The 72,089-nt window shown below is 47.8% G+C and overlaps 2 protein-coding genes and 1 long non-coding RNA gene across 3 annotated transcripts; all 3 read right to left on the bottom strand.

Annotated features, from left to right (window-relative positions):
* Positions 1-1,615: 1,615 nt before the first annotated feature.
* Positions 1,616-3,294, bottom strand: LOC4329723 (ent-cassadiene C11-alpha-hydroxylase 1-like). Its single transcript, XM_015768107.3, has one exon. It carries the CDS (start codon positions 3,248-3,250, stop codon positions 1,751-1,753), a length of 1,500 nt encoding a protein of 499 aa, XP_015623593.1. The 5' UTR covers positions 3,251-3,294; the 3' UTR covers positions 1,616-1,750.
* Positions 3,295-51,410: 48,116 nt separating this feature from the next.
* LOC4329722 (oryzalexin D synthase-like) lies at positions 51,411-53,218 on the bottom strand. Its single transcript, NM_001416685.1, has one exon. The coding sequence runs from the start codon at positions 53,114-53,116 to the stop codon at positions 51,614-51,616; it is 1,503 nt and encodes a 500-aa protein (NP_001403614.1). The 5' UTR covers positions 53,117-53,218; the 3' UTR covers positions 51,411-51,613.
* A 14,038-nt stretch (positions 53,219-67,256) lies between these two features.
* On the bottom strand, positions 67,257-69,552 carry LOC136355071 (uncharacterized). Its single transcript, XR_010739136.1, has 3 exons — positions 68,985-69,552; positions 68,596-68,661; positions 67,257-67,463 (listed from the first exon to the last, which is right to left on the bottom strand). It is a non-coding gene; the product is annotated as an uncharacterized lncRNA (long non-coding RNA).
* Between the last annotated feature and the right edge of the window lie 2,537 nt (positions 69,553-72,089).

Below are 72,089 nucleotides of genomic sequence, written 5' to 3'. Positions count from 1 at the left end.
CTATGCCTACTACCAGGAGGGAGATGAAGACGATGGCGCTCAGTAGGTCTTAGTACGGTCGTTGCCTGTGGCAATGGCATGCCGCTGCCTGAATTCCGCTGCCTTATCTATTTCTGCATTTTGGATGTATTCCGGACCGCTCGGTCCGATGATTTAAGACAATGCCTGCGGGCTTATGATGTAATAATTAGCACTAGACTCTCGTGTATGTGCTTTTGGTATTTCAGCTATGAACTCGTGTGTACCAGACTACTTGATCCAGGAAAATGGTACTGTTTACACGAATGATTCCTGTTATAAAAACGGGGGTCCACAGATCGGGACTAGACTCAGGGAGGAGTTAAGGTCCAGACGGCTAAGGGTACCGGGTGACGAAATTGGATACGAGATGGCACACGGTGGATGTACACCATATGGGAGTGATCTTCGCGGCGTGCTTCACGAGGTGTGCGTGCAAGCGTCGGTGTTTGCGAAGGAGATTGGAAGAAATCGGTGAGAAGTATATGATGCTACAGTACACGAGGTACTGTAGCGTGCAGGTATGCAGCATGTACGGTGCTGTACATGTGCAGCTAGTTGCTTGGGCTGGTGGCTCTGTTGGATGGCAGGCTGAGCAGGCCCATGCAAGGAGCAGCGAGCAAGCTAGCTTGGCGTGTGCATGGAGGCAGGCCGTGCAGGCCCAGCCGGTCCATGCGGCAAGGATGCTCGATTGGCTGGCAAGCCGAGATGGCCAATGACGTGCGCTCGGGGAGACCGAGTGAGACTCGGATGCGGCATCTTCGGCTGCGGGTTTTGTAAATTGTGATTGGATTGGAAAGTGATGGATTGGGTCCTACTGGAAATAAAAGTTCTACGCCTGCTACTTTAAGTGTTTTTTTTTATAAATAGATGAGGGGTTGAGGCTGAAAGTATGCCATTTTTTTTGAGAGAAAAGTTAGAGTTTACTTCGCGGTTTCAATCCTAATCCGTGAGTTGAGAGAGGAGTGTTTTAGGTGCACTTTGTAAATACATATTGATACAATAAAGTTGATATACTTTCAAGAGTTTCATCGATACGTGTTTTCTAGATCTCGACGGTTTGACTGACGGCAAGGCGGCGGTCTAACCAGTGGGAGTACGACGGTCTAACCGAAGGCAGTGCAGCGGTCTGACCGGACAGGCTACGGCAGTTGGACCGACAGCTTAGGAGAGGTGTGACCGGCAGCGATTGGACAACGTCAAGATCTCCATCAATCTGAGGGTAACTTTTATTTCCGCTAAAAGTTTTTTTAGTTTTTGGTTTTTCCTACCATTCTCGTGTTCGATCCTATAATAACATGATAGAGTATGATTTTAGAAATATTTAGGAAAAATAATCATCCAATTTAGAGTTTATATGAGTGAGATAAACTAGTTTAAATTCTCAAATTTTATTTTCGCATACGGCTCTTTAAAACGCCCGTATGATTTTTCCATACAGGCCACTTAAGAGGTCCTCATGTAAAAATGAGCTCTTTTTTTTGTATGCGGACCTCTTAAGTGGCCGAATGGAAAATCGATTTTTTTCATACGAGTGTCTTAAGAAGTTTCTGCACTGAACCATCTTCATCCAACGTCTAAAATTGCAAGTTGGATATACGTAGACAAAATCTTATTCATATATATGCATATGCATATTATTCTCGTGCCACTGGGTCCCGTATATATATAGTGAAACCAAAGTACTCTGGAACAATTAATGACCTGGCTAACAATATAGTCGTACGTCCGACTATTTGATCAGGACAGGCACGGCCTTGAGAGGCACGGCAAGCACATTGGCAGACTTGAACTTCTCGGACACGTCCACGTCCTCCGCCGTCATGCCGCCGGGGAGCTTCCACTCGAACGTGTGCAGCATCGACGCCAGGATGAACGGCACGACGCGCTCCGCCAGCGGCAGCCCGGGGCACAGCCGCCTCCCGGACCCGAACGGCATGAACTCCACGTCCTTCCCCCTGAAGTCCAGCGGGGGTGACCTCCCCAGGAAGCGCTCCGGCACGAACTCGTCGGGCCTCTCCCACGCCGCCGGGTCGCGCATGATCGCCCACGCGTTGAAGAGCACCGTGGAGCCCCTCGGCACCGCGTAGCCGCCGATCTCCACGCCGTCCTCCGCGGCGAAGTGCGGCAGCAGCAGCGCGCCCACCGGGTGCAGCCTCATGGCCTCCTTCAGCACGGCCTGGAGGTAGGGCAGCCTCGCCGCGTCGGCCTCCTCCACGGCCTCCTTCCCGCCGAGCACGTCGCTCAGCTCCGCGCGCACCCTCGCCATGATGGCCGGGTTGTGGAGCAGCTCGGCCATCACCCACTCCAGGGTGAGGGCCATGGTGTCCACGCCGGCGACGAAGGCCTCGAACAGCATGTTCACCACGTTGACACGCTCCATCTTGCCGGTGGCCATGAGCTCGAGGAGCGAGTCGAGGAAGTCGTCGTGCCTCGGCTTGCCGTCGCGGATGTGAGCCAGGCGGCGGTCGATGATGTCGCCCATGATGGAGAACACCCTGTTGAACCGCTTCGTCGTCCAGCGGCGCAGGCCCTGCAGGTCCAGCGGCCGGAGGAACGGGTAGAAGTCGGAGATGTTGGGCTTCCCGACCACCGAGATGATGTCGTCCACCACCTCCCGCAGGTCGCGGGCCATCTGCGAGCCCATGTCGACGATGTCGATGGAGAAGTAGGAGAAGGACACGAGGTTGAGGAGGCCAGTGTACATGGCCTGGCCGAGGAGCACCTCCTCGCCGGCGTGCGCGCGGAGGTAGGCGATGAGGTCGCCCACCTTCCGCTCACGGATGGGGCGCACGGCGGCAAGGCCACGCGGGGTGAAGACGTGGGAGCCCTGGATCCCGCGCAGGGCCTTCCACTGCGGGTCGGAGCTCGGGATGAACACCATGGAGCGGTCGGCGAAGCCGCACGCGCGGAAGGTGTCCGGAGTGGCGCGCGCGGCGAGGTGGCGGTCGTACTTGGTGTACGCCTCGATGGCGGCCTCCCGGGAGGAGATGACCACGTTGGTGGCGAGGCCGAGCTTGAGCGTCATCACGGGGCCGTGGACGCGCGCCAGGTCCCTGAGCTTGTGGTGGAACGTGCCGCCGGCCAGGTGGAGGTTGCCGATGAGCGGCAGTGGCGTCGGGCCCGGGGGGAGGGGTTTGCCGCCGGCGTAGCGTCGTCGCAGGGTGGAGAGGTAGAAGAGGACAGCGACGGAGAGAGCTCCCCATAGCAGCCACACCTGGCTATTCTCCATTACTTTACTTATCGTTAATGTTCTTTTTCTCTGGTTCTACCTGGTGATCTTGTCGCTGCGCCCGCAGCATGTATTTATAGATCGAGTTGAAGGGTGGGTTTAGTTAACGTTAAAATTAAAAGTTTAGTTGAAATTGGAACGATGTGATGAAAAAGTTGAAAGTTTATGTGTAGAAAAGTTTTGATGTGATGGAAAAATTGGAAGTTTAAAGAAATAGTTTGTAACTAAACTTAGCCGAAGTTTAGAATATACCCTTACTGCATGGCGTTTATTTCCATTTCTCGTCAAAACGTCAAAGATACATGTCGTTTTCGTAAAAAGAAAAAAAAAGATCAAAGTTTCTCTACACGTGACCTTACGTTTCACACTATTCCTGACTTCCAACTTCTCCATCTGTTCTAAAATAAATACAATTTTACACTGGTTATATCTAATGTTCGATCGTTTGTTTTATTTTAAAAAAAATTGTGATTAGTATTTATATTGTTATTAGATGATAAAACATAAATAATGCTTTACGTGTGACTATTTTTAAATTCTTTTATAATTTTTTAAATAAGATGAACGGTTAAACGTTGGATACGGATTCTCACGGCTGCATTTATTTTGGAACAGAGTCGGTATATATACTTGCATGATGCAAAGAAGAAGCAGCACAAGGACAACTTTTATAAATTTTTCGAATAAGATCGACGGTCAAATGTGAACACGGATTCTCATATATACTTGCATGTAGGTGTGAAAACGGGGTGGGTATTTCCCGCCCGCCCATCTGGCCACATAATTTCGGGATAAAGTCAGGTACCCGGGACTTTTCACGGATATCGGGTCTTTTTTGGCGGATATGAGATCGGGTTCGGAAACGTAGTATCCGATAAAAAAATCCGGGTATGCCTGGATAATTATACGGATATTACCCGTATTATGTTTTTGTGAGGCACTTTTTGGTACTATGGATTGGTTCTACTATGATGTATTGTACCCTATTTATTTCTTAAGGTCCTAATAGCCTAATATAATCGTATTATGGATATATGGAATTGTTAAATGGTTATTGACTATGTGATATATAAAATTGTTGCTTCGACTTGATATCCGAATAAATATTCGTAACCGATAGTGTTCATATCTATTTTGGTACGTATTCGTTTCATATTTTTGTCCGATATTATCTGAGTTTATATCCGTGTTCGGCGCTATGCGTGTTCGACCGATTTCGATTTTAAAATATGGGTTAGCATATGAGAATTGTGAAATCCAACTGAACCTGACCCGTTTTCACCCCTACTTGCATGATGCAAAGAAGAAGCAGTACAAGACAAAATGATCGAGGATGACAGTTGAAAATGACCTTTTTAAAAAACTTATTCCAGCGAGAGATTATACCGAACTGCTTTTTTTGCGATGGCACAAGAGGACAAAATTTTCTTTTTGTTGAGAAACTATATACAAATTTCTCGAAGTCAACTATGTTAGCACGATGGAAGGACGCTCATCACACAAAATTACACTCTTTTATTTTTATCTATTTGGACTGTTCCTCCTATGTATTTAATAGATTTTCTGGCTTTGCACTGATAAGGAAAATGAAGTGATACGGACGGTTATCAAATACCAAACCTGAATAACTTTCAAGGAAATATTTATGTGCATGTTTGGAGGAGATGTTTATACTAGGAGAGCATCTTTAAAAAATCTACCATAAGTTTTTTGAGTGAAAAATTTTCAGATCTAACCATAGTATAATTGAAATGTAATTATGTAATTACGTCACTGGTGGAGAAGTGGTCTTCAGTCCTGGTTTGTAACCCTTCCTCTAATCCGTGACTAAAAATGCCTTTAGTCCTGGTTGCTGTTATTAACCGGGATAAATGTTTTTTTTCTTTTTTTATTGTTTTTTTCTACTTGCATATTGATTTCGAACCATGCCAGTTGCTCCCAACATCCCCAAATCCCCATATCGTATTGATATCCACAAATTCACCAAATCATACTCAACAACAAAATCATCCACAAATTCACAAAAACATCTTAAAAAAAACCTACAAACCATAGATCTACAACTCCATCACAAGAAAATCATCCATTATTCTGCAACAGCACCGTCCAGCCCACCACCACTGCCGCCGGTGGCGGAAGCCGAGCCGAGCTCCGCCCTGGTAGGATGGCGACGCCGGCACCTAGGTTGGTTTTCATATATCAAAATCATGAAAAAATAGAAAATTATTTTTATGCACACAAACTTTACGTGCACACCAACTAACAAATACCGCGAAAAATTCTAAAAAAACTAGACATTTGCTCCTAATAGTATTACACATATCTGTAAATTCTCATATTCAAATTCATTATATTTTAGCCGTGACAAAAAAGTAAAAAATCTGACAGTTTTAAGGGTAAAAATATGTCAAAATTATGTCTTTTTTTTTTGTTACGGCTAAAATATAATGAATTTGAAAATAAGATTTCACACGTAAGTGTAATGTTATTGAAAGTATGTGTCCAAATTTTTTATAGAATTTTCTATGATACTAGTATGATGCCCGTGCGTTGCAACGGGTCTTAAATAACGTGAAAACATAATAAACTTGTGCATTATTGTTCTGTAAATGTATGATTACAATAATAGTTACTCTCAAAACATTCAAATGATGTCAATCAACTATAACACTATGAATTGTACAATCTAAATTGCAAAGCATATACAATGGATTTAATGATTAATAATAGATTGCCTTTGGGGAGCGAATTATAGAAAGTATGCAATTAGAATATAGTCAGATTGTATGGCAAACAAAATTTTGCAGTTTTATGGTTTGGATCTAAAACTTGGGCTTGTGCAGGCCTGCGTTTTGAGATAAATTAAGCTAGTAATGTGTGATGTCATGCATAAAATGTTCTGAACTTTAATAGTCTTAAACTTGCACATGTATTGATTCTGAAATCTGAACATGGGCATGCAATTTTTTGTCAACCTATCTGCACAGATAGCTCCCATCCTCTTTGAAGTAAGATCTGACGATGATATACTACAGTGCATCTATCACTGCATATTAGTTGTATAACAGAACACAGGTGAACATACAACTGCATGGATCAACATCCTCCCGTTCACCGAGATGATCTCCAAGCTTTATCAAGTCCCACAACTGAAGATGTCCAAATCTGGCACTGCAGCTTATACTGTACCTGTGTATCACGTGATAAACTATGATATATCATGATATATCAGATTATAACATCGGACACAATTGTTTGAGGGAAGCAAAACAAAATAGCAAATCCAGGATTCAAGGGAAAATCCCGATACAGTAGAGCACAATGATGCTATTTCATCTGGGCTAACACCAGCATCCATGACTTTTAACCCATGAACAGAGGTAGACCAGCTCAAATTTACAGCATATCCCACAGTCTGATTAAATATTTTGGATACATAAACTCCTGCTTATATCCCATTACTCCAAGCTGATTTTAGTGCATGTGTTTAAAACCATGAAAATAAGAATCAAGTCAAATAATAACCATGAATATAATTTTCAAACAATCACAAAAGGATCTTGAGTATAGTACATCTATGTAAGTGTTGTTCTTGATAGCCGGCCCTTTCACCGTGATAGCAAGAATTGATGGCAACATAGATTTTATTTTATAAAGCAACAACTAAGAGTTTTTTTACCTCAAGCAGTGGAGGCAGCCATTCATTAAGTTTCAGAAGAAGCACAAGTACACGCCCTTGTTTACCTAAGTATTGGAGAACAATATCAAATTCATCACAAAGAAGAAAACAAAGTGCTTGTAGCACCCCCTTCACTAATAACGATCGACATAGCAATGTATGGAAATGTACCTCAGTAATAAGGTAGAAATTTTATTCAACCAGCTTCTCGTTAAAGTTCCTCACCTCCATACTTGATTACCGAGAAATCAGATGCCTGTAAAAAGCAATAAATGGTCAGCATGGTCAAAATCTCTTATCAAAGCAAAACACTATAATGAACATATAGTGGGCAGACTATTGTTCTCATGTTGACCTATGCCTCCACACCATGCCGCCTTATATCAAAAAATGTATTCATTTGTACAACAATTGTGCACTACATTTTTGGGAACATCAATAAGATATTAATATTACCCTCATTCAATTCATATCCACACAAAAAATAAAGAATCTCTGCATCTCTTTAACAAAATGATTAGCTGCTTGCTCATCTTGTTCTTGTATATAGATTATGAAATAGGATGAAATTCATCCTATTCCGTCTGAGAGAGGCAATAGAGAACTGAGGATATACAAAATGATATGAACATATTAATTTAGATTGCAGCATTAAAACACACTATATCTAGTGTTGTGGCTGTCAATAACCACCTAACATGTGCCTTATGGAATTGGAAACAATGAACCAATGAGATCAAATCAGTGGTGGAACAAAATTAGTTGATCCTAAACAGTTATAGGAACAAAACTATATATAAATTATTACTTCTAGAAGCAACCAAGTATGCATACTGTCAGCTGAAAAGAGTTCATTACTAACCTTGGATATTATTGAAAGCACTATTCAGAAAAGGTTAATCTTTTAAGTGAGGATGGATTATAGTTGGACTAACCATCTTCCTTTGTCATTTTGATACAATATAGTTTAATTGTTGTTGATCTACTGTGTCAAATATAGTGCATGCGACATCATGTAAAGAATACAGCCTTACCCTCTGAGTTGTCATTCAGGTAATTTCTCATATAATTCTATTAGGATGATTTTCAACTTTACGTGATGCATCAACATATATTAATTGTTATTTTGAAGATAAAACATGGCAGCATATGCATTCAGCAGAACTTACCTAGGACTATATTATATTGGAGAGGTAGATGGCATGAGGGATGAGTCTAGTCGCCAACCAAGTCGCCTCCAGCCGGGATCGATTCGCAGTTGCCGGGGAGAGAGTGGAGAGGCGATACGGTGTGCGACGGTGGTGGAGGTGGTCGAAGGGGAGAGAGCGGAGCGGAGATGCGGAGGAAGGCGCCTACTTTGAAGCTGCTCAATCAATTTATCCCTAGACAATTCAGAGGAACCAAAATAATCAATTGTAAACTGAAATGAGATTAAAAAAACAGTGCACATGGAAACACTCAGACATATCCAAGGAGTGGATGCTGTAGCAGAAAAAGACAGATTTTATAACGATGGCATCAAATGTACTGACAAACATCCACATATGAAATGTATTCTCCATCAGTTCAAATTACCTCTACTGGATAGAACTATAGATAGAGACGCAAGAAAGCATGCATTTTTTTTCCGTAAGAGACAGATGAACTATTCAGATATATAGGGAGGATTTAGCACTATTAGACGGTGAAACCAAACAATGTCCATCAGCTTTAAGTTAGGTTGGACACCATACCAGGTGGAGGTGCAGGGGAGGGGGGCAGCGGGTGGCTCCCGTCGATCCATCGGTGGCGCAGGTGGAGCGGCGGCGCAGCCAATGGAGGAGGTTGTTCGTGTGGCTCCCTATGACGGCGCAGGTGGAGCAGCTGACAGCTCCCGTCGATCCGGCGGTGGCATAGGTTGAGCGGCAGCGCAGCCGATGGAGGAGGTCGGAGTGCGTAAAATTTCAGGTCAACGCATTGTCCCTCATCTGCCAAGCAAAAGCATAAAAACTTGAATGTATAATATAAGCAGCAAAACTGAAACAAAGATAGAAAGCAATATGAACCATGAGTATGTCTAGATAACAAAGAAACCTACTCAGATTTGCTATTTAAATTTGGTTCAGATAAATGTCTAGTACAAATAATTAAGAATAATTAAGGGAGGCAGAGCTAAGGCAAGCATTAGTTAACAGGTTATTTCTACTTGATTGCAACGTCAGTATCACTACGAAGAAATGCTCAACATCGATAGTGAGCTGTGCAGCCCAGCATCTCAGAAATCAGGGTACATTCAATTTCATCCAATGGAAAATCGCATCAGTAGTTCAGTATTTACAGCCGAACCTAAGATTTGGAAATAACAGCCTCAATCTCCTACGGGGAAAATCAGTTACTCTATTTGCTTCAAGTGACTTTAGCATCGGTCTCACAGAAATCAACAAGGCACAGATCGTTCAAGCGTAACAAAACCAAAGCTATTGCAAGAACATAGATTGAAACTAAAAGGGAGAGAAGATGTAATCTAGGGTTTGGGTGACAAACACACACCTCGAGAACAAACGAATCGAAACTTGTCTTCTCGTTCTCGATCCTGCTCCTGTGAGGAAAAAAAATTGAACACCCGATTAAAAGAAAGCAAGGCAGGAGGCGCCTCGCCCACTCCACCCTGCTCGGGCGACACGATGGCGAGACAACACTACGGCAAGAGCATCCGCGGCGGCGCGTGAGGGGAGGAGAGGAAGAGATTAGGGTTTGGGGAGGGGGTTGGCAGCGGCGTTGGCGGTGGTTGCGGGTGGGCAGCGGCAGCGGCAGCGTCGCCGGCTGGGGCGAGGTGAGGAGGCGACGTGACGGCGGGGTGAGGAGGCGACGCAGGGAGGAGGGTGCAGGAGGGGGCGTGGGGAGGAGATCGATCCGAGAAAGGAGCGAGCGTGGGGAGGAGATCGGTCGTTGGACGTGGCAATCGGATGATCGAGATTACGCATGTCTATCAGATGCGTCTGCTGTGCCAGGAATCAAGACCACCATTACGGATTTTTTAAGTAGTAGAGATTTGTTAGTTGGTGTGCACAGAAAGATTAGGTACATAGGATGCGTTCCCGCAAAAATATAAGTATTTTTTAATAAAAAAACACTTTATAGGTTACGTATGTGAATGATATTAAAAAGTTCAGAAGTTAGATGTATGCTTTTAATGTTTAAGATGCTAGAGAATAAGTTTCATGCAAAATATAAGTAAATATGGACATTTCTCATAAACTCAGAAATATTCAAAATTTAAATAAATTCTGCATGCACCGCGTGCATGCCGCGCGCTGTCGTAGTGTCCCGCCCAACAACCAGCGCGCACGACATTTCTTCTCTCCCAGTCTCTGCTATCTAGATAAGCTAGTTGATCTCTATTTTTTTGGCGAGTAGTGCACGAGTAATGACCATTGAATCAACATATATAGGGCGATCATCCTAATTTCCTGCGGGAAAAACAGGAGGGAGGACATGTCACGCCCCGAACTAGTCCCGACCGGAACTAGCCCGTGACGCTCCAAATTAACCTGTTAATCGATACCAGTCCTAGGAAATAGTGCTGGTATCACAGGAAGACAGAATATCACAGCAACAGAGGTCTCTTTATTATAGAGTAGGAGTACAGTCATGTTGGGCTGCGGACAGATCCCGAGCTCACAACTGCATTACAAAAGGGAAGCGGAAGCCAAGACTTGGACCAAACATCACAGGCGCGACTTGGGAACTAGGCCGAAACCCTAGAACTCATCGTAGCCGGCTTGCTCCTGGAAGAACTCCTTGTCAGCGGGATCCGCTTCATCTTCTTCAGCACCTGGGGGGGAAAAATTTATATAGAGCAAGGGTGAGTACAGGAGTACTCAGCAAGCCATGGGAAATAAGTGTTTAATGCCGGCTTCAAGGAAAGGCTGTTGTTTTTGCAATTGATTTTATTTGAACTCTTTTCTGAAACAACTAAGTGAGTGCTTCTCAAACGACACGGATGAGACAGTGCGTCTCGTCTGGTCGGAGTATGTGCAATGTATCAGTTTTTTGAATTGATCAAGATTGGTACCCGGCCAACAGCTTTCAAACGGCCACCCGGGCCTGGCTGATCCCATCAGCCGCAGATTTTCCAAACATCAAACCCATTCCACAACAGTAATTTCACACGGCAGTAAACAAAACTACACTAGGAATCACCTCACATCCGCCCATGACCGTGGGCACGGCTGTTCGAACAGTTTTAATAACCTCTGCAGAGGGGGTACACTTTACCCACACGACATTACTAACCCGGATCATCCAGCCCGTGCAGAACGGCCATGACTAGAGACCTTAAGGCTTTCATGACAAGGCATTTCGAGAGCCGATACAGGTTCACCATATGCCAACGAGAGGGGTCCCAGACCAACACCAGATTAGGTCCCAGACCATACTGTGCCAGGAAGCCCAGGGGTCCTCCCCGACACCACCCTGGCGAATCCACATATCTCTTAGCATCATGGCTCCCCTGATAAGCTAGTTACTCAGCCAGGGGTGTCCCATTCCACCCATGTAGTCGTACTTGTCTTATGTTCCGATGAAATTCCAAGGAAACGGTCCTTAAGTGCAAGAGCGGGAAACCGTACACCCGGTACGTTCCCCGGTCCGCGGTTTTGGAAATTCATTTAGTTCGCAAGCACCGACCCAGGTGTCGGGTTTTCCAAGTCTTTTGTAAAACCCAAGTTTTACCCAAGATGTTTCTCAGATTTTAAGTTTGAAGGCGACCGTCGATACCCGTGCAGAGTGCACGATTACCGAGGCGCAACTAGGTGGGTACAAGGGAACATGGTATAGCAATTAACAAAGGAAGGATCAAATGCAACAAATTAGGTATGCTCACCGATCTGCCTCGTTGATAGGGCAAACATATTAAGTGCAATCCTAGCAATGCATAATATTTTGTAAGAAATATAACTTAGTTCAAATATAGGCTCAAGATGTTCAAAGGTGGCTTGCCTTGCTCGAGATCTTGAGCTTGATCATCAAAATCCTCGCACTGCGGGTCTTCGGGCTCTGAAACTACACGCGAAACGGGACAACTCAGCAAACGGCGAAAATAAAGCCCTATTATTGACCTCTAAGCGTGCTATTAGATAGATCTCGAGATTTGAGGAATTTTGGAAGTTGAACGGAGTCAAACGGACTTACGGTTGGGAAGATATTGAATTTCTAAGATTATTAGAATTTTTTGGTCTAAAGGAAAAGGATTTATTTAAATCCTTTTTGAAAAAGAAAAGAAAAGAAAAGAAGGAGGGAGGGAAATTGGACTTCCCTCGGGCGGCTAGGGCGCGGCCCGACAGAAAGGGGCGGCTCGGCCGAGCTTAATGGGCCGGCCGGCCCAAGAAGGTGACCCAGGGCGCGCGCGCGGGCAGGGAGGAGGGAGAGAGCCGGTGGGCCGGGTCCATCCCGCGTGGTCCAGGGTGGGACCCGCTTGTCGGCGACTCGGCTCACCGTGAGCGAGGTGCACGCGGGTCGTGCTAGGGTTTGGGGAGGGAGGCGCGGCGCATGCGCGCAGTTCGCGGAGGACGCGGTGCGGCGGGCCCACGCGCAGCCTCACGGCTCACCGCGGACCATGCGCACGGGGGGGAAAACGGAGGGAGCGGCTGGCCGGGTCAGCCGATCTGGTCGCGGCCGAGGTGGTGCCGACATGGCGCCTACGTGGCTGCCACGCGGGACGGCGGGAGGTAGACGACGACGCCGGCCGTAACGGACGGCGGACGACGGCGGCGAGCGGCGGAGCGAACCATGGCGAAACAGGCGAAGGCGAGCACACCGGGATGTTGCACAGGACGAGGGGAGACGAGCCAACGGCTCGGATTCGCCGGAGGGAGCTCGACGGCGGCGGATTGCGGCGGCGGCAACCGGCGGCGAGGGAAGGGGGAAACAGCGATGAGGTCACGAGGGGCCGATTCCCGGCGGCGAGAGCATCTACGCGGCTACGGGAATCCATTGCTAGCGTCGGATTGGGCGGAGCTACGCCGAGCGAGGCCGGCGACGAGCGGGCGCTACGGAGCACGGGCGGCGACAGCGGCGAGCACACGGCGAGCGACGGCAGCAGTCGAGGCGGCGCCAGCTAGCTACGGGGAGGCTACACATGCTACCACCCGAGTCTAAGGGGAGGAGATGGAACGAGGAGGGAGAACGGAGGGATGCACTACCGTGCGGGACGGGGCGCAGTGACGAGAGGCCGACGGCACGGGAGTGATCTCTCCAGCCTCGGGCCGGGGAAGAGGAAGAAGGCGAGCGCCCGGAGTCCCCTTCCGCGTCCACTAACGCACCGGCTCTCCCGGTGCTTGGCGATGAATGGCGGAGGTCAGACAGAGGGGCGGCAATGGCGCGGTGGCGGCGAGCGAAACGGGAGGAGGAATCGATGGGAAGGCGCCTTGGTTTATAGGACGACGATGTCGGTTTGGAAACCGACCTTGGGCTGTCAAGGCGCGAGCTGGCGCTCGGCGCTCGGCCAAAACGGCGACAAAGGCGGATGACGCCGGCGGGGAGGGGAAAAGGAAAAAGGAAGGGAGAAAGGGAGCTTGCCCCTTGCCACTTTGGGAAAAGGAGGAGGGAGCGGGGGCGACGCGGCAGAGGGAGGAGGAGCTCTGCCTCCGTCCCTTGGAGGCTAGCGCGTGGAGTGGCGGGGGCCGGGTCGTGACGACGGCGATGACGGCGGGGGCGGTGTGGAGCGGAGCGGCGACACGGGCGGCAGGCGCAGGCAGACACGGCAGATGCTGACGGCGGCAGCGACCAGGCGGTCGGCCACCAAGGCGCGCGCGCGCGCGGGAAGCAATGGGCGGCGCGCCGATTTCGGTGGCGTCGGCGGGAAGCGGCAGCGAGGGCGGAGGGCGCTCGGCTCGGCGCGGCTCACGCGCACGCGTGAGCAGCGCACGGGCAGAGTGGGGGAGAGGGAGAGAGAGAGAGAGAGAGAGAGAGAGATGGGAGGGAGGGGAGATGGGCCGAGAGGGATTCGGCCCATCGAACTCGAGGGAGGCTAAATAGACTTTTGCGGAGGGATTTGATTTGGGAAGGATTTGGATTCGGGATTGAACTCGACAATAGATCGGGGATTTGAGATCTGAGATGGCACGGACACTAGACAACAAGCAAAGAAACGGATTTCGCAAATAGGGTTTTTAAGAGATAGTTTTCCCGCTAGGCGCCACGACGGAACGGGCGCTACAGACCAACCCCCCTAACAAGAATCTCGACCACGAGATTCAGCACCTAAGGGAGCAGCTCCGGGAACTCGGCGCGGAGAAGATCTTCTCTTTCCCAGGTTGCCTCATCTTCAGAATGATTGCTCTATTGGACCTTGTAGAACTTGATGGTCTTCCTTCGGGTCTGACGTTCTGCCTCTTCAAGAATCTTGATCGGCCTTTCCTTATAGGTCAGGTTCTTTTCCAGCTCGATATTACCCATGGGGACTTGTTCTTCTGGAACACGGAGACACTTCTTCAACTGAGACACGTGGAACACGTTGTGCACATCTGCGAGACCTTCAGGTAACTCAAGCTGATAAGCCACTTCGCCACGTCTGGCAGTTATGAGGTAGGGGCCGATGTAGCGGGGTGTTAACTTGCCGGACATCCCAAACCTCCTCATACCACGGAGAGGTGATACCCGCAGGTACACATGATCTCCTTTTTCGAACTCAAGGTCACGCCTCCGATTGTCAGCGTAATTCTTCTGACGGTTCTGCGCTGTCTTTAAACGTTCTCGGATCAGCTTAACTTGTCCTTCTGCTGCCTTGAGCATGTCAGGACCGAATACCAGTGCTTCGCCCACCTCATTCCAGCACAAGGGAGTGCGGCACTTTCTTCCGAACATTGCCTCATTCGGCGACATCTGAATGCTGGCCTGATAACTGTTGTTGTATGAGAACTCAGCATACGGCAAACAACGATCCCAAGTGCCTTCGAAATCCAGGGCACATGCACGTAGCATGTCTTCTGGGATTTGGTTTACCCTTTCTGTCTGACCATCGGTCTGCGGATGGTAAGCTGTACTAAAATTTAGATCGGTTCCGAGAGCTTCATGCAACTGCTTCCAGAACCTTGAGGTGAACTGAGTGCCTCGGTCTGACACAATCTTCTTGGGACAGCCAAATCTACACACGACATGGGTCATGTAGAGTTCTGCTAGTTTCTTTCCATCAAAGGTGGTTTTCACTGGCACGAAATGACCTGATTTCGTGAGTCGATCCACGATTACCCAGATGGAGTCGTACTTGCTAGGGGTTCTTGGCAAACCGGTGATGAAATCCATTCTGATCTCTTCCCATTTCCACTCGGAAATCGGTAGGGGTTGCAGCAGACCAGCTGGCCTCTGATGCTCTGCCTTGACTCTTTGGCAAATGTCACACAGGGCTACGTATTCTGCGACATCTCGCTTCATTCCAGCCCACCAGAAATATGCCTTGATATCCTGGTACATCTTCGTACTTCCTGGATGAATGGAGTAAGCGGACTCATGAGCTTCCTTTAGGATGAGATCTCTTAACTCCTTCTTGGCCGGTACACAGATGCGTGGACCGCACCAAACTATGCCTTGATCGTCTATGGAGAATTCGGTGTCCTTCTTCTCCTGTATTCTTTTTATTAATTCTTTTATCCCTTTATCATCTTTCTGAGCTTCCCGGATTTGCGACTCTAGGGTAGGCTGCACGGTCAAGCTGGCAGGGACACCTGACTGTACCACGGTCAGCCTTAACTTCTCCAATTCTCCGCACAGGCGATCTTGGTCTGGCCATATTTGAGCTACATTACAGTAGGTCTTGCGACTTAGCGCATCAGCGACCACATTAGTTTTACCGGGATGGTAATGAATTCCAAGATCGTAATCCTTGATTAGTTCCAACCATCTTCTCTGCCTCATATTTAACTCGGTCTGAGTGAAGATGTACTTAAGACTTTTGTGATCGGTGTATACTTCACATCTGTTCCCGATTAAATAGTGCCTCCAGATCTTAAGAGCATGAACCACGGCTGCCAACTCGAGATCATGGGTGGGATAGTTGACTTCATGAGGCCTGAGCTGCCTGGATGCATAGGCCACAACCTTTCGTTCTTGCATTAGGACACATCCTACGCCTTGTCTTGACGCATCACAGAAGATCTCGAAATCTTTTCGGATATCTGGCAAGGTGAGAACTGGGGCGGTGGTCAACCTTCTCTTCATTTCTTGAAAGCTGTCCTCACAGGCTGTAGACCATTGAAATTTATTTTCCTTCTTTAACAGCTCGGTCATTGGTCTGGCTAGCTTAGAGAATCCTTCTATAAATCTTCGATAATATCCAGCTAAGCCAAGGAAGCTGCAGATCTCTGACACATTCTTGGGCAAGTTCCAAGCAAGTACAGCCTCAACCTTGCTGGGATCTACTTCGACACCGTTGGAGGAGATCACGTGTCCAAGAAATGCTACTCGGTCCAACCAGAATTCGCATTTTGAGAATTTAGCGAATAGTTGATGATCCCTGAGCTTTTCCATTATCAGCCTCAGGTGTTCAGCATGTTCTTCCTCATTCTTGGAGTATATCAGGATGTCATCGATGAACACCACGACAAACTGGTCCAGGTATTCCATGAAGATTTTGTTCATTAAGTTCATGAAGAATGCTGGAGCATTGGTGAGTCCGAAGGACATCACTGTGAACTCATATAGACCATAACGCGTTGAGAAAGCGGTCTTCGGGATATCTTCAGATCTAATTTTCAACTGGTGGTAACTTGATCTCAAGTCAATTTTAGAGAAAACTCTTGCTCCTTTAAGTTGATCGAACAGATCGTCAATCCGTGGCAACGGGTACTTGTTCTTTATAGTTACTTCATTCAGGGCTCTATAGTCAATTACCATTCTCTCAGAGCCATCCTTTTTCTTAACCAGGAGCACTGGGGCTCCCCAAGGGGATGAGCTAGGTCGCACATAACCTTTACTCACCAATTCTTCGATTTGTCTTTTGACTTCTGCTAACTCATTAGCTGCCATTCGGTAGGGTCTTTTTGCAATTGGTGCGGTGCTGGTGCCAGTTCTATGGCGAACTCAATCTCTCGGTCTGGTGGCATACTTGTTAATTCTTCGGGAAATACATCGGGATATTCACAGACTATGGGCACCGACTCCAAGGAGGTGACTTATAAATAGGTTAGGATAGACCGACTTGCGGTAGGGGTGTTAGTGGTGAAGCAGACTTGCTTTCCTCCAGGTCCTTGCAAGGTGATGGACCTTTCGGCACAATGTATCTGTCCTTTGTGCTTAGCCAACCAATCCATCCCTAGGATGATGTCCAAGCTTTGTGAGTCTAGGACTATCGGTTTGGCTAGGAAGTCAACTTCCTCAATTCTAAGGTTAACTTCCGGGCATATTTGAGTTGCCCTTATATTCCTCCCAGGGGAATGTACTATCATTGGTACACGTAAATTTTGGGTTTTCCAACCATTTCTTTTCACAAAAGCTTGTGATATGAAAGAATGGGAAGCTCCTGAATCAAACAGAACTATTGCGGGTACGGAGTTGACAGAGAACATACCCATCACAACGTCTGGAGCATCCTGAGCGGTCTTAGCTTGAATGTGGTCCACCCGGCCTCGACCAAAGTTGTTGGAAGCACGAGAACCTTGTCCACTTGCCTGAGAGCTAGGACGAGACTGAGCTGCCGCTGGAGTAGGAGTTCTGGCTGTGCTGCCATTAGCATGCTCTGAGTTGATGTTGGTAGGATTCTGAGGGCACTGTCTGGCATAGTGGCCCATCTGGTTGCACCGGAAACACTGAACTGCTGACGGTCCTAGCAGTGACTTGAAAGAGGTAACACTGTTTGGCGCAGTATTGCCACTAGGGGCACGCTGCTGTGGCTGAGGTGCCGGACGGTTCATCTGAGGACGAGGGGCGTAGCCTGGCTGGCGGTTAGCCTGAGTGACCGATTGATGATATTGCATGGGTTGACCATAGCGAGGGCGAGGTGCGCCTCGGGAAGAATTCCCCTGATGGTTAGACTTGCGTTTCTTGTATTCTTCGGTAGCCTATTTTCTGGCATCCTCAAGTAGAAGTGCCTTATTAATCATATGTTGAAAAGTGGGGAAGTCATGAGCAAGCAACTGGAGTCTCATTCCAACTGCGATTCCCTTCAAGAACTTCCTGATCTTCTTCTTGTCTGTGTCCACTCCCTCAGGGGCGTACCGAGCCAACTTGTTGAACTGACTTAGGTACTCATTGACACTGTTGTTGCCTTGCTTAAGCCTGTTAAATTCCTCTTTCTTCATATCGATGGTGCTTTCAGGCACATGAGCTGCACGGAAAGCCGTAGCAAACTCATCCCAAGTAATGTTAGTGAGTTCAGGGTGTGTATTGCAGTAGTTCTCCCACCAATTTGCAGCAGGTCCTCTTAGCTGGTGAGAGGCGTAGAGCGTCTTCTCAACAGGAGTACACTGCACTAAGTTGAGTTTTCTATCAACATCCTTCAGCCAATCGTCAGCCTCAACGGGCTAGACGGTCTGAGAGAACTCTGGCGGACGAGACCTCAGAAAGTCTGTCAGCTTGGATCTATTGTTGCCCATGTGAGGGTGGCCATTTCCATGCGCATTATGCTGAAAGCCGGCTATGGCTGCGGCTAATCCTTGCAAGATTTGTGTCTGAACTGCCATTAAGTGCTGCATGTTGTTTTCCACATGAGGTGGGGAAGGGAGGCGTTCTTCTCCAGAATTGTGACTGGCAGTGCGGTGAGAGCGGTGAGACTGTTCCACTTCTGCATTACGGGAAGCTGTGTGATGCGAGCGATTGCTGCGGTAGGGCTGCTCAACTTCTGCATTGCGGGAAGCAGTATGGTGCGAACGGTTGCTATGGTGAGACTGCTAATTAGCTGACTCATGATTTGCTTCTGGCTCAACTCTACCTTTCTAAAAAACGAAGCGGGCTGGTGCACGAGCAGCACGGCGGGGGCGGCTAGCCATCTAGACTCCCAGAAGAGGGCGAGGTAAGAATCAGATAAGCACTTAGGAGGGCAAGGAGCAAAGTAAATAACAACTCAGATAGCACACACTAGGCATAAACTGGATTTTTCAAATCATAAAAACACCTGATACAACGGGAGTGGACAAGTCACAGAGCTACGCCGAGCTTGACTGTACGCACACCACCTAGGAGAACCAGACTACCAAACAACACCCACATCAAACACACGCACGCACTACCTCGCCATGACTCCAAAAGAGTTGGCGGCGGAACAAAAGGGCCTAACACACGGGCGGCTGCTGAAGACTGCCTCCTCTACTCCTCGTCTGCCTGGCTGCCTCCTGTAGTCGGCTCCTCAGTCGAAGAAACGTCGATCGGCTGACGCGAAGGGACCGGCGGAACCTGTCGAGGGCCGGCAGTAGCACGGGCCGCTGGCGGCGGGGGAGCTGGGTAGTCGAAGCGGAACACGGTGGAAGAACCAACAACATGCTTCCGCGCAGTGCGGATAAAGCGTGGGCCACGGCGGGAGGAAGCAACTAGGGTGTGTCCGGGGGTGTAGGAGGGGCTAACTGGGTGTGGGTAGGGGGAGTACACTGGTGAGTACGGCGCACGCGAGCTGGGGGAGCGCGGGCCACTGGGAGTGCGAGCAGAGTCGCGGGAGCTGTGGGAGGACAAGTGGCTGGCGTGGCAGAGGCGGCCTGAGTCCCAAGAGATAGTGTGAACTGAGGTGACACCCTCCTCGGCCAGACGGGCCTCCAGAGCGGCGTAGCGGCGGGCAAGGGAGCGGTAAGCCTCAAGGAGTAGGTCGTGCTGAGTGGCCTGAGCCTCCGAAAGCTCAACCATGCGAGTCAGCACTAGCTGAGACTCGCTGTATGGACAAGGGTACCTGGCGTCTGCGTGGCCAGAAGGAAGGCGTGGAAGCTGCCGGAAGGCAGAGCCCCCGAGACGGTGGCCGTAGTCGTGGGCCAAGCGACGAAGCGCAGTCCAGGAGAGGTCCTGGTACGCGATCTGGAGAGTGAGCCTGGCCACAGTGAAGTGGTGTGGGCGAAGGCCAGCTCCGTGTATACCTCCACGAGGGTAAAGGTACACAGAGAGCTCACAGCGAGGGGGAACACGGTCCACGGAGTACCCCGTGTACTCGGGACACGAGAAGCCAAGGAAGCGGGCGAGGTCACGAAGCTAAGCGACGTGGTGACCCTCACCAAAACCATGGGAACTGAAGCTGGCGTTCACTGCCATTTACAATTTTGAAAGAGGGAGAAAAGATCAGTAACCATTTTAGCAACAAACTATTAAAAATAAAGAAACCAATAGAAGCCTTAGCTTTTCGCAAGTAGTTTTGAACTTAGGATCCTTAGGGTCGTCCTAAACGTCGGGTTTCGCCCTAGGGCCAAGCCTGTGCTCTGATACCATCTCTTGTCACGCCCCAAACTAGTCCCGACCGGAACTAGCCCGTGACGCTCCAAACTAACCTGTTAATCGATACCAGTCTCAGGAAATAGTGCTGGTATCACAGGAAGACAGAATATCACAGCAACAGAGGTCTCTTTATTATAGAGTAGGAGTACAGTCATGTTGGGCTGCGGACAGATCCCGAGCTCACAACTGCATTACAAAAGGGAAGCGGAAGCCAAGACTTGGACCAAACATCACAGGCGCGACTTGGGAACTAGGCCGAAACCCTAGAACTCATCGTAGCCGGCTTGCTCCTGGAAGAACTCCTTGTCAGCGGGATCCGCTTCATCTTCTTCAGCACCTGGGGGGGAAAAATTTATATAGAGCAAGGGTGAGTACAGGAGTACTCAGCAAGCCATGGGAAATAAGTGTTTAATGCCGGCTTCAAGGAAAGGCTGTTGTTTTTGCAATTGATTTTATTTGAACTCTTTTCTGAAACAACTAAGTGAGTGCTTCTCAAACGACACGGATGAGACAGTGCGTCTCGTCTGGTCGGAGTATGTGCAATGTATCAGTTTTTTGAATTGATCAAGATTGGTACCCGGCCAACAGCTTTCAAACGGCCACCCGGGCCTGGCTGATCCCATCAGCCGCAGATTTTCCAAACATCAAACCCATTCCACAACAGTAATTTCACACGGCAGTAAACAAAACTACACTAGGAATCACCTCACATCCGCCCATGACCGTGGGCACGGCTGTTCGAACAGTTTTAATAACCTCTGCAGAGGGGGTACACTTTACCCACACGACATTACTAACCCGGATCATCCAGCCCGTGCAGAACGGCCATGACTAGAGACCTTAAGGCTTTCATGACAAGGCATTTCGAGAGCCGATACAGGTTCACCATATGCCAACGAGAGGGGTCCCAGACCAACACCAGATTAGGTCCCAGACCATACTGTGCCAGGAAGCCCAGGGGTCCTCCCCGACACCACCCTGGCGAATCCACATATCTCTTAGCATCATGGCTCCCCTGATAAGCTAGTTACTCAGCCAGGGGTGTCCCATTCCACCCATGTAGTCGTACTTGTCTTATGTTCGGATGAAATTCCAAGGAAACGGTCCTTAAGTGCAAGAGCGGGAAACCGTACACCCGGTACGTTCCCCGGTCCGCGGTTTTGGAAATTCATTTAGTTCGCAAGCACCGACCCAGGTGTCGGGTTTTCCAAGTCTTTTGTAAAACCCAAGTTTTACCCAAGATGTTTCTCAGATTTTAAGTTTGAAGGCGACCGTCGATACCCGTGCAGAGTGCACGATTACCGAGGCGCAACTAGGTGGGTACAAGGGAACATGGTATAGCAATTAACAAAGGAAGGATCAAATGCAACAAATTAGGTATGCTCACCGATCTGCCTCGTTGATAGGGCAAACATATTAAGTGCAATCCTAGCAATGCATAATATTTTGTAAGAAATATAACTTAGTTCAAATATAGGCTCAAGATGTTCAAAGGTGGCTTGCCTTGCTCGAGATCTTGAGCTTGATCATCAAAATCCTCGCACTGCGGGTCTTCGAGCTCCGAAACTACACGCGAAACGGGACAACTCAGCAAACGGCGAAAATAAAGCCCTATTATTGACCACTAAGCATGCCATTAGATAGATCTCGAGATTTGAGGAATTTTGGAAGTTGAACGGAGTCAAACGGACATACGGTTGGGAAGATATTGAATTTCTAAGATTATTGGAATTTTTTGGTCTAAAGGAAAAGGATTTATTTAAATCCTTTTTGAAAAAGAAAAGAAAAGAAAAGAAGAAGGGAGGGAAATTAGACTTCCCTCGGTCGGCTAGGGCGCGGCCCGAGAGAAAGGGGTGGCTCGGCCGAGCTTAATGGGCCGGCCGACCCAAGAAGGCGACCCAGGGCACGCGCGCGGGCAGGGAGGAGGGAGAGAGCCGATGGGCCGGGTCCATCCCGCGTGGTCCAGGGTGGGACCCGCTTGTCGGCGACTCGGCTCACCGTGAGCGAGGTGCACGCGGGTCGTGCTAGGGTTTGGGGAGGGAGGCGCGGCGCATGCGCGCTGTTCGCGGAGGACGCGGTGCGGCGGGCCCACGCGCAGCCTCATGGCTCACCGCGGACCATGCGCACGGGGGGGAAAACCGAGGGAGCGGCTGGCCGGGTCAGCTGATCCGGTCGCGGCCGAGGTGGCGCCGACGTGGCGCCTACGTGGCTGCCACGCGGGCCGGCGGGAGGTACACGACGACGCCGGCCGTAACGGACGGCGGACGACGGCGGCGAGCGGCGGAGCGAACCATGGCGAAACAGGCGAAGGCGAGCACACCGGGATGTTGCACAGGACGAGGGGAGACGAGCCAACGGCTCGGATTCGCCGGAGGGAGCTCGACGGTGGCGGATTGCGGCGGCGGCAACCGGCGGCGAGGGAAGGGGGAAACGGCGATGAGGTAACGAGGGGCCGATTCCCGGCGGCGAGAGCATCTACGCGGCTACGGGAACCCATTGCTAGCGTCGGATGGGGCAGAGCTACGCCGAGCGAGGCCGGCGACGAGCGGGCGCTACGGAGCACGGGTGGCGACAGCGGCGAGCACACAACGAGCGACGGCAGTAGTCGGGGCGGCGCCGGCTAGCTACGGGGAGGCTACACATGCTACTACCCGAGTCTAAGGGGAGGAGATGGAACGAGGAGGGAGAACGGAGGGATGCGCTACCGTGCGGGACGGGGCGCAGTGACGAGAGGCCGACGGCACGGGAGTGATCTCTCCAGCCTCGGGCCGGGGAAGAGGAAGAAGGCGAGCGCCCGGAGTTCCCTTCCGCGTCCACTAACGCACCGGCTCTCCCGGTGCTTGGCGATGAATGGCGGAGGTCAGACAGAGGGGCGGCAATGGCGCGGTGGCGGCGAGCGAAACGGGAGGAGGAATCGATGGGAAGGCGCCTTGGTTTATAGGACGACGATGTCGGTTTGGAAACCGACCTTGGGCTGTCAAGGCGTGAGCTGGCGCTCGGCGCTCGGCCAAAACGGCGACAAAGGCGGATGACGCCGGCGGGGAGGGGAAAAGGAAAAAGGAAGGGAGAAAGGGAGCTTGCCCCTTGCCACTTTGGGAAAAGGAGGAGGGAGCGGGGGCGACGCGGCAGAGGGAGGAGGAGCTCTGCCTCCGTCCCTTGGAGGCTAGCGCGTGGAGTGGCGGGGGCCGGGTCGTGACGACGGCGATGACGGCGGGGGCGGTGTGGAGCGAAGCGGCGACACGGGCGGCAGGCGCAGGCAGACGCGGCAGATGCTGACGGCGGCAGCGACCAGGCGGTCGGCCACCAAGGCGCGCGTGCGCGCGGGAAGCAACGGGCGGCGCGGCGATTTCGGCGGCGTCGGCGGGAAGCGACAGTGAGGGCGGAGGGCGCTCGGCTCGGCGCGGCTCACGCGCACGCGTGAGCAGCGCACGGGCAGATTGGGGGAGAGGGAGAGAGAGAGAGAGAGAGATGGGAGGGAGGGGAGATGGGCCGAGAGGGATTCGGCCCATCGAACTCGAGGGAGGCTAAATAGACTTTTGCGGAGGGATTTGATTTGGGAAGGATTTGGATTCGGGATTGAACTCGACAATAGATCGGGGATTTGAGATCTGAGATGGCACGGATACTAGACAACAAGCAAAGAAACGGATTTCGCAAATAGGGTTTTTAAGAGATTGTTTTCCCGCTAGGCGCCATGACGGAACGGGCGCTACAGGACAATGGACTTCATCGTATATAGTACTCCCTCCGTATTTTAATGTATGATGCCGTTACTTTTCGATCAACGTTTGACCATTTGTTTTATTCAAATTTTTTGTGCAAATATGAAAATATTTATGTTATGCTTAAAGAACATTTGATGATGAATCAAATCACAATAAAATAAATAATAATTACATAAATTTTTTGGATAAGACGAATGGTCAAACGTTGGATAAAAAGTCAACGACGTCATACATATTATTAATATGGAGGTATTACCTAACTAATAATTTCCTAGGTGAACAAACGAGCGATGCATGCATGGCCACTTTTGTTCTTTTTATATTGAACTAGAAATCCCAGCTACTTTGTCATTTTAGATATGGTCATTTCGTGTGTGCTATGACTTCGATATACACTGCTGAAGCTGGATAAATATTTCCACACATTGAAGGGATTGTCCCAACGAACACAGTACAAAAATTTGACAATAATTAATGATCCAATAAGCATATATATATATATAGCGCTTTACAAAAATTTGATATCGAACTCGATCTACACACTAAAGAAGAAAATTTCAAAATGGCGGTGAATTTTGTGGTGTAAATTAAATTAAGGACTTAGGATTTTTTTTAGAGGCACATGCAAACACAGATGGTCAGATACACGCAGGCATACTCCCCCTATTCAAACACCGACACACGTACACCTTATACTGTAAACACCTCTAAGACCATGCTGATATATCACATCTGAAAAAATAATTAGTCATAAGTACGAGCACCAGTGTCTAAGGCTATACTTAAATTCGATTGTGGACTGGTTCTACTGAAGAAACATAACCAGTTGAATTCAACAGTAACAGCTTATGTCATGATTCCCACCAAGGCCGGCCCTGTGGCAAGGCGAGCACTGCAATCACACGGCATCACGACCTCAGGGGCCCCCGGCCGTGTAGACAATACATCTGCCTAGCCTGCACGGTCATTACACGTAAAGCTCTGATTACGTACGTACAAGCACATTAACGTTAGCAAAAACCAGGAAACCGGTACATCAGTACTTGCGCAGTTGCGCCGCTGCTCAGGAAATTAATATAATCGCCCGGCGTTGAAACCATCTCGTTCCTCTCGAAGGCCTGACCTCTCCTCTCAATTGGCAATCCTAAGCAATTGGTCTCTATAAGATGCCATTAATTAATTAAACTCATCCTGAAGCCTATGTTCTATTCTTAATAGTATCTTGAACACAAAATTCAGATAGAACTTCACTAATTTCCTTTTTTTTTTCTATAGCTACTATAGTTGACTGGTTGAGATAGGAGCTCTGAGTGAATAGGTTTGGAATTTATTACTTCTCAGTTGTCACGGTATGTTCATAGTTAATTAATATCTCTGCATCACAATCTTCTTGGATGGTTGAGTCATTCCTCTGGTAGCTTTGCACTAACAGATGACGTGCTCTTTAATTTATAGGGGACATATAAGATATTATAAACTTGAATAGTTTGAATATTTGATGAATTTCTTTTATAGCGTTTCTGCTATTCAATTATCACCTAACATTAGTTTGTGCTTAATGATGTCTGAAAGTTCAACATTTTTTCCTATTTAAAATAAAAAAATATTTTACATATATACTCCCTCCGTTTCAAAATGTTTGACACCGTTGACTTTCTAGTACGTGTTTGACCATTCGTTTTATTCAAAAATTTAATTAATTAATTATTTTTTTATATCATTTGATTTATTGTTAAATGTACTTTCATGTACACATATAGTTTTACATATTTCACAATTTTTTTTTAATAAGACGAACGGTCAAACATGTGCTAAAAAGTCAACGGTGTCAAACATTTCGAAATGGAGGGAGTATTTACTAGTATTGTAGGGCCCTTTATTTTTGTCTTGTCCTATATGCCCCCAAAATTTCAGGTCCGCCCTGATTCCCACACTTCCAATAGTGCGTAACTCATAAGTGAGGATACATAAGTGAGAAAACTGACTAAAAATGAATGAAATATGCAACAAATAAAACTCATCCTGAAATAAGTAGAATTCGTTGATGCAACAAAAACCTCTTTTTTTTGGGCAAAACATAAAATTCTTCTTTCAACAATATTAAGTCTTTGTTGCAATAGAATGTACGCTTGTGCAACAAATTAATGAAATCATAGCAGCAAAAAAAAGTTTAACCTGTGCAATATTTGAGAAATTGTGTGAACCATTCAGAAAAAAGTATTACCAATGAACACCTACAATAGCATACTTCCTCTATCCCAAAAATAAACTAATTCTTAGCACTTCAAAGAAAAAAAAGATAAAAGTAACCCTCATTAATAAAAAGGTAGTAAAAAGGAAAGTAGTATATGTATTAAATTATTGAAGGGATAAAACTCCTCAATTAATATTATGAGGGTAGTTAAGAAGGTAGGAATTGATTTATTTTGGGATATTTTTTAACTCTAAGATTTGATTTATTGAATGGATCAATGGAGAGGGAGTATATGATATTCCCATGTCCCATAATATAGTTAATTTTGTCCTACTTGTTTTATTCTAAAATATAAGGAATTTGGTGATCACAAGATAATATTTTATTGCCCACCTATCAACTTTTAACTTTTGTAGTAGTATATTCTCCACCTAATAATTCTTTACTAGTTTATTTCTCCAACTATTCATTTTTTTATGACTTGTCGTGCTTTTTAATTACTTCCTTAATGTTTTTTTAAAACGCATAATCCCATAGTTATTATATATTATATATGTAGCAGATGGAGTATACTTTAAATTCACTGCTTCAAGATGTATAAAATAATGTTCTTTCTGCTACAGTTAAATATGGTGCTACACAGAGATATATTGATATGGACCCTTACTTTCTCATCGTGAGGTACTGGGACAACTGATTAAGTTGTACTCCCTCCGTATTTTAATGTATAACACCGTTGACTTTTCGAACAACGTTTGACTATTCGTTTTATTTAAAATTTTTATGCAAATATAAAAATATTTATGTCATGCTTAAAGAACATTTGATGACGAATCAAGTCATAATAAAATAAATGATAATTACATAAAATTTTTAAATAAGACGAATGATCAAATGTTAGATAAAAAGTTAACGGACGAATGATTAAACGTTAGATAAAAAGTTAACGGTGACATACACGAGGTAGTAGTGGCTAGTTACACTAACAACTACATTGGATCTTGATCCATCCCGGAAGCAGAGGCCAATAAACTGTCTATTTGCTCACAAGTAATCAAACTGGTCAAAAGCACATGTCTGAAAGTAATTAAATTCAAACTCAAGCTTTGTTGCTTCTGTCGCTTGCCTACAGACGTTGCCTTCAAACTCAACCTCCGATACATCCTACGAAAAGGCAGGTGAAAGATAAGACGGAAGAACCGGATGTGCCTAAGGAAACTAAAGTGCTGGAACCAAAAGAGGAGGTGCAACTTGTTGAAGCCATCGGAGTAGAACACGATGTTGTACCAGGTTTGGAATGGGACGATACAGAGCCAAAAGTCTATGAGGACCCTAAACCTGCAAAAGATGACGTGAACCAACCCCCGGTCGATGACAAGACCAGTGAAAAGTCCGAAGTGCCTAGAGTGCTCAGGCACCACAACTCCAAGTCTAGGGATGAACAAACGGACAAGTGGATGGTATCCGCCTTCAGAGGGGGTAAGAAATGCGCCAAGGAAAGGGAAGATGACCCGAAGAAGACCGTTGAACTTTCCGGACCAAAATTCTTTGCAACTGATGATTGCCCGGAAAAGTTCCAACTTGGCAAAGCATTTTGGCCGGATCATGCACTTGATGATGGTCCATGGGAGATGAGAAGGCTACATAAGTGGTACATGGATGCCAGCAAGAAAGGCCTAACGAATTTAACAATTCAATCACCGGTTGACTGCTTCGCCGGCGAAGGTTATTTCTGGCTAGATTTTGCTGATCTGCACGCCATCTATCGTCGCGAAAAAATGGACATAAACTTCGTGGCCGCATGGTGCTTGTGAGTATGAGAGCACATCTAGTACATAAATATATTGACGTAATACATAAACATATGATTATTATTAACATACCACTTTTATAGGATGCAATACATGGATGCTGAGAAGACAAAGCAATCTATCGGATATCTGGATCCAACAAGCATATGTCAAGCACAACATACCGTGACGCTATCACCAAAATCCAACCAGCTCAAGGGTAAGACACATGAAGAGATAGCGGAATATAAGTAGGTCTTGCACAAGCAGAAGCTGATTACTGTGGCACAGTACATTGGACGAGCCTTCTTATATTTCCAAAATAAAAGAGTCATCCTAGCCGCGTACAACTTTAAGTAAGTGCAGTAGGTTTTTTTTATCATATCTGTGTTTTGTCATCCGTTACTAACTGCATCTTCCTTACCTTGTAGCGATCATTACATATGTCCTCGACCCCCTTGATTATAATCACAGGACGTACAAACAATTTTTAACAATCTTACAATAGTAAGTGATTATGATACTCTTGCATGTATTTTATTAATGTGTTACAATTAAATCTCCTCCTTAATACGAAACGGTAAATAATCCAAACAGTGTGTACAACTACTACAAGAAGAATGGTGGAGACAGATTCAAATAAGAGAGAAGCTGCTAATACATACATATTGGCCGGTAATAGTCCACAAAGTTATTGTATTCCAACTTTTTTACAAATTACAAATTTTAACTTTTCCTTCTTTGATATGTCATCAAGTGTCACAAGCAACCACGGTCCTCTGTGGGTATTACACATGCGAATTCCTTAGAGTTATTGGGAGATATAGGGTTAACGCAGAGGATGTAAGTCTCTCGACTCAATTACGTATAAGTGCATTGGAGAACTGCATATCTAAAATGTACTAATATATTTTTTGTGCTTCTTTCATGTATACAATTGCCTAGAATAGAACATCGAACAAGCTTCGACGATACAGGCATCACAAATGTACAAAAGCCATGGTCCTCTGTGGGTATTACACATGTGAATTCCTCAGAGTTATTAGGAGATATAGGGTTAACGCAGAGGATGTAAGTCTCTCGACTCAATTACATATAAGTGCATTGGAGAACTGCATATCTAAAATGTACTAATATATTTTTTGTGCTTCTTTCATGCATGCAGTTGCCTAGAATAGAACATCGAACAAGCTTCGACGATACAGGCATTACAAATGTGCAGCACGATCTTTGTCACTTCATCCACTGTGAGTGCTGTCATGTCAAAAGACGGTTCTTCGACCCAGAGAGCATCCTGGCTACAAGTGAAGAATACAAACATCTTTGGGAGTGGAACAACGTGATGGCATAGTGTAATTAGATAATGTATTCGAAGTGACAATATAACATTTTGATGATACTTTCCACTTATGCAATATATGTACATTTCTCAGTATCAAATGTTCTTTAGTTAATAATATTTTTATGCATCAATTAATTAATTAATTAATTGGAACATTATATATCACAAAATATTATTGTAATTTTTTTTCATATTTTTTACCTATTTTCGTAGGCGGCTCGGGATCTTTTTCCCAGGCGCACTGGTTCTATCTTCGCAAGCGATCGCCTCCATCTCTAGTCCGCCTGCGATAATGATATTTCCAGGCGGACCGGCCGTCCGCCTGCGAAGATCGTTGATCTTCATAGGCGTTGGAGTGCAGGCAGACCATATCTCCGCCTGGGAAGACCTTTTCCCCCGCCCGCGAAAATGGTTTTTCTAGTAGTGAGAGATAAGGGGTTTACGATCGAACAGAGAATTGCTTACTCTGGTTGTCCTCCGATCCAGTCCACAGCACGCCGTGCGTGTCTCTATGCACCAATGGTGGCCGATTATTTTCGTTTCTCTGGGCATCTTATGGATATATAGCTTTTCTCGGTCACTAATAAACCCTCTTTTAAAACTTTAAAACAAAGCATTATGAAGAAATTTTATAGGATTTTTATCCGATAAAAGGTTGCACTAAATGATCCTTCAAAACGAAGGGTTGTAGATTTCTAAAACCTACTAAATTCCTTAGGAATAGCTTAATATAGGGAGATTTTAAAAAGAAATTAGAAAATGCTCCAACCTCTTGAAAACTCCTCTCATTAAATTTATGTGTTTTTCTTGTAGTCCATCCAAATGGTCATTCGTATGTTTTTTTTCTGTATTTTGTAATCATCTATTTTGCATGTACGTTTCTATAAAAATATTGTGAGTTTTCTCTATTCCTATGTACGTATTACCATTCATATGGGTTTGAATATTTGGTTATACGGCTGGCGCGGGATCTTGTCTTAATAATTCCTTTAAACAAACAAATCATTTCCGTTAATTTTGCATGAGTAACTTATGTTTGTTCGTTCTTAAAAAATTACACCGTGTTACCCATTAAATTAGCGACACGTCTCACAACACCGATCAGGTGGGAGCACTGCTTCTCTATAATAAACGGAGAAAGAAAAACTCACGGCTTGCGGTCTCGGCTCCAAAATTGGCAATCGATGCATCTTCCATTATTAGTTGTCTGTCCTGATTAAAATTTGCTGCGTTGTGTGAGCTTTGACTAGCTAGCTTGTCCTGATGGCATGGCACCTGATCATGCAACCTCGTTCTATCCAGGGTAGCGCGTGTGCGCGCCGATCCACCCCGGCCGGCCGCGACAGCAGCCTGGTCTCGTACGTGTCTTCTCCAACATGTCGCTGTTTGCGCCGGTCTACGACAGTCGACAGCACGAGTAGCTGACTACTCCCTCAGTCAAAAAAAAATAATAATAATAAGGTTTCCGTATTCGACGTTTAACCGTCTATCTTATTTAAAAAAATAATAAAAAAAATTAAAAAAATAAGTCACGCATAAAACATTAATCATGTTTTATCATCTAACAACAATGAAAATACTAATTATAAAAAAATTTCATATAAAACGGACAATCAAACGTTAGAAAAAAAATCTAGGGTTTATCTTTTTTTTTTTCTTAACTGAGGGAGTAGCTAGCTAGCTGCTCCGTTGAAAGCACGCCGGCCACTTGGTTTGGCCATATTTCCTCCCTGCCTCCCTTTGTTCGCCTGGACTGGAGGGAATCACATGGCCCGGCGGTCACACACATGTGGTTTTGCCGATCGCGCCGGGCTTGTAACGCGGAAAGACGTGTAATATAATAGTCTCACCAGGTTAAAGCTTAACAAACTCACAAATAACATCTCACGTAACAAACTTGTAGATATCATAGTTTAATGCAACAAACTTTTACCATCCAACAATATATTGTCTATAAATATACGGCAAAATTTGCTACAGGACACTTAAAAAACGTGTAATTAGCCGTGAGACACTGTAAAAACGAGACACGGCTAATGGACACTACAAAAATTATGTAATTGTCTATAGGACACTGGAGACAATATTTTATAATATCCGGATCAAAAGAGACAAGAATTTTTTCGGAATGGCAAGATTGCCCCTGGCTCCATCTTCCTCCACCTGAAATCACACACAAGAAAAATAGCAGGGAGCAGACGCCGCCGAGGTTGTCGACGGCGAGGTTGGCGACCGCGCGCCAAGAGCGGCCGACGGCGCGGAGGCGGACGCGGTCGGGGAGGGAACGCGAGGCCGGCGGCGTGGAGCGCTGTAACGCCCCGATTTTCGTTCGGGTTTAAAAATCAATTAATAATACATTTTCTAGAAATTAAATAAAAGTTAAATCAATTTATCCAAGTGAAATGTTGGGAGAATTAAAATTTTCCCTTAAAAATCATTGGCCGGGAATATTTTGTAATATTCTTTGTGCCCTAATGTACTCTCCGGAATTTTCCGTGAATTTTCGGAGCTCGAGAAATAGTTTTAATAGCACAAAGGTCATTGCATCAATTTAAATAAAAAGAAAACAAAATAAACTTCCCCTTCCTCCCTTTCGGGCTCGGCCCAAAATCCTCTCTCCTTCCCCTCCCGCGGCCCGGCTTGCCTCCCCTTTTTGGCGCAAGTCTGCTTTTCCTCCCTCCCGGCCTCCCCTCTCACTCAGGCCGACAGGTGGGACCCGTGGACCCCACCTGTCATCCCCAACCTCCGGCCAGCTCCAACCGCCGCCCACGCCGCCCACTCCCTCCGCCGATCCCGCACCTCCCCTCGTCCCAACCGGCGTGGACCCGAGACCCCTTCCACCTCGCGACCACATCCCGCCCCACTCCCCCTCTCTCCCCGCGGGAATCAACGCCACGCCGAGCCGCCACACCCCCACGACGCCGCCCCACTTCCCCTCGAAATCCGCCGCTCCCCGGCCCTCTCCTCGCCCCCTTGAGCTATAAAATCAATCCCCGTGGACTCCTCTTCCTTTTTCCCCGTTTTCCCGAGTCCCCCACGCCCTCTACCGAGCTCTCCACGCCGATCCCCTTCGCCGCCGCTCGCCGGCGATCTCCAGCCGCCCGCCACCGCCGCTCCCGTCGCTGCCGCGCTGCGCCGCCACCACCTATAGCATCACACCACCCCACCGCACCCCGGCATCCACTCCATCTCCCTCCTCCACCGCCGGAGCCACCTTCCCATCGCGAGGCCGAGCCACTACCGCCACACACCGCCTTCAGCCGGCCGCTGCCGCTGCGTTAGTCGTCGCCGCACCTCGCCGCTTGCGCCGTCGGCAACGCCGTGCCAAGCTCTACCCCGGCCTCCGCTCCGTTTCCCCATTCCACCACCGCAACCACCCTTCCACCGTGCATCCCGAGCCACCTCCACCATACGCCGCCTCCAGCCGTGTGCCACCGTCGCCTTAGCCGCCGCCGCGTCGCTCCGTCTTCACCTCTCGCCTCGCAGCGCCGTGCAGCACCTCGGTCACCGTTGTTCATCGCCGGAAACCCACCGGAACGTGGTACCTCTCGGTCGCCGGTGAGCCCCACCATTCCTCTCCTCTCTGGCGTGGTATTCTCGCCGCTCCGGTCGCCTATTTCCCTCCCTAACCGCTCCAATAATTTCCCTAGGTCTTGCCGGCCCTCGGCCGCGGCTCCGCCATGGTCGGGCGTCGTCGGACCGCCGTTCCCGTCGCCTCCCGTGTCGGCCGCCGCCATCCTTTCCGCCGCCGGTCGCCTCCCCATGGTCGTCCCGTCGCCGGCGCTCCTCGGTGAGGACCCCCTTCATCTCCTTTCCCTTTCCCCTCTTTTCGTCGCCTCCCGTGCGTGCCGTCGCGCCGGTGGTCGTCGCCGGCGACCATCGGGCCGTGCGCCGTCGCTCCCGGCCGGCCGACCGGTGAGCTGGCTCCCGCTCGCCCGTGGCCGCCCGATCCTCCTTCGGGGCGATCTGGGCCGTCCACGTGGCCTTCCCGTGCCGCCCGCGTCGGTGCCTCTGTGGCGCCACGTCGGCGCCACCTCCGCTAGCCGTCCGTCGTGGCCGCCACGTGTCTGCCACGTGGTGCGCCCGCGGACCAGCGCATGCGTGGACTCGGTCCACGGTGCGCCCGCCACCCGTGAGTCACCGTCAGGTGGGGCCCGCTTGCCGGCGCCACCTCTCCCCCGTCGGATGACGTCATAATTGATTTAAATTGCGCAATAAATCGGTAATAATTCTAGAAATTCATTAAAATGGCTCAAAACCTTCTAAAATTCATATCTAATTCATTCGAACTCCGAATTGAGCCATTCAACTTGCAAAATTCATCTAAAATTGAGCTCTACATGTTTGTTTACTTTTTATGTACTGTTTTCTTGGTGTTTATTAGAGTTTTTCCTCGTTTTGCGTGCCAGCGTGTAGTTTCCGTCGTTTCGGAAGTCCGCGGTCGCGAGGAAAAGAGTTCAGAAGATCAAAGTGAAGAAGCAAGGCAAGTCACACATTCTCCTTGAGCATGTTGATCCCAATTTATAAATGTTTTACCGTTTACAAATAAATATGCATGTTTTGCTAATTACATGGGATCAGGGTTTTCCTATCTGCTCGCTTGCGCCATGTTTACTTGATATCTGTTCTTTGTCAACCTTGGGTAATAAATTGACTAGCTTGTGTTACTTATGTGACCTAGCTAGAACTATATGCTTAGCCATGCTTAATTACCACTAGCTCAGTCGATGGGATAATTGCAGTATTAGACATTCTAGTATCTTGTTGAGCTGCGTGCTCGAGACATCTGGCCATGTTTTATGGTCGTAATTATCCAACTAAAATGCGACTGAATGGTGGGCTGTGGATGCATGGTTTTGCGAGTCGCACCCATAGCAATTAAGGACCGGTTCACGGGAAACCCTGGAAGACTTACAGCGCTTGCCACAAGCGGGAATGGGTAACTGCTTGATCTGAAGTATAGCTCGACCCTTTCCTAGGCACCGGTGGCGAGGGTGGGCGTGATGGAGTTGGGTCGGCCGGGGTGTCCGGTTGTCCAGCTGCCGGATTCACCGCGGCGCAAGAGGGGACCGCCCACTGCCTTTTGAGGGGTGGGGGTGAAACCTTAGCGTGGTGTGGATGGTTAGGGGAGGGTTATGCGAAGGGTCTCGTCACAATCACTCGACATGGTGACGTGTGCATCATGGGCACATGATGACGCGGTGACATGTCGGTGGGTTGTGTCTTGTGGGTACAGTTGTGCACCTCTGGCCAGAGTAAAACTATTCGAATAGCCGTGCCCGCGGTTATGGGCGATCGACCAGATTCACCGTGATTAGTCTCACACCTAATAAATCGACCCAATGCACTGTAGTACAGGTGGGTTGGTTGGGCCTGTTCAACGTGGTGTAGCGTTGATCAGTGGAGATTTAATATTACTTTAATTACTCAACAGTTTTACTGTTTTGCTCAATAAAATGTTTTACAACCGCCTTTATGCAAATAGCCACAAACCGTCCTTGTGTTCCCCCTTGCACGTCTGCATCGTTGGTGTGGCTTGCTGAGTACGGTGGTTGTACTCAGCCTTGCTATTATTCCCCCTTTTCAGAAGTGTAGTGCTTCTGAGCTGAAGATGGAGTTAGAGGACCAAGGCTCAGACCCCAGTTGAGTTTTGCCTGTGGAGTGGAGCTGAAGCCCCGCTAGGATCGCCTTTTTCCGCTGCTGCTGCTTTTGTTTCGGTGTGAGGACTAAGTGCCTCTTCTGTAAGTGTTTTACGCTTTATTTACGTTTGGAACTGTTTATTACTTGTCGTTTTGTGTACCCTGGCTGGTCCTGGACAGGGATTTAATACACAAAATAGTCTGGAAATTTGGGCTAAATTTCTGGGCGTGACAAAGTGGTATCAGAGCCAGGTTGACTGTAGGTTGAGCCAAATGGTCAAACCGTAAGGACAAGTTTTCTGAAAACCCTACTTGCAAATTGTCTCCTCTCGCCCTTCGGCATTTCTTTGTGAAACGGTTTTTCAAAATTCTCCTCCCAATCTCTCCAATTCTTTTAGTTGTCAAACCTAGAGGACCAGCTGTCAGCTTCATGTCTGTTCGGAAGTCAAGTCAATTCGAGCCTCAAGCTTCGTGCAAGGAGCGAGAAGATCAGTTCAGAGTCGTCGTTCTGCGAAGATCAAGTGGAGTTTTCCCGAAGTTGACCTAAACCCAATCTTTCCCAGAAGAGTAGTTCCGTTAGCTTTCTAGATCGTGTGTTGTTTGCTTGTGTGTAGGGGTATGGTTTGCATCATTGGTGGGGATGCGACCATACTAGGTTGTTTGCTTAAGCAACTTGAACAATAAAAGTCTACTCACAACATAACAGTAGGCAAGTGGTTTAGTACCTTATCTTTAGCAACCCCTCTCTTCCACCTCTCTTCCGTCCTGGCAGCGGATGGTCAGTGTCAGAGATAAGATCAATTAAAGTCACCAATCAATGGTTCAGTTGAAAGCTACAAGGTATCCCAGTGCCAGAAGAACCCTGCTCGTGATCAACATTTGGTGTCCAAGATTAGATGATGGATGTATTGATGCGGGAGATGCAAAGCTCGATGCAAGGTCAAGTGTAGCGGAAAGAACTCCAGCAGTAGTGTGTTGCAGTCAAGAGTCAGTGTGTCCATGAGCTAAATGAGAGTCACTTTTATGTGGAATTTCCTATCATCAACTAAGGGTTAAGTTCCAAATCTTGTCGGGGTGAAAGTGCATCGCCATTGCTTCAATTTGATGGACCGATGAAGTTTTCAGTTTTCAAAGTCAGGGCTCTTTGTAAATCAGAGAAGTGTTGGCTATATTTGAAGGACAACAGTTCAACTGATCCCAGCCACGCGGAAGTAAGACTACTCCCTGTAAGGGGGGTAGGTCTCGGAGAAGAGTTTTGCCTCACTTCGTCGCTGTTTTAGTTGAAGGTTCAACCAGTGCCGCAATCAGGGTAGCACTTGAAGAAGCAAGTTGCAAGGTATCAGAAGAATTAAGCCGATCCCCGGGCAACCGATTGAATTCTAAGGTACACCCATGAGGCCAGTTCAACCGCTTAGCTTAGACAGGTCAAGCAGGTTTCCTGGATTTACTTGTCATTTGAGTTGGGACCAGTCCAAGCGGACATAGGGTAAATGATTTACAAATGCCAGATTCAATTTTCATCCTCTTATAGCCAGCGTGGTGAATTCTCAGGTTACCAAAATTGCCAACCTCAACAGTTCAGTCCAAGATAAGTAAGTTTCAGGAGTATCCGCAGTTCTGGCCTAGGTCAGTTCAAGCAGAACCAGTCGGTCCAGTTTTGGCAAAGCAAAGGAACAGAAAGGTCGAATCCAGCCAGTGCAATCGTGCAGGTTTGATCAACCAGTCAATCAATCAGTTCGAAGCAGAATGTGGCAGTTCAATGTGCAGATCAGTCAGACCGCCCACCAGCACCGGCTTTCTTTCTAGCCATCCCAGAATCTCGGGACGAGATTCCTGTAAGGGGGGTAGATTTGTAACGCCCCGATTTTCGTTCGGGTTTAAAAATCAATTAATAATACATTTTCTAGAAATTAAATAAAAGTTAAATCAATTTATCCAAGTGAAATGTTGGGAGAATTAAAATTTTCCCTTAAAAATCATTGGCCGGGAATATTTTGTAATATTCTTTGTGCCCTAATGTACTCTCCGGAATTTTCCGTGAATTTTCGGAGCTCGAGAAATAGTTTTAATAGCACAAAGGTCATTGCATCAATTTAAATAAAAAGAAAACAAAATAAACTTCCCCTTCCTCCCTTTCGGGCTCGGCCCAAAATCCTCTCTCCTTCCCCTCCCGCGGCCCGGCTTGCCTCCCCTTTTTGGCGCAAGTCTGCTTTTCCTCCCTCCCGGCCTCCCCTCTCACTCAGGCCGACAGGTGGGACCCGTGGACCCCACCTGTCATCCCCAACCTCCGGCCAGCTCCAACCGCCGCCCACGCCGCCCACTCCCTCCGCCGATCCCGCACCTCCCCTCGTCCCAACCGGCGTGGACCCGAGACCCCTTCCACCTCGCGACCACATCCCGCCCCACTCCCCCTCTCTCCCCGCGGGAATCAACGCCACGCCGAGCCGCCACACCCCCACGACGCCGCCCCACTTCCCCTCGAAATCCGCCGCTCCCCGGCCCTCTCCTCGCCCCCTTGAGCTATAAAATCAATCCCCGTGGACTCCTCTTCCTTTTTCCCCGTTTTCCCGAGTCCCCCACGCCCTCTACCGAGCTCTCCACGCCGATCCCCTTCGCCGCCGCTCGCCGGCGATCTCCAGCCGCCCGCCACCGCCGCTCCCGTCGCTGCCGCGCTGCGCCGCCACCACCTATAGCATCACACCACCCCACCGCACCCCGGCATCCACTCCATCTCCCTCCTCCACCGCCGGAGCCACCTTCCCATCGCGAGGCCGAGCCACTACCGCCACACACCGCCTTCAGCCGGCCGCTGCCGCTGCGTTAGTCGTCGCCGCACCTCGCCGCTTGCGCCGTCGGCAACGCCGTGCCAAGCTCTACCCCGGCCTCCGCTCCGTTTCCCCATTCCACCACCGCAACCACCCTTCCACCGTGCATCCCGAGCCACCTCCACCATACGCCGCCTCCAGCCGTGTGCCACCGTCGCCTTAGCCGCCGCCGCGTCGCTCCGTCTTCACCTCTCGCCTCGCAGCGCCGTGCAGCACCTCGGTCACCGTTGTTCATCGCCGGAAACCCACCGGAACGTGGTACCTCTCGGTCGCCGGTGAGCCCCACCATTCCTCTCCTCTCTGGCGTGGTATTCTCGCCGCTCCGGTCGCCTATTTCCCTCCCTAACCGCTCCAATAATTTCCCTAGGTCTTGCCGGCCCTCGGCCGCGGCTCCGCCATGGTCGGGCGTCGTCGGACCGCCGTTCCCGTCGCCTCCCGTGTCGGCCGCCGCCATCCTTTCCGCCGCCGGTCGCCTCCCCATGGTCGTCCCGTCGCCGGCGCTCCTCGGTGAGGACCCCCTTCATCTCCTTTCCCTTTCCCCTCTTTTCGTCGCCTCCCGTGCGTGCCGTCGCGCCGGTGGTCGTCGCCGGCGACCATCGGGCCGTGCGCCGTCGCTCCCGGCCGGCCGACCGGTGAGCTGGCTCCCGCTCGCCCGTGGCCGCCCGATCCTCCTTCGGGGCGATCTGGGCCGTCCACGTGGCCTTCCCGTGCCGCCCGCGTCGGTGCCTCTGTGGCGCCACGTCGGCGCCACCTCCGCTAGCCGTCCGTCGTGGCCGCCACGTGTCTGCCACGTGGTGCGCCCGCGGACCAGCGCATGCGTGGACTCGGTCCACGGTGCGCCCGCCACCCGTGAGTCACCGTCAGGTGGGGCCCGCTTGCCGGCGCCACCTCTCCCCCGTCGGATGACGTCATAATTGATTTAAATTGCGCAATAAATCGGTAATAATTCTAGAAATTCATTAAAATGGCTCAAAACCTTCTAAAATTCATATCTAATTCATTCGAACTCCGAATTGAGCCATTCAACTTGCAAAATTCATCTAAAATTGAGCTCTACATGTTTGTTTACTTTTTATGTACTGTTTTCTTGGTGTTTATTAGAGTTTTTCCTCGTTTTGCGTGCCAGCGTGTAGTTTCCGTCGTTTCGGAAGTCCGCGGTCGCGAGGAAAAGAGTTCAGAAGATCAAAGTGAAGAAGCAAGGCAAGTCACACATTCTCCTTGAGCATGTTGATCCCAATTTATAAATGTTTTACCGTTTACAAATAAATATGCATGTTTTGCTAATTACATGGGATCAGGGTTTTCCTATCTGCTCGCTTGCGCCATGTTTACTTGATATCTGTTCTTTGTCAACCTTGGGTAATAAATTGACTAGCTTGTGTTACTTATGTGACCTAGCTAGAACTATATGCTTAGCCATGCTTAATTACCACTAGCTCAGTCGATGGGATAATTGCAGTATTAGACATTCTAGTATCTTGTTGAGCTGCGTGCTCGAGACATCTGGCCATGTTTTATGGTCGTAATTATCCAACTAAAATGCGACTGAATGGTGGGCTGTGGATGCATGGTTTTGCGAGTCGCACCCATAGCAATTAAGGACCGGTTCACGGGAAACCCTGGAAGACTTACAGCGCTTGCCACAAGCGGGAATGGGTAACTGCTTGATCTGAAGTATAGCTCGACCCTTTCCTAGGCACCGGTGGCGAGGGTGGGCGTGATGGAGTTGGGTCGGCCGGGGTGTCCGGTTGTCCAGCTGCCGGATTCACCGCGGCGCAAGAGGGGACCGCCCACTGCCTTTTGAGGGGTGGGGGTGAAACCTTAGCGTGGTGTGGATGGTTAGGGGAGGGTTATGCGAAGGGTCTCGTCACAATCACTCGACATGGTGACGTGTGCATCATGGGCACATGATGACGCGGTGACATGTCGGTGGGTTGTGTCTTGTGGGTACAGTTGTGCACCTCTGGCCAGAGTAAAACTATTCGAATAGCCGTGCCCGCGGTTATGGGCGATCGACCAGATTCACCGTGATTAGTCTCACACCTAATAAATCGACCCAATGCACTGTAGTACAGGTGGGTTGGTTGGGCCTGTTCAACGTGGTGTAGCGTTGATCAGTGGAGATTTAATATTACTTTAATTACTCAACAGTTTTACTGTTTTGCTCAATAAAATGTTTTACAACCGCCTTTATGCAAATAGCCACAAACCGTCCTTGTGTTCCCCCTTGCACGTCTGCATCGTTGGTGTGGCTTGCTGAGTACGGTGGTTGTACTCAGCCTTGCTATTATTCCCCCTTTTCAGAAGTGTAGTGCTTCTGAGCTGAAGATGGAGTTAGAGGACCAAGGCTCAGACCCCAGTTGAGTTTTGCCTGTGGAGTGGAGCTGAAGCCCCGCTAGGATCGCCTTTTTCCGCTGCTGCTGCTTTTGTTTCGGTGTGAGGACTAAGTGCCTCTTCTGTAAGTGTTTTACGCTTTATTTACGTTTGGAATTGTTTATTACTTGTCGTTTTGTGTACCCTGGCTGGTCCTGGACAGGGATTTAATACACAAAATAGTCTGGAAATTTGGGCTAAATTTCTGGGCGTGACAAGCGCGAGCAGGAGGCGGCCACTATCGTCGCCGTGGTTTGAGCTGCCGTCGCCGCAGTCCAAAGCGTCGATGCCTTGCCGTGCCGTTCCTCCTCCGCCGCCCAACCATACCACGGCCACCACGTGTGAGCGCCGCCGTCATCGACCAATCCATGGACAGAGCTCCACTTTTCTCCACCCAAAACCAAGCTCTCTCTCTCTCTCTTCTCATGCCGTGTCAAGCCAGCCACCGGTCGATCTCATTCCTCGGAGCCCCGCTGGCCATAACCTCTCACCATTAGCCTTGCCTCGCCGAGGAGAACCCATTTCATCCATTTCCCCTTTCACTTTTCCACCACTTTGAACCATCCCCCAACCTCTCTCTCTTCTCCCGGTTAACGGCCTTGCACTCGCCGTTCCGGCCATTTCCCTCACTCCCTCGACCTACTACCACCCTCCCTTGTTGCGCCACACTCGGGAACATACTCCGCCGCCGGCGTCGTCGTCTCCCAGCCACCGGAGCACCGGCGCCATTCTCTACCTCCTCTCGGTTCCCTGGAAAGAGGCAGAGAAGTAGATGACGGGAGGAAGAAGAGAAAGAAAAATAAAAAGGAGTAGAGAAGGATTGAGAAAAACAAAAAGAAAAAAAAATCGAAGGGTAGAACCGTACTTACACAGTTGTTTCTCTCTCCAATTTCTTCGGATATAATAAAATAATCTCGCGGGTGTCCAGCAGCTAATTACCAGTTTTTTGTGGTGTCCTATAGCAAATACACGTTTTTGTGGTGTCTCACAGCTAATTACACGTTTTTTGAGTGTCCTGTAGCAAATTTTGCCTAAATATATATACTCGCTCTGTCCTAAAATATACTAATATAGGATCGGATTGGACGTATCCTAGTATTACAAGTCTATATCCAGATTCACAGTATTAATATGATACGGACCGTCGGTATTATCAACACACTGATATCTCTCCGTATGCACATAAAGAATTCTGGTGGAAAGACATGTTCAAGTTAATCCCTTTATTCAGGACCTTCACAATGGTGATTATTGGTTCAGCAGATACTACTCTGGTCTGGAAAGACAGTTGGATTGACAGCCTTTTGGAATCAAAATGGAGTACCTTGATATGGATCCGGTAAGGCCATGGACACCGCTCCATCGTTGCGCATATACCCCAGTGCTTCCATGTAGGAGTCGGGCCGAAAATGCGTTAAGGAGCGCGCGCCTGCAGAGACGAGCGACTCTTCTGCAAGTGTCACGAACCCTTGCACGAGGGCGAGGCGTGGCATCACGTAGGGGAGGGCGCGTGATCTCCAAGGTAGAGAGCGATCCCCGCGCGTGCGACACAAGGGTAGAATGCAAGTTTGCCCCCTCGCCCATCTCGCCCCATTCACCTAAATCAACCAAAACAACCATCTCGGAGAAGATCAGTGCTCCTAGCTGGTGGTGACTGGTGAGGATGCAGCTCGAGATGGTGGTGGTGTACGAAGAAGAGGAACTTCTTGTTGACAACTTTTTTTTTTGTCATGCCACACGATTTAGCACCTAACTCTTTGTGGTGATATAGAGTCATCAACCATCTCGATCTAAATAAATCCAAACCAAGATAGATTTTGAAGATCAAAACCGGCTAGCAGAACCGATTCAGACAAAATAAAGATAAACACTCGTCGCGTGGGTGGAACGGAAGGTTTTGGGACAAACCTACAAAGGGAATTCGCACTCTTAAGGTGAACGATTTATGGTGCAAATTGATAAAGATAAATAAAATAGGCTAGAAACTAGAAAAAAAGTAGACGCGATATTAAAAGAAAACGATTTAATTGAAAGTGTTGGAAGTAGATTGATCCCTCAATTAAATAAGCCATGGACCTTATAAAAGGTTTGGTCTTGCCTTCTACATGACCCTCTTCATATCTTACTAGGTGCAAAAACCAATTAGGACAAAAAAAAAACCCTCAGCCTAAGCAAGAAAACCTGGGACTCGATGAAATTGGACTAGGAGTCAAACTCAGCCGGTCTGATAAGCCACATATCGTCGGTCAAACCAGTCCCACACCACCAATCTGACCAGTCCTACGGTGGTGGTTAGACCAGTCTCACGCTGCTGTAGCACCCGTTCCGTCGTGGCGCCTAGCAGGAAAACTATCTCTTAAAAACCTTAATTGCGAAAATTGTTTCCTCGCTTGCAGTCAGTCTCCATGCCATTCCGGATCTCAAATCCCCGATCTATCGTCAAGTTCAATCCCTAATCTCAATTATCCTTCCCAAATCAAATCCCTCCGCAAAAGTCTATTTTGCCTCCCTCAGGTTCGATGGGCCGAATTCCTCTCGGCCCATCTCTCTCTCTCTCTCCCTCTCTCCCCGCTCTGCCCGTGAGCCGCACCGAGCGCCTCCCCCTCGCTCTCCTTCTCCCCGCCTCCATCCCCGCGAGCTCCCCGCCCGCGAAATCGGCCCCGCGCGCCATTGCTTCGCGCGCGCGCCTGCGTGGTCGCCGCCCGTGCCGCGCCTGCACCGTCTGTGCCGCCCGACCTCGCTGCCCTGCCGCGTGCCCGAGCCGCGCCGCCCGTTGCTTCCCGCGCGCGCACGCCGTGGTGGCCGACCGCCTGGTCGCCGCCGCCGTCAGCCTCTGCCGCGCCTGTCCGCGCCTGCCGTCCGTGTCGCCGCTCCGTTCCAAACCGCCCCGCCGTCATCGCCGTCGTCATCGACTCGGCCCCGCCTCTCCCCGCGCGTGCTTCCAAGGAAAGGAGGCAGGGCTCCTCCTCATCACCCTCTCTCCCTCCTTCATTTCCCAAAGAGGCAAGGGGCAAGCCCCCCTTTCTCCCTTCCTTTTTCCTTTTTTCTTCCCCACCGGCATCATCCGCCTCTGTCGCCGTTTTGGCCGCGAGCGCCGAGCGCCAGCTCGCGCCTTGACCGCCCAAGGTCGATTTCCAAACCGACATTGCCGCCCTATAAACCCAGGCGCCCTCCCTTCCTTTTTCCCCTCCCAATCTTCCCCGTTTTTCGCCCGCGCCATTGCCGTCCCTCTCGCCGACCGCCGCCGTCACGTGTGCCGGAGGAGCCGGTGCGCGCTAGGACGCGGAAGGGGACTCCGGGCACTCGTCTTCTTCCTCTTCCCCGGCCCGAGGCCGGAGAGATCACTCCCATGCCGTCGGCCTCTCGTCACTGCGCCCCATCACCCCGCACGGTAGTGCCTCCCTCCGTTCTCCCTTCTCGTTCCATCTCCTCCCCTTAGACTCGGGTAGTAGCACGAGTAGCCTCCCCGTAGCTAGCTGGTGCCGCCCCGACCGTTGCCGCCGCTCGCTGTGTGCTCGCCGCCGTCGCCGCCCGTGCTCCGTAGTGCCCGCTCGTCGCCGGCCTCGCTCGGCGTAGCTCCGCCCAATCCGACGCTAGCAACGGATTCCCGGAGTCGCGTAGATGCTTTAGCTCGCCCGAATCGGTCTCCCGTCGCGCCGTCGCCGTTTCCCCCTTCTCTCGCCGCCGGTTGCCGCCGCCGTAATCCGCCGCCGTCGAGCATCCCCCGGCGAATCCGAGCCGTTGGCTCGTCTCCCCTCGTCCCGTGCAACCTCCCGGTGTGCTCGCTTTCGCCTGTATCGCCGTGGTTCACTCCGCCGCTCGCCGCCGCCGTCCGCCGTCCGTTCCGGCCGACGTCGTCGTCTACCTCCCGCCGGCCCGCGTGGCAGCCATGTAGGCGCCACGTCGGTGCCACCTCGGCCGCGACAGGGTCAAGCTGACCCCGGTCCGCCGCTCCCTCCGGCCCTGCCCGCGCGCGCGGTCCACCGCGAGCCGTGAGGCTGCGCGTGGGCACGCCGCACCGCGTCCTCCACGAACCGCGCACATGCGCCGCGCCTCCCCTCCCTAAACCCTAGCACGCCCCGCGTGCACCTCGCTCACGGTGAGCCGAGCTGCCGACAAGCGGGTCCCACCCGGGACCACGCAGGATGGACCCGGCCTACCGGCTTCCTCTCTCCTCCCGGCCCGCGCACATGCCTTGGGCCGCCTTCTCGGGTCGGCCGGCCCGTTAAGTTCGGCCGAGCCGCCCCTTTCTCTCGGGCCGCGCCCTAGCCGCCCGAGGTAAGTCTAATTTCCCTCCCTCCTTCTTTTCTTTTCTTTTTCAAAAAGGATTTAAATAAATCCTTTTCCTTTAGATCAAAAATCCAATAATCTTAGAAATTCAATATCTTCCCAACCGTAAGTCCGTTTGACTCCGTTCAACTTCCAAAACTCCTCAAATCTCGAGATCTATCTAATGGCACGCCTAGAGGTCAATAATAGGGCTTTATTTTCGCCGTTTGTTGAGTTGTCCCGTTTCGCATGTAGTTTCGGAGCCCGAAGACCCGCAGTGCGATGATTTCAAGGATTAAGCTCAAGATCTCGAGCAAGGCAAGCCACCTTTGAACATCTTGAGCCTATATTTGAACTTAATTATGTTGCTTGAAAAATATTATGCATTGATAGGATTGCACTTAATCTGCTTGTCCCGTCTGCGAGGCAGATTGGCGGACCTACCTAACTTGTTGCATTTGACCCTTCCATTGTAATTGTTATATCATGTTCCCTTGTAACCATTTAGTTGCGTCTCGATATTCATGCACTCTGTGAGAGTATCGACGGTCGCCTTCAAACTTAAAATTTGAGTAACTTCTTGGGTAAAACTTGGGTTTACAAAAGACTTAGAAAACCCGACACCTGGGTCGGTGCTTGCGAACTAAATGAATTTCCAAAATCGCGGACCGGGGAACGTACCGGGTGTACGGTTTCCCGCTCTTGCACTTAAGGACCGTTTCCTTGGAATTTCATCCGAACATAAGACAAGTGCGACCACATGTGGAATGGGACACCCCTGGCTGAGTAACTAGCTAATCGGAGGAGCCATGATGCCAAGAGACATGTGGATTCAACGTGGTGGTGTCGGGGAGAACCCCCGGGTTTCCTGGCACAATATGGTCTGGGACCTAATCTGGTGTTGGTCTGGGACCCCTCTCGTTGGCATATGGTGAACCTGTGTCGGCTTTCGAAATGCCTTGTCATGAAAACCTTAAGGTCTTTAGTCGTGGCCGTTCTGCACGGGCTGGATGATCCGGGTTAGTAATGTCGTGTGGGTAAAGTGTACCCCCTCTGCAGAGGTTATTAAACTGTTCGAACGGCCGTGCCCACGGTCATGGGCGGATGTGAGGTGATTCCTAGCGTAGTTTTGTTTGACTACTGCTTTGTGAAATTTGCTGATGTGGTTTGGGTTCGATGTTTGGAAAATCTGCGGCTGATGGGATCAGCCAGGCCCGGGTGGCCGTTTCAAAGCTGTTGGCCGGATGCCAACCTTGATCAATTCAAAAAAGCTGATACCTTGCACATACTCCGACCGGACGAGACGCACTGTCCCATCCGTGTCGTTTGAGAAGCACTCACTTAGTTGTTTCAGAAAAGAGTTTAAATAAAATCAATTGCAAAAACAACAGCCTTTCCTTGAAGCCTGCATTAAACACTTATTTCTCCTGACTTGCTGAGTACTCCTGTACTCACCCTTGCTTTATTTAAGTAATCCCCCCCAGTTGCTGAAGAAGATGAAGCGGATCCCGCTGACGAGGAGTTCTTCCAGGAGCAAGTCGGCTACGATGAGTTTTAGGGTTTTGGCCCAGTTCCCAAGTCGCTCCTGTGATGTTTGGTCCAAGTCTTGGCTTCCGCTCCCCTTTTGTAATACAGTTGTAAGCTCGGGATCTGTCCGAAGCCCAACATGACTGTACTCCTACTCTATAATAAAGAGACCTCTATTGCTGTGATATTCAGTCTTCCTGTGATACCAGCACTGTTTCCTGGGACTGGTATCGATTAACAGGTTAATTTGGAGCGTCACGAGCTAGTTCCGCTCGGGACTAGTTCGAGGCGTGATAGCTGCTAAGCCGGGTCCTTTTCAAATTCGACCATATTTCTCTTTCGTATATAGTTGTCAAATTTAAGTGATAACACTCCCTTCGGTATTGGAGCATGACAGATGGATGGAGTTCCGTCAAGCAACACAAAGATATTGCATGGCTGCATATATTCGGTTGGATATATAGAGACGGAGTAAAAAAATACCTATTGAAGAAAAAAGAAACACGACGATGTTGTGCCTTGGAACGGTGTACTTGATCATAGATGAGAGAGTCTTCACTACCCGCTGGTGCGGACGAAGACCTCACCGGCGCGATCGCCCGCGGGGCCGCGGCTACTGCGGATGGCCGCCGGCCTGGGAGGTGGAGCACTGGAGTGGTGTTCCTCGACCAGGTGGCTGATCGAGAGAGGTGGTCCATATCACGCCATCGCCAAGAGGCCAGCCCATGCGGGATAGCCAAGCCGGCGCGCGGCGCGACGCAGCTCAGGCGCAAGACAAGGGTGGTCGCGCGCGTACGGGCGCTGCCGTGCTGGGCGATGGGCCGTTATTTGCTATCCCAGCCCATGTACAGCAGTGCCGTTCGAGTGGGAGGACGAATAGTTGCACAACCGTACATACAAGAGTCAAAGCAGCTTGTGCTGTTGTGCTACCATTAACTTCGAAAAACAAAGCATCTATTGATGACTCACACCTGGGGCATTAACTTACAACTAGTACTATACACGCCGATAGGGGTGTTCGGCTCCTTCGGTTTGTGGATGCACAGCCAAAGCGCTACAGCCACGTACATCAGCTTACATCAATCAACCCTGAACACAGAACACCTCTATATATATATGCATATTTAAACTGTGGTTTAACCGGCGGGCCACCAGTCTAGGCTGTGTTTGCTGGGGGAGGTTGGGAACAAATTTTCTTCATACGGAAAACGGAGCAGTCCATTAACGCTTGATTAATTAGAAATTAGCTAATTTTTTTTAAAAATGAATCAATATGATTTTTTTAAGCAATTTTTGTATAGAAACTTTTTGCAAAAAAAACACACCGTTTAGCAGTTTGAAAAGCGTGTACGCGGAAAACGATGGAGAGGTGTTGGGAACCCTTGGGTCCGAACACACCCTAACCGGTGAACCAAGCCACTGACCGGTTTGATGATCTGTTCGACTTTTCATACTATGCACTTTCGTTGTCCGTCTGCAAGATGACTAATCAACGACATCGCACAGCCGCAACCGCAAAGGCCAACTAAGCTCAAATAGAGCTGAAAGAAAAAAACGCTGGGTTACTCGGTTCAAAATTATTCTGAGTGATTTGGTATTTTTCTTTTAACTAGAAAAAATACCGGTGCGTTGCAACAGGTGAAGATTATTTTAATCTTATTATTGTTATATGGTTTAGTTAAGATGATATTCACCGTGGGAATTCGCTTGAAAAATCATAAGCTATAATTCGGAGTCCGATCATCTAGATCAAGTTAGCATGCGAGATTTTTAAAGAGATATCTTATACGACTCCTTCCGTATTTCCAAAAGTAATCGAACTTAAAACTCGACTAAAATACGAATATGTATTTCCAAAATCAAACAAAATTAAAAACCGACTCATACATGGATGACGTACCAAAGTACTGACAAAAACATCTTCTTTTATAGTAGTCGAGAAATGAAAATTATTCAATTTCAGACGAAATTTGTTTTCACTCTGACTTGGCTTGGCTTGTTGGCTAGTTAATAATAACCAGATAGCCTAACTAGTCATACAGGTATATGTTGTAGGTTATGTTTGAGATATAAGTGTGGAATATAAATCAAAGAATATTTGTCTCCCTTCAAAAGTACGATTTCTCCACATTTTTTTCGTCAGCATTGCATATTTAATTAGTCCCCATAAACAATTATTTATAATCTTGTTCATCATCTAAAAATGAGGTATACTTATTTGATATAGAAAGCATGCCTACCAAGTTATGTTTCAGGTAAAAGTAAAGTGTTTTCTTCTTTTAATTGGATAAAAAATGTAGGTTGTCAATTTTTACTTATCGATTGGATGGGACATTAAGCTCTACGTAATCTAGTGTGAATATGATTGGACGCCTAAATATAATTGGGCAATATCTTTTTGAAATGTGATGTATTATAACGCTTGAATAAGATACATAGGAGGAGAAGGTAAAGGTAGAGGTAGAGGCGGAGGGTTTTTTTTTTATTATATATAAGATGGATTTAACGGTTAGAAATAATGGCTCCATAGGTTTAAGTCACGAGGGACGAGATATTTTGTTTTGTCTCGAAATCTTTTGGATTTTCACTAATTAATTTGAGTGTCACGTAGATCTAGAAGTATTTGTAAGGATAATACATAATGGCTTTATACTTAAAAAGGAAGAACTATTATCTAACCAAAAAATAATAATACAATTCGAGAATAAGAGCAGTGCTCGAGCAGCCGTGGGTCTATCTTCCTAGTTCTACTAAATCCGAGTACTGAATTTTACCGATTATATAAATCCGAGAGGCGTCTCGCGCAGGTCGAAAAACGCGATTTTTTCTTCCACGCATTTGCATATCCTCGGTGGTTGCAATCTTGCCGTTCTTCCTCGTGGTCTGACTGTCAACACTGGCCAACAAATCTGTGGAAATCGCGTGGCCGGGGAGCATGGCATGCGGTTCAAGGAAGCCCAGCGCGTCACCGGCATGGACAAAACATAATAGGAAATTAAGACCGCTTTAGCTCACGTGAAGACATGAACAAAAGGGAAAAAAAATGAAACGAACACAAACAATACTACTACTCCAATACTATTCTCAATGGGTCGGCCCTCACATTGGGGATATTTTGTTGTTTTTGAACATTTAATTTTTTTTTATTTTACAAATAAACAATTCTAAAACTTATTCCAAAATTAAATCTTTTGGTTACGCCAACTCGTCTGGCATAACAAAATAACGATGTCACGCCATCCGCAATGGGCGTGACCGTTTTGTCTTACTACACTATTCAGGGTGACGTGACAGACAACGTTATCATGCTAGTTAGACCGACTTGAGCAAATAACGAGGTCATGCTATTCAAACAGACGTGACAATATTGTTTTGCTAAGCCAGCCACGATGTGATAGTGTTTTTTTTTGCCACATCAGCTAGAAATATCCAGATCTCAGAAATAAATGTTAGCAAGTTTGTATTTAAAATTAAAAATTAAACATTTCAAACCAAATAAAAAAATCATGTTTAGAACAACTAAATACATGTTGCGACACTGCAGCTGTGCGGCAGGAGCAGATACAACGGCTGCAAGCAGCCAAGTCCATAGTGGTACAATTATGGATGACCATAAGGCCCAAGGCCCGACGGTTGGCCCAAGCATGGCACGGTCTTACAGCTGGGTCGTGCCTAGGCCAATGCCTTGGCACCGTGGGCTGGCCTGGCACGGCACGGTCGAAGAAAAATGGTAGAGGGGTCCAAAATAGACTTAATCAACCATATAAGGCAAGGCCCAAAACATGAGGAATACAAATAGACTTATTTCCAGCCATATAAGACATAGCCTAAAGAGTTTGGAATCTAATTCAAGAAGTGCAGCCCACTACGAGATCGGATCAGATCACTTAGAAGCTCAAAAACCACGGTGAATACACGACAGCATCAGTTTAAAAAGCGCAAATGCTTGGTTCAACACCTACAAACTATAGAGTGATCATTTAGAAGCCTTGGGCACTTAAAAAAAAACAAAATCTTCGACTGGCTAGTGGTGCAAAATAAAGTGTGGACATCTGATTGGCTAGCGTCATACATATGCCTGAACCACACCTACTCCCCACTCAGTACGCATACCTCGAAGATAGCCTTTCACCTCAGGGGCGAAGCCAGGATAAATGATCGTCGGGGTCTACTAACTAGTGATACTAACAATAGACTATAGCTTGTAGTAATCTAAGACTATACATAAGATGGAACAAAATAAACAATGATATATTATGATAAAATACAGTGTTGTTGCAGTAGTGGTTACCTATTACATGTTACAAATCTTGTATATGGCTCCGATCCATCACAATTTTCTTGGTCACCAACGGGGGTTTATTTCTTTTCAAGAATTGCTGCATTATAATTTGCTTGCCTATTAAATAATTATTGAACAAGATTGATCAGTAACACAATTTCACAAATTAGACAACAAATGAACAAGCACCCACTACTATCAAAATCAATAATTTCTTACAATCTATTATACTGGAAGAATAAAATTATGATTCAATCCTCCTCCTTGTTCATGACCATTACTTCATCAGACCTTGTAAAAGAAGTCAGAATAAGTTAAAAGGAATGCATATTTCAGAACCGTAATTTTTTAATGTTTCAGACATGAGTGACCAAACCAAGGCACTCTAGCCATTTTGTGATGATAATTAAGAAATTGGGAAAGGGTTACCTGATCAAAACCTTACAGCTCGGCTACTCGTGCTCATCTTCGCCGATCCTAGTCTTTGCATGTTCCACCGCCCATCCGGTCCGTGCCTATCCTTAGATGCTGGACTCGAGAAGACCTGAAGACGAGAAGTCAAGACTGAGAGACACTATAGTTATTTGTGGAGATTAGTGGGCTGCCAGCCTTGTGGACTCACATCCAAACGTTATCTCATTATGTGGGTTAGGCTGACACATAATGCATACGACCTAGCTTAGCTATTTTTCTATTTTGTTGTGCCATTCTTAGTTGTTAATCACAATTGAGCTTTAACTAATCAAATCCACTAGGGTCTAATGGTTTTCTTCAGTGGGATCATGGCTGTAAGATAGATGGGGTATACGAAGGTTGTGGAAAATCGTCGGGGTCTACTAACCCCAACGTCTTGCTCTAGCGTCGCCCTTGTTTCACCTCCTAGTGGAATATAGGTATACCGAGAGAATTTGGAGAATGTTGTGCGCTTGGAAAAAATCAAACTGAAAAGTTGGGCCCAGCTGCGACAGCCCACGAATGGTGGACAAGGCTTGCCACCACCAAAGGAGTGAAAAAAAAAAAGGTTGCGCATACTAATCCTCCTAATGGCTTGGCAAGTTTGAAAGGAATGGAACTATAGAGTCTTTAGGCACAAATAACTTACGGCGGCAAAGTTGGCCACCAAGATCAAGGAAGTGGCAAAGAGGCTCAGGCGGAGCAAAAAGATTATATGACATTTTACAATAGCATAGAATTTTTTTTTCTTTCTCCTGTGTAGGCTTATACTTGTATAGTTTTGCTTCTTCTCTATTCAATGTGCACTAGTACAAATTCGTTAAAAATAATATAATTCTGGTGCCGAGTATGGTAATTGATCTGGCCAATAATATAGTCGTCCAACTATTTGATCAGGACAGGCACAGCCTTGAGAGGCACAGCAAGGACATTGGCAGTCTTGAACTTCTCGGACACGTCCAACTCCTCCGCCGTCATGCCGCCGGGGAGCTCCCACTCGAACGTGTGCAGCATCGACGCCAGAATGAACGGCACGACACGCTCGGCCAACGGCAGCCCAGGGCACAGCCGCCTCCCGGACCCGAACGGCATGAACTCCACGTCCTTCCCTCTGAAGTCCAGCTGCGGCGTCCTCTCCACGAACCGCTCCGGCACGAACTCGTCGGGCCTCTCCCACGCCGCCGCGTCGCGCATGATCGCCCACGCGTTGAAGAGCACCGTGGAGCCCTTGGGCACCGCGTAGCCGCCGACCTCCACGCCGTCCTCCATGGCGAAGTGCGGCAGCAGCAGCGCGCCCACCGGGTGCAGTCTCATGGCCTCCTTCAGCACGGCCTGCAGGTAGGGCAGCCTCGCCGCGTCGGCCTCCTCCACGATCTCCTTGTCGCCGAGCACATCCCTCAGCTCGGCGCGCGCCTTGGCCATCACGCTCGGGTTTTTGAGCAGCTCGGCCATTACCCACTCCAAGGTAAGAGCCATGGTGTCAGCCCCGGCAACGAAAGCCTCGAACAACATGTTGAGCACGTTGACACGATCGATCTTGCCGGCAGCCATGAGCTCGAGGATTGAGTCGAGGAAGTCGTCGTGCCTCGGCTTGTTGTCGCGGATGTGAGCCAAACGGCGGTCGATGATGTCGCCCATGATGGAGAACACCCTGTTGAACCGCTTCGTCGTCCAGCGGCGCAGGCCCTGCAGGTCCAGCGGCCGGAGGAACGGGTAGAAGTCGGACACGTTGGGCTTCCCGACCACCAAGATGATGTCGTCCACCACCTCCCGCAGCTCGCGGGCCATCTGCGAGCCCATGTCGACGATGTCGACGGAGAAGTAGGAGAAGGACACCATGTTGAGGATGCCCGTGTACATGGCGTGGCCGACGAGCACCTCCTCCCCGGCGTGCGCGCGGAGGTAGGCGATGAGGTCGCCCACCTTCCTCTCGCGGATGGGGCGCACCGCGGCGAGCACCCGCGGGGTGAAGACGTGCGAGGCGTGGATCCCCCGCAGGGCCTTCCACTGCGGGTCGGAGCTCGGGATGAACACCATGGAGCGGTCGGCGAAGCCGCAGGCGCGGAAGGTGTCCGGGGTGGCGCGCGCGGCGAGGTGGCGGTCGTACTTGGTGTACGCCTCGATGGCGGCCTCCCGGGAGGAGATGACCACGTTGGTGGCGAGTCCGAGCTTGAGCGTCATGACGGGGCCGTGGACGCGTGCCAGGTCCCTGAGCTTGTGGTGGAACGTGCCGCCGCCGACCAAGTGTAGGTTGCCGATGAGCGGCAGCGGCGTCGGGCCCGGGGGGAGGGGCTTGCCGCCGGCGTAGCGTCGTCGCAGGGTGGAGAAGTAGAAGAAGAGCGCCACGGAGAGGGCTCCCCACAGAAGCCACATCTGGCTATTCTCCATTGTTTGCGACGAACCGTGCAGTAGTAACACACTATCTACTGTTATTGTTACTATCGTTGTATCAGTTTTTTCTCTGGACCTAGCTAGGTAAGCTCGTGCTCTTGTTGCTGCGGACACAGCTCGTATATATTTATAGATCAGCAGAGCCGATGCCTACTCATTTAATTTAGTGCATGGAATTTATTCAGGCTTCTCGTCTAACGTCAAAGGTAGATATCGTTTTCTGAAACGATCAAAGTCTATCTCCACGTGAAAATATACGATGCCATTATCTTGGGAAAACACTCTCTATTGCTGACACAATATCGTAATGTTACACTATTTTCCTGTTATCAATTTTGATTGTTCCTCCTCCGTGCTCAAATATATTCGTGGCTCTGTCACTGTCAAGGAAAATGAAGGGATGGGGACAGTTTCAGCACACCTGACGACGAACCTTCATGGCAACATTTTCTATGCATGTGAGCTGCGTACTGACATTTTGACATTTTAACCTTTTGCAAAAATCTATTTTACAAATACACCCTAACAAAAACTATAACTAAAAGCAGGATCAAAATTCAAAACTCAGCGCCAAAGCGTGTCGGCGAATTGAACCGAAGTCATTAGAGTAGTAAATGCAAGCGCTCACCACCAAGCTAAGGCTTTATTATTCTATAGGATTAATAGGGATAGCAATTTTGCCCATGGGTCTAGGTATCCACGGATACTAGGTCTGATGGGTATGTGTGTGGGTATAATTTGTTATTGAGTGAAGTGCACGGGCGGTCCCTAAATTTATATGGGTGTATCATCTAAATGGTTAAACTCTGAAATTGTATTTCTTTTTGTTTTTCCTCAAACTTATCCAAACGAACTCTAACCGCTCTATGAGCTGACGTGGCATGCCACGGTGGCATCTACATGTCAAAGGATCCATATGTCAGTCATATATAGAAAAAGTAAAATTTAAAATGACACGAAAGAGATGAGAAAAAGATGTTTTTAATTTTAAAGATATAAATTAAAAAAGAGAGGAGAAAAAATATGTTGTTAATTTTTTTTCAATATATGACTGATATGTGAGTAGATACATAATCATACATAGGCGCCAACATGGCAAGCCACATCAACACACAAAGTGGGTTGGAATCCATTTGGACCTAAATAACATCCAATACAAGTTTAGGGATCAAAAATGCATTTTGAGAATTTAGGTACCTAGATGACACATCTGCACAAGTTTAGGGACCTCTCGTGCACTTTACTCTTATTTTTACCATATGCATGCCTGCTCCAGACCCAGACGATGTAGTTGGCAGCATGTGGATTTTATTTTTTGCCCGTTAGTTACTCATGCCTGACAAGTTTAGGGATCAAAAATGCATTTTGAGAATTTAGGTACCTAGATGACACATCTGCACAAGTTTAGGGACCTCTCGTGCACTTTACTCTTATTTTTACCATATGCATGCCTGCTCCAGACCCAGACGATGTAGTTGGCAGCATGTGGATTTTATTTTTTGCCCGTTAGTAACTCATGCCTGACATGACAAGTTTAGGGATCAAAAATGCATTTTAAGAATTTAGGTACCTAGATGACACATCTGCACAAGTTTAGGGACCTCTCGTGCACTTTACTCTTATTTTTACCATATGCATGCCTGCTCCAGACCCAGACGATGTAGTTGGCAGCATGTGGATTTTATTTTTTGCCCGTTAGTAACTCATGCCTGACCTAGTATATAGCTATTAGTTGTTTTTGACCCATCTCTCACTGAGTGTTGGTTGATGCAAGCATTGTAGTAATAATTTATACTGAATATTTTGCCTGGATGATTGTACTTCTACCTTTAACTGTTGAATGCTTGTGTTGAATACCGTTAATTTGAATTGTTGGAGTGTTGGTGAATGCCCAAATTAATGGAGATTATTTGTGATGCTAGCTAGTGATAACTTGTGATAAAATTTGAATTATTGTTGATAATCGATAATTTGGTTGACTATTGATTTGTTGTTCTTGTGTAAATGACCAATCTAATGATATACTATTCATGCCAGACTCACCGAATTCCTGCCGGTCATAGGTACGGACACAGAATTTTAACGGCTAACCCTACTGGGTAAGGTTCGGGGTGGGTGATACCAGGTGGTAGGTCGGGCATGGTTTTGTTTCGCCTGTACCTGAACCAAACCATTTCCAACCCTATATAAGGATCTACAAGCCATTTTATCCAAATAAGTGGACCAACGCAAAGAATATGGGTGCTAAGATGTATGGGCCATAGCAATAAGCTTTGTCCATTTGTAGTTATAGTTTTTGCAAGGGTCCACTTATAAATTAGGTTTTATGAAAAGGTAATTTTTTCAAATTCTCAGGAGCTACATATATGAGTTTTTTTTTAAATATAATACGTACACATGCACTCCTATAATCACGCGTGCACTCACTCTTAATTACAAAGGCACACATGTACACATATACCTTCGAATATTGGATCGACATGTCTCAAGATTTAAGAATCACCACATGCGTCTTACTGTCAAGTATGTCACTGTAGCGCCCGTTCCGTCGTGGCGCCTAGCAGGAAAATTATCTCTTAAAAACCCTAATTGCGAAATTTGTTTCTTTGCTTGTTGTCTAGTGTCCGTGCCATCTCAAGATTTCAATCCCCGATCTATCGTCGAGTTCAATTCCGAATCCAATCCCTCCAAATCAAATTCCTCCGCAAAAGTCTAGTTTGCCTCCCCCGTGTTCGATGGGCAAATTTCCGCTCGGCCCATCTCTCCCCCGGCCCCCTCTCTCCCGGGCGCTCTCTCTCTCTATCTCTCTCTCTCTATCTCTCTCTCTCTCTCTCGCTCCCCCCCGGCGCGTTTCCCCCCCCCCCCGCTCGCTGCTCGCGCGTGCGAGAGCCGCGCCGAGCGCCCCCTCCTCTCGCGCGAGCTCCCCGCTCGCAAAGCCGGCCCCGCGCGCCGTCGCTCGCGCGCGCGCCCGCGTGGTTTCCCGCCCGAGCCGCGTCGTCTGCGCCGTCCGCGTCGCCCGGTCCCGCTGCCCAGCCGCGCCGCCCGTTGTTTCCCGCGCGCGCGTGCCGAGTGGCCGACCGCCCGGTCGCCGCCGCCGTCACCCTCTGCCGCGCCAGCCCGCGCCTGTCGCCCGTGTCGTCGCGCCGCTCCAAACCGCCCCGCCGTCATCGCCGTCGTTATCGCCAGGCCCCCGCCACTCCGCGCGCTAGCCTCCAAGGGGCGGAGGCAGAGAGCCCCTCTCCCTCTGCCGAGTCGCCCCGCTCCCTCCTCCTTTTCCCGAATCGGCAAAGGGGCGAGCCCCTTTCTCTCCCTCCTTTTCCTCTTTTTCTCCCCTTTTTCCCCTCTCGCCGGCGTCACCTCCTGTCGCCGCTTTGGACGCTAGCCGGAGCACCAGCTCGCCGGCTTGACCGCCCTTGTCGGTTCCCCTCTCTCAAACCGACATTGCCACCCTTTTAAACCCGTCTTCCCCCTCCCTTCCTTTCCTCTCCCATTCGCCTCCTCACCGTTGTCGCCGCTCCCGTGCTCTGCCTCGCCTCCGCCGTCCATCGCCAAGCGCCGGGAGAGCCGGTGCGTTCGTGGACGCGGAAGGGGACTCCGGGCGCGCCCCCTTCTTCCTCTTCCTCGGGCCGAGGCCGGAGAGATCACTCCCGCGCCATCGGCCTCTCGTCACTGCGCCCCGTCCCGCACGGTAGTGTCTCTCTCCGTTCTTCCTCCTCGCTCCATCTCCTCCCACTAGCTTTCGGTAGTAGCTTGAGTAGACTCCCCGTAGTTAGCCGGCGCCGCCCCGACCGTTGCCGTCGCTCGCCGTGTGCTCGCCGCCCGAGCTCCGTAGCACCCGCTCGTCGCCGGCCTCGCTCGGCGTAGTTCTGTCCAATCCGACGCTAGCGTCGAGTTCCCGACGCCGCGTAGATGCTCTCACCGCCGGGAATCGACCCCTCGTAGCTTCGTCGCCGTTTTCCCCTTCTCCCGCCACCGGTTGCCGCCGCCGCAATCCGCCGCCGTCGAGCAACCTCCGGCGAATCCGAGCCGTTGGTTCGTCTCCCCTCGTCACGAACAACCGCCCGGTGTGCTCGCTTTTGCCCGTATCACCGTGGTTCGCTCCGCCGCTCGCCGCCGCCGCCCGCCGTCCTTTCGTGGCCGGATCGTCGTCTACCTCCCGCCAGCCCACGTGGCAGCTACGTAGGCGCCACGTCGGCGCCAGCTCAGCCAGACCGGGTCGGGCCGACCCCGGTCGGTCCCTCCGCGTGCGCGCGATCCACCGCGAGCCGTGAGGCTGCGCGTGGGCCCGCCGCACCTGCGTCCACCGCGGACCGCGCGCATGCACCGCGTCCCAACCCCGCCCGCGCGCGTGCACCGCGTGCTCTCTCCGCGCGGTGAGCCGAGCCGCTGACAAGCGGGTCCCACCCGGGACCGCGCGCGGTGAGCCCGGTCCACCGGTCCCCTCTCTCCTCCCCTCCCGCGCGCGCTCTGGGCCACCTTTTGGGCCGGCCGCCCATTAAGCTCGGCCGAGCCGCCCCAAATCCCTTGGGCCGCACCCTAGCCGCCCGAGGAAAGTCTAAATTTCCTCCCTCCTTTCTTTTCTTTTTCTTTTCCAAAAAGGATTTAATTAAATCCTTTTCCTTTAGGCCAAAAATTCAATAATCTTATAAATTCAATATCTTCCCAACCGTAAATCCGTTGACTCCGTTCAACTTCCAAAATTCCCCAAATCTCGAGATCTATCTAATGGCACGCTTAGAGGTCATTAATAGGGCTTTATTTTCGCCGTTTGTTGAGTTGTCCCGTTTCGCGTGTAGTTCCGGAGCCCGAAGACCCGCAGTGCGAGGATTTCGAGGATCAAGCTCCAGATCTCGAGCAAAGCAAGCCACCTTTGAACATCTTGAGCCTATATTTGAAATTTAATTATATTGCTTGCAAAATATTATGCATTGATAGGATCGCACTTAATCTGTTGTCCCGTCTGCAAGGCAGATTGGCGGACCTGCCTAATTTGTTGTATTTGATCCTTCCTTTGTTAATTGCTATACCATGTCCCCTTGTAACCACCCAGTTGCGCCTCGATATTCGTGCACTCTGTGCGAGTATCGACGGTCGCCTTCAAACTTAAAATCTGAGTAACAACTTGGGTAAAACTTGGGTTTTACAAAAGATTTGGAAAACCCGACACCTGGGTCGGTGCTTGCGAACTAAATGAATTTCTAAAACCGCGGACCGGGGAACGTACCGGGTGTACGGTTTTCCCGCTCCCGCACTTAAGGACCGATTCCTTGGAATTTCATCCGAACATAAGACAAGTACGACCACATGGGTGGAATGGGACACCCCTAGCTGAGTAACTAGCTTATCAGGGGAGCCATGATGCCGAGAGACATGTGGATTCGCCGGGGTGGTGTCGGAGAGGACCCCCCGGGGCTTCCTGGCACAGTATGGTCTGGGACCTAACCTGTTGTTGGTCTGGGACCCCTCTCGTCGGCATATGGTAAGCCTGTGTCGGCTTTGGAAATGCCTTGTCATGAAAGCTTGGAGGTCTCCCGACGTGGCTGATCCCCACGGGCTGGGTGATCCGGGTTAGTAATGTCGTGTGGGTAAAGTGTACCCCCTCTGCAGAGATTAACAAACTGTTCGAACAGCCGTGCCCACGGTCATGGGCGGATGTGAGGTGATTCCTAGCGTAGTTTTGTTTGACTACTGCTTTGTGAAATTTGCTGATGTGAAAAGGGGTTCGGTGTTTGAAAAATCTGCAGCTGATGGGATCAGCTAGGCCCGGGTGGCCGTTTGAAAAGTTGTTGGCCCGGGTGGCCGTTAAAAAAGCTGTTGGCCGGGTGCCAACCTTGTCTAAATTCTAAAGACTGATGCATTGCACATACTCCGACCGGATGAGACGCACTGTCTCAACCGTGTCGTTTGAGAAGCACTCACCTAGATGTTTTTAGAAAAGAGTTCAAATAAAATCAATTACGAAAACAACAGCCTTTCCTTGAAGCCTGCATTAAACACTTATTTCCCCTGGCTTGCTGAGTACTCCCGTACTCACCCTTGCTCTATATAAATATTCCCCCCCAGTTGCTGATGAAGATGAAGCGGATCCTGCTGATGAGGAGTTCTTCCAGGAGCAAGCCGGTTACGATGAGTTTTAGGGTTTCGGCCTAGTTCCCAAGTCGCGCCTGTGTTGTTTGGTCCAAGTCCCGGCTTCCGTTTCCCTTTTGTAATGCAGTTGTGAGCTCGGGATCTGTCCGCAGCCCAATATGACTGTACTCCTACTCTATAATAAAGAGACCTCTGTTGCTGTGATATTCTATCTTCCTGTGATACCAGCACTGTTTCCTGGGACTGGTATCGATTAACAGGTTAATTTGGAGCGTCACGGGCTAATTCCAGTCGGGACTAGCTCGGGGCGTGACAGTCACCTACCTATTGATTATACTGTTTCAGTGCATATATATTATTACTATAGGCTGCACGCATATGCACACACGACACGATCGAGGGGCGCGGCGTGTCCCTTAGCACACGCTTAATAGATCAAGAGAAATGATAAATCTATGCCATCGAAACCTATATTAATTAACTTATGGTTTTAATGTGTAGGGTAGCTAGATGGACAAGTTTGATGTGTAAAGCTTATTGAGTATATGGACTTCTTCATAAACTTGCGTGGCGCGCGCGCTGTACGTAGTTTCCAGCAACCACAACGTGCACGGAGCATTTCTTCTCTCCCAGTCTCTGCTGCCGGCTATTGCTTGTTTGCTGGTGACTGCACGAGCAATGACCATTGAATCAAGGAGACATATGTAAAGCGATCATCCTAATTTCCTGCGGGAAAGAACACGAGGGAGGACAATGGAATCCATCGTATCATCCAAATTTCCTTGGTGAAGAATCGAGTGATGGGCACTTTTGTTCTTAATGTTTATAACGAACAAGAAATCTCAGCAGGTCCCTATCGATTGGCCATATGCTGATTATGATCAGTACAACTTATAAGCAAAAGATAAATAATTTATAGGTAACACCTTTATAAATATATATGTCCTTAACAATTTCAAAGTCAATGCTCGAAAATAAACTGTGATGAGAAAACTTTGAATTTTAGTTTTAAAATTCAAATTTTGCAGCGACTTATAAGATTATCTTTTACTTGTCATTTCTGTGCTATATATGACTTTGATATACCATGTAGGCACTGTGCCAACACGTTTCACACTGCTTAAATGATTTTCAACTGCTTATGCAAAAAGTTGATAGTAATGGTCTAATAATCATATAGCGTTTTACAAAATTTAAAGTCCAAACTGGACCTACACACTAAGAGAAAAATATCAAATATGTATATTTTGTGGTGTAGATGGACTTTCGATTTTGAATTGAGTTCAACAATGATTGCAAACTTTCATATATCGTGCTTCTTTCTCTAAACCACAACCTGCAAAGTAAGTATGATATATCCCGATCGAAGCGGAGGCCATACTGATTCATCTATTTGTCCACAACTACATGTGTAGTCAAACTATATATCAAAGCACATGTTTGAAAGGGCAATAAAAACTACATCTAGTTGAGTCGTTGTCACTAGCCAGCAGAATTGGTGCCCATGGGTCTAGAGAGAGGGAGCTGCAGGGTGCACTTCTATGTTTGAAACCCTCTGTCTCATTTACATATGGCCGGGTCACTAAGTCAAAGTGCATCATTTATCAACAATACTTGTACTTAGTTCAATTTTTTTTAAAAAAAAAACTTAAAGAGTGCTCTAAAGTGAAACTATAATATATATAGTCGAAAGTATTATATTTACTCATATTTATCAATGATCGTCGCACATGAATGGACCACGTAGCAAAAATGCATGCAGTTCTACTTTCCGGCGAAGACTATTCAACACGTGATGCAGACAAATTAAATTTCATGTCCATGCTACGGGACCCCTAGTAAGATATGTGGGGATAATATTTTTTTTGTCTCCCGGATAAGAAAATCTGTAAATGTATGCATGTATTGAAATTTATTTCACTGCAGGAGAAATAAAAAGATTTTTAATCCCAGTTAAAAAGCCCACCGGAACTTTTTAATCTTTAGTCCCGCTTGATAATATCAGCCAGGACTAAAGATCCTTTTTAGCCCCGGTTAAAAAATATGGCAGATTCCTATTTATTTTTAGTCCCGGTTGGTAACATCACCTGGGACAAAAATAAAAAAAAAATCGTGCAGCATCCCTGAGCCGGCTGCGCGCCTCGACTTATCTCCTAAAGACCATCCATCCCCTCGTCAATATTTTTAATCAATCCCCTTCCTCCTCCCCTCCGCCATCCATCTCCTCCTCCCTTCCGGCCCCTCTCCTTCCCCTTCCTCCAATCCACTTCCCCTCTCCTCTCCCTACCCTCCCCACTCCTCCGGCGACGGCGGGCGGTGGCCTCCCCTCTGCCAGATCTAGCGGGAGGAGAGGCCGGGCGGTGGCCGAGCGAGGCGGCTGCAAGCGGGCAGGTGGGTGAGGCGGCTACAGACGGGCCGGGCCGCTGCAGGCAGGCGGTGGCGGCTGGGCAGCGGCGGCCGGGCGGCATGAAAGCAACCGTGTTGATTTTTGTTTTTACATTTTGTGAATGATTCGTAGATTGTATATTTCTTTTAGATTGGGATGAATTTGTGGATGATCTGTGAATGATTTTATTGTGCATGTTTTTTTGATGATTTGTTGAATTTGGTCGAAATTAAAAGGTGCAAACTGTAAAAACAATGGAAAAAAAGAGGGAAAAATACTCTAGCCATGACTACTATCTTTAGTCCTAGTTGGTAAACACCAATCGGGACTAAAGGAGGATTTTTAGTCCCAGTTATTTCACCCGGGACTAAAGATGCATCTTTAGTCCCGGATTCGTGGTCCCGATTGTATAACCGGGACTATAGGGGGTTATCAACCGGGTCTGAAGCCCCTTTCTCTAGCAGTGATTTGGGTGTCTTTATTTTACCCACATTGATTTGGGTATGTCTTTTTTTTTGTATTTTATGTGTAGCCATACGCCGGGACTATAAGGGGTTATCAACAGAGAATGAAGCCCCTTTCTCCAGCAGTGATTTGGTTATGTCTTAATTTTACCCACATTGATTTGGGTATGTCTTTTTTTTTATTTAATGTGTAGCCATAGGTTGATCAAACCTGGAATTTTTACAGCTAGGTGCACTGCACCTAATTATTTGCATATCATTTAAATCATCATAAAATATTTTTAAAAAAATTAATCTGGTTAGATTGATTGCGATGCTAGAAATATATGTACCAACATGCATGCATAGCTAATTATGATTATACTTTAAGAAAAAAAAAATAAAAGTTGACACTGCAAAATGTAGAGCAAATTTGTTGTTTTTATTTCTTCAAGCATAGATCGAACGTGGTCGTTGTATGTTTGTATATACTAACTTATATTATCAAAATATATGTTACCAAATTATTTTCAAAAATTTTATTTGATTATTTATACCATATGCATACACTAGGTATAATTGGATCTAGGTGTAACAAATACTTTCTCTAGAGTGATCTCTCACTTTTGTTTCTTCTGAGGAAAATTTCGCTAGGTTTGACTTGTGACAGGGAGTGATTCTTCTGAGGAAAATGTTTGCTAGGTTTGACTTGTGATAGAGACAGAAGACCCTGTAACAAGTGGAAATAATGAAACTCTGAATTTACGAGGCTTAGATCCGGAGGGTTTTTTATTTCGGTTCGATATTTCCAAAATTTCAGTAATTTCGCTCTGCACTGGCAACCAAATATCTCAGACAAAATTTCTGGTTTTTTTTATTTTTTTAATTTGACTAGTAAAAGTGCTCATATTTTGCAACGGGTGAAGGCAATTGCGTAAAGAAGACGACAGCGTATGAGGTTTCAATCTCCCTCTCAATGAGGGTTGTTGTTGAGCAATGTCCATGTGAATCTCTGGCAACCCCCATGCTGATTGCGATGCTCGAGAATCGTTCTTTGCTGGGTCGGTCTAAAACCACAATACTCCTGGTTCCTATTGGATCCGGGATTAAAAATCATCTTTTGTCCTGGTTTAAAAGCCCACCGCACTTTTACGATCTTTAGTCCCGGTTGGTGTTATCAACCGGCGCCGCTCCTCGCGGCAGGTGCGGCGGCGGCCCGCACAGCGGTGGAGGGAGGAGCGCGCAGGAGTGGGCGGCGGTAGAAGGCGGCGGTGCCAGATGGCCGGTCCGACCGGGTATTATCCCACCAGTCAGACCGGCCCTCAGGCCGGTCCGACCGCGCAACCTGACGCCGGTCAAACCGGGCCTTGGGCCGGTCAGACCGGCACAATTGTCCCGATACAGGGAATAGATCCAATGACTAATGCTAGTTATTTGTATCACTTTAGAACATTTGATTCCTCTGTATCTACTGCCACCACTAGTCCTCAAATTCTCCCACATATCCGTAATGCCTACAATGATATTAATAGGGGATACCCTCCCGATACTAGGCAAGGCCAATATAATCATATTGCGCCGCAAACCCAACCTATTAGGCCACCAAATCCACAAGGGCCTAATAACATGAAGAACATGATTAGTGATATTATGAGGAATAAATTCGGGATCGAAACTAGGAATCGTGCTAGAGCTTACAAAAAACCATATCCGGATTATTATGATAATGTGCCGTTTCCTAGAAATTATAGAGTTCCCGAATTTACCAAGTTTAGTGGTGAGGATGGTAAGACCACATGGGAGCATGTAGGTCAATTTTTAGCGCAATGTGGTGAGGCTAATAGTGATACTTTTAAATTGCGCTTATTTTCTTTATCTTTATCCAGTAATGCTTTTACATGGTTTACTTCTTTACCGGCAAATTCTATTCATACTTGGGCTCAATTAGAGAAACAATTTCATGATTATTTCTACACTGGAGAAACTGAGCTTAGGTTATGTGATTTAACATCGGTTAAGCAAAAGTATAATGAATCTGTTGTTGATTACATTAAGAGGTTTAGAGATGTTAGAAACCGATATTATACTTTGAATATAACTGATAGAGATTTGGTCGGACTTGCTTTTAATGGTTTAGTTGCTCCTCTTAGAGAGAAACTAGATGGCCAACAATTTCTTGATGTTAGTCAACTCATGCAAAGGGCTCTGGCTCAAGAAAGCCGGGTTAAAGATAATAAAAAATTTGCTAGACCATTCGACAAAAAGCCTAATGTTAATGTAGTTGATTACTCTGATGCTAGTGATAGTGAGGAGGAGGGTGATCATGATATTTATGTTGCTGAATGGTCATGGACTAACAAAAATAAACCTTTTGTTTGTTCTAACCTAATGCCGACTCCTCGTAAAGATCGGCAAAGTGAGGTTAAATATAGTTTTGATGTGGCCAAGTGTGATAAGATTTTTTATTATCTTTTGCAAGAAAAACAAATTAGATTACCTAAAGGCCATGTCATACCATCACAAGAAGAGTTGAAACGTCGAGCATATTGTAAGTGGCTTGATTCTCATTCTCACTCTACTAATGATTGCAATGTGTTTCGACGACAGGTTCAATCGGCCATAGATGAGGGACGATTAAAATTCACCGATGGCTCCAAGATGAAGCTTGATCATGATCCTTTTCCGGTGAATACAATTAATTTCAATAATAAGAAGGTGTTGATTCGGCCGAAGCAAGCCGAATCTACTAAGGGAAAGGAAGTGGTCATTGGTGAGCCAAGACCCAAGATGATGGTGCCAAAGAAGCCAGAGGTTGGTGTTTGGAAGGAGAATAAAAGTGGAGCTTCAACTTCCAAGGCCACTAGGAAGACTAAGGTGACCTTTGATATGTTTTTGGAGAAGTATGAGAAGCAAGGTGGTGAGAAGAATCACAACAAAGGGAAAAGACCAAGATCACCCCCTAGGGAGCGATTTGGTCATTCACCAAGACGATCGCCTTCACCTTCATATCATCATCCACAAGACATGTCATGGGGTCCATATCCAATGCCGCCGCCGGGTTATTCTTTTCCTTACTTCATGCCATTGAGGGCAACGCCGCCAATGTATAACCATATGCCTCCAATGCAATTCAACCAAGGGTGGGGAGGACCACGGAGGCCAATTCATGAGCATTTGTCCTCACCAAACAAAAGCCGATTTTATGATAAAAATCGGGTTAATGAAGAAAAGAGGGAAGGAAAGCGCGTCAAGGTAGAAGAGAGGACTTCGGAGGTGATTACCACCAAGATAGGGTCCCATGATGTGCCTGTACCTTCTGGAGATGGAGTTGGAGAGTCTCCAAACAAAAAGTCCGAAGCCGTTTCCAGCTCCTCGTAGTCGGCCGGTCTGACCAGGCCTTCTGGCCGTTCTGACCGCGGCCATGCTTCCGGTCCGACCGGGCCACCTGGCCGGTCTGACCGCCGACCTGACGACAGTCCGGCCGACGCCCCAGGTCGGTCAGACCGTATGCCCAACGTCGGTCTGACTGGCGCATCTGGCCGGTCTGACCGGGCTCCAGCGCCGGTTTGACAGGAGGGCTGCAAAGGGCGATGTGAGGGCTTCATCGTCTTCGAACAAAGTTAATAGAGGACATTATTTGCCTCCTGGAACAGAGCCGAATCCTAGGTAGATGCCTAAGGATTTGACGGCTACACAAAAGAGAAGGTTGCAACGTCTTCGGGCCCAAGAACTAAGAGAGAAAAAGGCCGAAGAGCAAAGGGATAAAAGGTTCAATGAGTTGCGACCACCACCGGTATGGAGGCCTAAATCCATAGAGAAGGCAAAACCGATTGATGTAGAGGAGAAGGAAGAACAATCGGTTGACAAAGATAAATCGTCTCCAAAGGAGGACATGGATATCAACAAGGTGTGTATGTTGCCTATGGAGTTTTGTGCTATGGATGAAGCCGAGGTTGCCCAATTCTCATTAGGTCCTAAAGACGCGGTATTTGAGAAGCCCGATGAGTCAAACAGTCACATGAAGCCTCTCTATCTCAAAGGCCATATTGATGGGAAACCGGTCTCTAGGATGCTAGTGGATGGAGGTGCCGCCGTGAATTTGATGCCATATTCGTTATTCAAGAAGTTGGGGCGTGAGGATGATGAGTTGAAGAAGATCAACATGATCCTCAATGGCTTCAATGGTGAACCAATGGAGGCGAGGGGTATTTTTTCGGCGGAGCTCACCGTGGGAAACAAGACGCTACCAACCGCTTTTTTCATCGTCGATGTGCAAGGTAACTACAATGTTATTTTGGGTCGTTGTTGGATTCATGCAAATTGTTGTGTGCCTTCTACCTTGCATCAATGTTTAATTCAATGGGACGGCGATGATGTTGAAATTGTTCAAACGGATACATCGGCCGAGGTTGCAATGGGCGATGCTACGTTTGAGTGGCATCATGGGAATATCCAATGCTTATCAGGGAGGGATCTTTCTAGTTATGATTTTATTAGTATCTCCGATGGCAAATTTGTACCTATCTCTGTAAAGCCGGCTAGTGTAGCACGGCTAAGCCATATAAATTTGTATAATGAGTAAAGAGGCTAGTTTAGAGTAGTTACAAAAGAGGGTGCAAGAATATCGGTCTACAAAGAACGATATTGGTGAAACCGTTGAAGATTTTGATGAAGTTGAGAAGCTTGGACAAGGTTTACATCGGCCGATCCATTAGAGGAAGTAGACATAGGTGATGGAACTAAACTAAGGCCGACTTTTGTAAACAAAAACATGAAAGCCGATTATAAGGTTAAGGTAATCGAGCTACTTAAAGAGTATGTTGATTGCTTTGCATGGGAGTACCATGAGATGCCGGGTCTTAGCCGTGAGCTTGTTGAGTATCGGCTTCCAATTAAACCGGATTTTAGGCCTTATAAGCAACCACCTCGTCGTTTTAATCCTTTATTATATGACCGAGTCAAAGAGGAGATTGATTGGTTATTGAAGGCGGGGTTTATTAGGCCATGTCGTTATGCAGAGTGGGTTTCTAGCATAGTCCCGGTGGAGAAGAAGGGGAGTGGTAAGATTAGAGTTTGCATAGATTTTAGAGATTTAAATAAAGCTACTCCTAAAGATGAGTATCTGTCACGCCCGGAATTTCTATCCAAAATTCCAAACGCTTACATGTGTGTTAAACCCTCGTCCAGGAATCAACCGAGGCACACAATGACAATTTGATAATAGAGTACAAATAGATAACTATTTAATATTCGCAAATAATAAAAGTTTACAGAGGTAGATAGTTCCTCTCAAAGAATAACACTCTACGCAGCGGAAATAAAACTATAACAAACTACGGAACAGCTATGGCGACTCCACTCCACAGGCATCTTAACCAAGAACAAGCCTAATCCTCCAGATCATCACCTTCACTGAGATACTCGTCTTCTGATGAATGAATATTGCAAGAATGAGCATATGACATACTCAACAAGTCACACAGCAAATATGCAAGTGCACAGGATAACGAAGGATGGCATAATATAGCTCATTTGCAGAAACAGCCTTTAATAAATATTTAAGAGAATGGTAAAAACAGTTGAATATTTAATCAATATTAAATAACACCATACAACACACCCATGTTGCATAGGCCCAACCACATTTGAACAACCAACCCCAGTTGAACAAATTAAACCTCCAAACCAGGAATTATCCGTTCCAAACCAGGAGTCAAATTAATTATCACATTGTTAACATTGATGAGTAGTGTGAGACTAATCACGAAAAACATTGCTCAACTCACCCATAACCGCGGGTACGGCTATTCGAATAGATTAAACTCTGATCAGAGGTGTACCACTGTACCCACAAGACACAACCCCACATCATGTCACCATGTGCCTCAATACCACCACGGTACCTCGGAAAGGAGTTGTGACAATACCCCTTGCACAACACAATCCACTACAGCGCACCTTTCCTGGATCATAGTCACCCCCTTATAAACAAGGCATGGACTCCCCAGCGACCCCCGTGGACTTCTCGCCACTTCTCAGTCTGGCGCACTATAATGAATCATGCTATACCAAAGATAAAGCCGTTGCCCACGCTGGCTTGTGGTTGGCACGATAAATGTTTCACAACAGTAGCTCGCGAACCGGTCCTTAATTGTCATGAGCACAACCATCAAAACCATATGCTCACAACCCACCTTAACCAGGTTTTAATTATCAATTAATTAACATCACACGATTAACCATCGTGAGCTACCATTTAATGTAACCATAATTAAAATAATAATATAACATAGTTTATAATTAATCCCTTTAATTAGCTAATGTTTCTAAGCATGGCTAAGCATACATATATATAGCATTTAGCTGAACCAATCCAATATATAAGGTTCACGCTAATCAAATTATAACCCATAGGAAAATAAAGTCATCTTCGGCCAATAATTAACTGGGAAAGGATCACCACCCGATGACATTCAAAAACAATGCATAGTTGAAATAAAATAATAGCTTTAAATGGGTTCAACATGCTCAAAGGGTTGTTTGGGATCTGTGTGACTTGCCTTGGGCTTCCGCAAACGCTTCGGAACCTTCCTCAACGGAAACGCTCTCCTCCGGAACGTCGGAAACTAAAGCAATTAAACAAAAATCAACAAAACAGTACAAAAACAAGCATAAACAGTACATGTGAATATTTTTAACATGTAGATCTTGATTTTAGAAAAATTTAGCAACTTGAACCACCTGAAACGGATCTACGGTTATTTAGTTATGATTTTCCGAAGATTTAATCTATTAGAAAATCGGGAAAAAGAAAAAAACGATGACGTCATGCTGACATCACCCAACCGCCGAACCACGGTGGCGACCTCGCCGGAGATAGAGCGGCCGGCTGCAGAATTGGAGGGCATGTACACGTAGAGGACGACGAGACGAACCCGACGGTACTCACCCTCGAGCCAAACGACGAACGATGATGGCCGGCGACGAGGTGGACGGCGGCGGCGGCTCGGTCGGCGGCGACGGCGGAGCTCCGGTGGCCGGCGGTGAAGGGGGACAGGCGGCCGGGCTTCTCCACCCCTTGGCGCACCTACGGGCGGCGACGGCAAGCGGCGGCGACGGCGAAGACGGTGCGGCGGCGCGGCTGCACTTCGGCCGGCGGCGGCGACGAACTAGGCGCGCGCGGCGGCGGCGCTACGGAGCACGGGAGAGGACGGGAGTTGGGGCAAACGAAAGAGGGCGACGAGGTGGTCCTATTTATAGCCTTGGATTGAAGAGATCGGACTCCTCCCGCAAGAAATCGCTTCGGGAAATCAAAAACTCGGTTTTAGAGATAAACTCGAAAACGAGTTTGATTCGGATAAAATACCCAACGATTTGCTCCGATTCTTGAGGGGAAAGATAGAGGAGAACGAGAGGATAAAAACCCCTCAAAAATCCGGAAGAAACGGGGTCGGATTGAGGCGGATTCGGAGGCGGAAGAGGGGCGGCTCGGGCTCGGAATGGCCGGCGGCTGGAGGTAGGAGATGCTACCGACATGTGGGCCCCACATGTCGGTGACATGAGAGAGAAGGGCGGTGGTGACGGCAGCTGGGTGGGTTGGGCCGGCGTGGGCCGGCTTGGCCGCGCGGAGAGAGAAGAGATGTTGGGCCGAAAACGGCCCAACGGCTTTAGGGAGGGCTTTTGGAACTTTTTTAAATAAAAAATAATTTGTGAAATGTTATTTCAATTATTAAAAATACTTCCCTTGCTCAAATAATTCCCAGAAAAATCTAGAAAATAGAAGAGCAAGCATAGTATTTAATAAAATTTTATCTAGCTCACTTTTATGTTGAAAATTTTCCTAGAAAATTAGGGTTTAGCTTGTAGGCTTTTAAAATATTTTCTAAAAATGATTTAAAATATGCATTTTTAATTTAGTCGATTTTTAGGGCATGACAGTATCCTATGCCTATAGCCGACATGATAATTAATGATGCCTCGGGTCATAAAGTGATTAGCTTTTTAGATGGTAATGCCGGCTACAATCAAATCTTTATGGCGGTGGAGGATATGTACAAGACGGCTTTTAGGTGCCCGGGATTTGTTGGTTTGTTTGAGTGGGTTGTCATGACTTTTGGGTTGAAGAATGCCGGTGCAACATATCAAAGGGCAATGAATTTGATCTTCCATGATTTGCTAGGTATTTTCTTAGAGATCTATATTGATGATATTGTTGTCAAATCGGATGGTATGGAAGGCCATATAGCCGATTTGAGATTAGCTTTTGAGATGATGCGCCGGTATGGTTTGAAGATGAACCCACTTAAATGTGCTTTTGGTGTGTCGGCGGGGAAGTTCTTAGGATTCATGGTGCATGAGAGAGGAGTTGAGATTGATCTTAAGAAGATAGAAAAAATTCGTGATTTCAAAGCGCCGACATGCAAGAAAGAGGTCCAAAAGTTGCTAGGTAAAGTGAATTATTTGAGGAGGTTTATTTCTAACCTAGTGGGTAAAATCGATGCTTTTATTCTTATACTTCGTTTGAAAAAAGAAGCCGATTTTACTTGGGGGGCAAAACAACAAGAGGCGTTTGAAGAGTTGAAGAGGTATTTATCTACTCCACCAGTTGTGCGAGCGCCTAAAGCCGGAAAGCCTTTTCGGTTATATATTGCCTCCGAGGACAAAGTCATTGGTGCCGTTTTGATGCAAGAGGAAGATGGCAAGGAATATATCATTACCTTTTTGAGCCGCCGTCTTTTGGATGCCGAAACGAGGTATGTTTTTATAGAGAGGCTTTGTCTATGCTTATACTATGCTTGTACCAAGTTGAGGCATTATTTGTTATCTAGTACATGCATAGTTACTTGTCAAGCCGATGTTATTAAACACATGTTGCAAAGGCCAATTCTAAGTGGGAGAATTGGCAAGTGGGCATATGGTTTGATAGAATATGATTTAGCTTATGAATCATTGAAAACTATAAAAGGCCAAATTGTATGTGATTTTATAGTAGACCATCATATAGATGTTGCTTATGAGGGAGATGTTTGCTTAGTTGAAGTTATAACTTGGAAGATTTATTTTGATGGTTCTTCTTGCAAAGAAGGACAAAGCATAGGGGTAGTTTTGTTTTCACCTAATGGCATGTGTTACGAGGCATCGGTTCGTTTAGAATATTATTGCACAAATAATTAAGCCGAATACAATGCTTTATTGTTCGGCTTACAAGTTATGGAGATGGTTGGAGCTAAATATGTGGAGGACTTTGGTGATTCGGAATTGGTGGTGCAACAAGTCGCCGGAATCTACAAATGCTTGGATGGATCACTAAATAGGTACCTCGATTCATGTTTAGATATTATTGCCAATTTTGATAATTTTGCTATTAGACATATTGCTAGGCATGATAATTCTAGAGCAAATGACTTAGCACAACAAGCATCTGGTTATAATGTGAAAAAGGGGTTATTTCTGATTTTAGAAGAGCCGGTGCTTGATTTTAAATCTTTGTGCGAAATTGGCAAGATTGGAGACCAGGAGCGGTCTGACCGGCGTTGCATGGCCGGTCTGACCGGTGACCAGGGGCGGTCTGACCGGCCGCATGCTGCCGGTCTGACCGGCGACCCCGAGCGGTCTGACCGGCCCTGTGTGGCCGGTCTGACCGGTTCTAGGCAGGATGCTGGAGGGCACGTTTCATGTGATTTTGAGGCCGAATTAATTGTGAATTCAGACGTTTGTGCCCAGGATACAGAAGAGGATTGGAGAATTCCTTTGATTCAATATTTGAAAGATCCCACACTTAAGGTTGATCGAAAGATTCGGCGGCAAGTATTCAAATATACATTGCTTGATGGAGATTTGTATCACCGAAACATAGATGGTGTCTTGTTGAAGTGCTTAGATGAAAATCAATCTAAAGTGGCTATGGGAGAAGTACATGAAGGAATTTGTGGAACTCATCAATCGGCACACAAGATGAATTGGTTGCTTAGAAGGGCGGGGTTTTATTGGCCGAGGATGATTGATGATTGCTTTAAATATTATAGGGGATGCGAGGCTTGTCAACGGTTCGGCA

The sequence above is a fragment of the Oryza sativa genome, chromosome 2 (assembly GCF_034140825.1).
Source record: "Oryza sativa Japonica Group chromosome 2, ASM3414082v1".
In the NCBI taxonomy this organism is placed as follows: Eukaryota; Viridiplantae; Streptophyta; class Magnoliopsida; order Poales; family Poaceae; genus Oryza; species Oryza sativa.
Note: the sequence above shows the minus strand (reverse complement) of the source record. Positions and strands in the feature narration are given on the sequence as shown.

Excerpts from the sequence above, each read along its gene's own strand:
- LOC4329723 (XM_015768107.3), bottom strand. The coding sequence starts at position 3,250 with ATGGAGAATAGCCAGGTGTGGCTGCTATGGGGAGCTCTCTCCGTCGCT.
- LOC4329722 (NM_001416685.1), bottom strand. The coding sequence starts at position 53,116 with ATGGAGAATAGCCAGATGTGGCTTCTGTGGGGAGCCCTCTCCGTGGCG.